The following is a 72,089-nucleotide window of genomic DNA, read 5'->3' as shown; positions in this document are numbered from 1 at the left end:
TGTCACTTAATGTCATGTTACTATGTCACTTAATGACATGTCACTATGTCACTTAATGACATGTTACTATGTCACTTAATGACATGTTACTATGTCACTTAATGTCATGTTACTATGTCACTTAATGACATGTTACTATGTCACTTAATGACATGTTACTATGTCACTTAATGACATGTCACTATGTCACTTAATGACATGTTACTATGTCACTTAATGACACGTTACTATGTCACTTAATGACACGTTACTATGTCACTTAATGACACGTTACTATGTCACTTAATGACACGTTACTGTCACTTAATGACATGTTACTATGTTACTTAATGACATGTTACTATGTCACTTAATGACATGGTACTATGTCACTTAATGACATGTTACTATGTCACTTAATGACATGTCACTATGTCACTTAATGACATGTCACTATGTCACTTAATGACACGTTACTATGTCACTTAATGACACGTTACTATGTCACTTAATGACACGTTACTATGTCACTTAATGACATGTTACTGTCACTTAATGACATGTTACTATGTTACTTAATGACATGTTACTATGTCACTTAATGACATGTTACTATGTCACTTAATGACACGTTACTATGTCACTTAATGACACGTTACTATGTCACTTAATGACATGTTACTGTCACTTAATGACATGTTACTATGTTACTTAATGACATGTCACTGTCACTTAATGACATGTTACTATGTCACTTAATGTCATGTTACTATGTCACTTAATGACATGTCACTGTCACTTAATGACATGTTACTGTCACTTAATGACATGTTACTGTCACTTAATGACATGTTGCTATGTCACTTAATGACATGTTGCTATGTCACTTAATGACATGTTACTATGTCACTTAATGACATGTTACTATGTCACTTAATGACACGTTACTATGTCACTTAATGACACGTTACTATGTCGCTTAATGACATGTTACTATGTCGCTTAATGACACGTTACTATGTCACTTAATGACACGTTACTATGTCACTTAATGACATGTTACTATGTCACTTAATGACATGTTACTATGTCACTTAATGACACGTTACTATGTCACTTAATGACACGTTACTATGTCACTTAATGACATGTTACTATGTTACTTAATGACATGTCACTGTCACTTAATGACATGTTACTATGTCACTTAATGTCATGTTACTATGTCACTTAATGACATGTCACTGTCACTTAATGACATGTTGCTATGTCACTTAATGACATGTTGCTATGTCACTTAATGACATGTTGCTATGTCACTTAATGACACGTTAATATGTCACTTAATGTCCTGCTACTATGTCACTTAATGACATGTCACTGTCACTTAATGACATGTTACTGTTACTTAATGACATGTTACTATGTCACTTAATGTCATGTTACTGTGTCACTTAATGTCATGTTACTGTGTCACTTAATGACACATTACGATGTCACTTAATGACATCTGACAATGTCACTTAATGACATGTTACTGTGTCACTTAATGTCATGTTACTGTGTCACTTAATGACATGTTACTATGTCACTTAATGACATGTTACTATGTCACTTAATGACACGTTACTATGTCACTTCATGTCATGTTACTATGTCACTTAATGACATGTTACTGTCACTTAGCAACATGTTACTATGTCACTTAATGACATGTTACTGTCACTTAATGACATGTTACTATGTCACTTAATGACACGTTACTATGTCACTTAATGACATGTTACTATGTCACTTAATGACATGTTACTATGTCACTTAATGACATGTTACTATGTCACTTAATGTCATGTTACTATGTCACTTAATGACATGTTACTATGTCACTTAATGTCATGTTACTATGTCACTTAATGACATGTTACTATGTCACTTAATGACATGTTACTATGTCACTTAATGACATGTCACTATGTCACTTAATGACATGTTACTATGTCACTTAATGACACGTTACTATGTCACTTAATGACACGTTACTGTCACTTAATGACATGTTACTATGTTACTTAATGACATGTTACTATGTCACTTAATGACATGTTACTATGTCACTTAATGACACGTTACTATGTCACTTAATGACACGTTACTATGTCACTTAATGACATGTTACTATGTTACTTAATGACATGTCACTGTCACTTAATGACATGTTACTATGTCACTTAATGTCATGTTACTATGTCACTTCATGTCATGTTACTATGTCACTTAATGACATGTTACTGTCACTTAGCAACATGTTACTATGTCACTTAATGACATGTTACTATGTCACTTAATGACACGTTACTATGTCACTTAATGACATCTTACTATGTCACTTAATGACATGTTACTATGTCACTTAATGACATGTTACTATGTCACTTAATGTCATGTTACTATGTCACTTAATGACATGTCACTATGTCACTTAATGACATGTTACTATGTCACTTAATGACATGTTACTATGTCACTTAATGTCATGTTACTATGTCACTTAATGACATGTTACTATGTCACTTAATGACATGTTACTATGTCACTTAATGACATGTCACTATGTCACTTAATGACATGTTACTATGTCACTTAATGACACGTTACTATGTCACTTAATGACACGTTACTATGTCACTTAATGACACGTTACTATGTCACTTAATGACACGTTACTGTCACTTAATGACATGTTACTATGTTACTTAATGACATGTTACTATGTCACTTAATGACATGGTACTATGTCACTTAATGACATGTTACTATGTCACTTAATGACATGTCACTATGTCACTTAATGACATGTCACTATGTCACTTAATGACACGTTACTATGTCACTTAATGACACGTTACTATGTCACTTAATGACACGTTACTATGTCACTTAATGACATGTTACTGTCACTTAATGACATGTTACTATGTTACTTAATGACATGTTACTATGTCACTTAATGACATGTTACTATGTCACTTAATGACACGTTACTATGTCACTTAATGACACGTTACTATGTCACTTAATGACATGTTACTGTCACTTAATGACATGTTACTATGTTACTTAATGACATGTCACTGTCACTTAATGACATGTTACTATGTCACTTAATGTCATGTTACTATGTCACTTAATGACATGTCACTGTCACTTAATGACATGTTACTGTCACTTAATGACATGTTACTGTCACTTAATGACATGTTGCTATGTCACTTAATGACATGTTGCTATGTCACTTAATGACATGTTACTATGTCACTTAATGACATGTTACTATGTCACTTAATGACACGTTACTATGTCACTTAATGACACGTTACTATGTCGCTTAATGACATGTTACTATGTCGCTTAATGACACGTTACTATGTCACTTAATGACACGTTACTATGTCACTTAATGACATGTTACTATGTCACTTAATGACATGTTACTATGTCACTTAATGACACGTTACTATGTCACTTAATGACACGTTACTATGTCACTTAATGACATGTTACTATGTTACTTAATGACATGTCACTGTCACTTAATGACATGTTACTATGTCACTTAATGTCATGTTACTATGTCACTTAATGACATGTCACTGTCACTTAATGACATGTTGCTATGTCACTTAATGACATGTTGCTATGTCACTTAATGACATGTTGCTATGTCACTTAATGACACGTTAATATGTCACTTAATGTCCTGCTACTATGTCACTTAATGACATGTCACTGTCACTTAATGACATGTTACTGTTACTTAATGACATGTTACTATGTCACTTAATGTCATGTTACTGTGTCACTTAATGTCATGTTACTGTGTCACTTAATGACACATTACGATGTCACTTAATGACATCTGACAATGTCACTTAATGACATGTTACTGTGTCACTTGATGTCATGTTACTGTGTCACTTAATGACATGTTACTATGTCACTTAATGACATGTTACTATGTCACTTAATGACACGTTACTATGTCACTTCATGTCATGTTACTATGTCACTTAATGACATGTTACTGTCACTTAGCAACATGTTACTATGTCACTTAATGACATGTTACTGTCACTTAATGACATGTTACTATGTCACTTAATGACACGTTACTATGTCACTTAATGACATGTTACTATGTCACTTAATGACATGTTACTATGTCACTTAATGACATGTTACTATGTCACTTAATGTCATGTTACTATGTCACTTAATGACATGTTACTATGTCACTTAATGTCATGTTACTATGTCACTTAATGACATGTTACTATGTCACTTAATGACATGTTACTATGTCACTTAATGACATGTCACTATGTCACTTAATGACATGTTACTATGTCACTTAATGACACGTTACTATGTCACTTAATGACACGTTACTATGTTACTTAATGACACGTTACTATGTCACTTAATGACACGTTACTGTCACTTAATGACATGTTACTATGTTACTTAATGACATGTTACTATGTCACTTAATGACATGTTACTATGTCACTTAATGACACGTTACTATGTCACTTAATGACACGTTACTATGTCACTTAATGACATGTTACTATGTTACTTAATGACATGTCACTGTCACTTAATGACATGTTACTATGTCACTTAATGTCATGTTACTATGTCACTTAATGACATGTCACTGTCACTTAATGACATGTTACTGTCACTTAATGACATGTTACTGTCACTTAATGACATGTTGCTATGTCACTTAATGACATGTTGCTATGTCACTTAATGACATGTTACTATGTCACTTAATGACATGTTACTATGTCACTTAATGACACGTTACTATGTCGCTTAATGACATGTTACTATGTCGCTTAATGACACGTTACTATGTCGCTTAATGACACGTTACTATGTCACTTAATGACACGTTACTATGTCACTTAATGACATGTTACTATGTCACTTAATGACATGTTACTATGTCACTTAATGTCATGTTACTATGTCACTTAATGACATGTTACTATGTCACTTAATGACATGTTACTATGTCACTTAATGACACGTCACTATGTCACTTAATGACACGTCACTATGTCACTTAATGACACGTTACTATGTCACTTAATGACACGTTACTATGTCACTTAATGACATGTTACTGTCACTTAATGACATGTTACTATGTCACTTAATGACATGTTACTATGTCACTTAATGACACGTTACTATGTCACTTAATGACACGTTACTATGTCACTTAATGACATGTTACTGTCACTTAATGACATGTTACTATGTTACTTAATGACATGTCACTGTCACTTAATGACATGTTACTATGTCACTTAATGACATGTTGCTATGTCACTTAATGACACGTTAATATGTCACTTAATGTCCTGCTACTATGTCACTTAATGACATGTCACTGTCACTTAATGACATGTTACTGTTACTTAATGACATGTTACTATGTCACTTAATGACATGTTACTGTCACTTAATGACATGTTACTATGTCACTTAATGACATGTTACTGTCACTTAATGACATGTTACTGTCACTTAATGACATGTTACTATTTCACTTAATGACATGTTACTATGTTACTTAATGACATGTTACTGTCACTTAATGACATGTTACTATGTCACTTAATGACATGTTACTGTCACTTAATGACATGTTACTATGTCACTTAATGACATGTTACTATGTCACTTAATGACATGTCACTGTCACTTAATGACATGTTACTGTGTCACTTAATGACATGTTACTGTCACTTAATGACACGTTACTGTGTCACTTAAGAACATGGATGGATGGATGGATTTTTATTTGATTTCAATCAGTCAGTTAAGTTTATTTGTACAGCACATTTCAGCAAAAAGGCAGTTTGAAATGCTTTACATCATAAAAACACAAAAGTATAAAGTCAGAAGACACGACACAGTCAACAATTGAGAAAATCAGTAAACATTACATTTTGCGAAGAGCCATCATTACACTTCAAAATGTTGGTCAGCAACTCTATACAGGTGGGGGTGTAGTCTAAATTGGAAGGAAATCAGTTTCAGCTGCTTTGCAGTTTTCTGGAAGCTTGACTTATTAAATTCTGTAAGCGTTTTGAGAGAGAGTGAAAAGGAGATGCCTGCTTTTAAATACGTCAATTATGCAAAGTCATTTTGAACTTTAGCGCAGAAGTTGACGTAAGAATCCAAAAGGTTGATAATATCAATACCAGGTGAGTGTCGGATTGATGCTGACATGACACAATTGCTAATTCAGCTTCAGGCTCCATTGTAAAATTTGATTGTGTTTTTGTGTTGCAGTTTCTCAACACTGCATCAAAAAAGATTTTGATTTTCACTCAAATGATCATGTTTTGCACTCTATCTACTAGGAAAAAACACGATTGTTTTTGTTGTTTCTGTGTTTTCTCATTAATATGGTATGTACTGTAAGTATTTTGCAGACACCTACACTACAAAACAACTTTTTATGAAGCAATATTAGTCTAGTTTCTAGTGTAAATATCTTTGTACATTTGAAATAAGACAACACTTACAACAAGCAATACTCGCTGACACTGTTTATTTGGTGTTGGTTCGATTCCAACGCAACATCGCACACCTCTAGTCCCAAGTATTGTTTCCTGATTGGAATATCACCAACAACAACACAACAAAATAATTGTGAAGTGGAGAGAAAATAATCACGGTTGTCCAACTGTGCCGTGCATTTTTATTCAGCTCCTTTAGTCAACACCTAGAACAACTTTTGCCCCATAAACTACACGTCTTTTTTGGATACGACTCTACCAGCTTTGTACATGTAGCGACCGAAATATTCACCCAGACTATGTATTTGCAGGACTTCTGTCGACCTTATTTATAAGGTATTGCCATAATTTCTCAATTGGACTTGGGTCTGGATCTTGGTCAGCAACCTTTTCCATTCAAAGAGTCAATTTTGCTCCTTTGCTTTTACTACAGAATAAGACTCATCTAGAGCAACTTTCTAAATATATCCTACATTTTACTATGACAGCTACCAAAGTTAAATTAAAATGTATTTCTGTTTTCAGATTTTAGAGCAAAATAAATCCTCTATTGGTAAAGAAAAATAAATGTTGAATGTGGTGAGTCATTTCTATAAAATAAAAAAAATTAAGAAAGATTGCTAGTAGAATTGTAGATATTAAAAGAACTTACAGAAAAAAAACAACTCCTAGACTTCTGAATTTCTTGTTGCGTCCATTATCAAAAATATTTAGCTTTTTTGTTTCGTGAGTCTCACAGTGGAGGGGCCAAAGAGCCACGTGTGGCTCTGGAGCCGCAGGTTGCAGACCCCTGGTGTATCTTATTGAAATACATGCAAGTGTGACAAAAAATGCAAGACATATTAATACTTTTGCAAGGCACTTTGAAAGAATATCAGCAAAAAATATATATATTAAAAATCAGTACATAAGCCGGTGTTCTCTTGTATTGTTGTACCTTCAACTTATATTAAAAACCAATAGGTGGGTCGGCGAGATCAGCAAGGTGATGTGAATTGAGAATTCATAGACTGCGTGTGTTCATTAAGAAGCAGGACTGTAAAGTTTAATAGTATGTTCTCCCTCCCTTCTACCTCTGATATTTCCCATGGGGGAGACTAATGTATGTAAATGGTCCCAAAGAAGGATGTTGCAGTTTGCAATCTTGTCACGTAATATCATATTGAACAAGTTGATGGCACATGCTAGAATATTGATTGTTGCTTTGCATGCGTTCCTGCAGACACCTCGGTGTAAATGTACCATTTGGATTTTATCTGTCATCTTCTGCTTTGAAAAGCTCTGGGTTTAATCCGAGTGTTCCTTAGATGCCATCCCAGAAGATGGTGATGATGATGATGATGATGATAGGATTACGCGGAAAAAAAGTCATTGTTTCTTTCTCAGTGAAGTGTTTACAATTTATCTTTTCTGTTTAGTGAATACTATGTGTGAGGTGAATATCTGTGTTTAAAGACAAGAGAAAGCAGAAACCCAAGGGACTTTGTTTATATACAGTTTCTTTATCTTTTGTCTTGATCTCTTTTAACCAGCTCTGTCTTATGACTGACACACAATGAGCCCTACTTGTCAAAAACAGTGAAACGAGTCCAGTGTTCTCCAGAATTATTCGCACCATTCAGGCCTTAACAATGGTTGCTTTAAGCAAGGGATGTTCAGGGTCTTAGTTTTGTTTTTGTAACCATTCCCAGATTTATAGTTTTTAAGAACCTTGTCTCTGATTTGTGTCTTTCTGCTGTAACGTTAGCCAGTTATACTGATGAACCAATGAATGCACCTTCCAGACACGGGTGTCTTTATACAGCAATCACTTGCGACACAGTCACTGTGCTCAGGCGATCTCCATTCCATTCATTGAGAGACAGTCTGATGGGACAACCCCTCCATGTCCCCGCTGTCCAACCAAGACATATACTGCACTCCTCCTGAGTGCTGCGCTAAGATCACGGATGGGGTTAAAGAGTTTTTTGTAGTTTCTTTAGTCAAAAATGCCCAAATTTGTTGATTGTGACTAATTTCTAAAAGCAGTAGAAAGGTTAAAATATTCAAGGGGGTGACTACAATTCACAATGACAGAATATGTGTCAGTTTATGACATGAAATTCTAAAAAAAATTTGACACGTCAGAAAATATGAAGAAGTTAAAGGGGTGTAGATCTTCGCCGAGGACCTGTACTGTTGCAAAAATTCTTGTCACCCCCCACCCCTCCGAATGCCCCCAGATCCCAGCTCCTTCGCAACACTAATTCTCCTCTAATGTGAAGTCAGGCTGTGTGGCTGTGTATTATCTCTCCCCTATGAATACAGCCACACAGTATTTATCTGCCCTTCAAAAATACAGATGATCCGTCGCTGAATGGAGCAGCAACAGTTGGCGACGCTCCCAACTTCCATGGGCCGGTTAATAAATAAAATCCATTTACAGTAATAATTCATCCATCATATCTCGTCGCTGTATCGCAAGAGCATAGGCGGCACGCTCCCGAAATCGCGGCGCGCATGAAGGTGCCCTTCAAGTTTGCCTGAATAAAACGCAAATTCTGTACCTTGAAATGGGTGTGAGGGGACCACCAGAACTAAACCCGTTACCGTCTCAATTTGGTCCCTCGTAGCATGAAGTTGACCCCTTTATCTGTAGCGCAGATTGAATTGAAGAGAGTTTGTGTGGGGCTGTGCTTATCATTCATGGCTGCTTTTAAGAGGAGGGGGTGGTGGTAGTGGTGGTGGGGGGGGGTCTCTGGTTTTAAATACACAGATAATAGGAGCAAGGGGGACACATTAATAAGAGAAGTGTGTGGAGGAAGAAAGGGTGGTGCCATCAGTCAAAAAAGACATTAGGGATTTAGATCAATCCTGTTATATAGGAAAGCGAACGCACAACATGGCTGATCTCCATATTCATATGTGTAACTTGGTGCTGTGTCATTAATAATCCCCCCCCAAGATGGTCCATAAACTCAATGGTGGAGCAATGGAAATCCAATATGACTGAGAGGATGGTGTAGGGCCTTAAAAAATGTGGGGGCTTTTGATTAGGGTACATGGATGGAGAAGTGGATAAGGAGGAGATATAAAAGCAGCCCCACATCTGCATCCCCACAGGAGAGCTTTTGGAGAGGAAGATGAATATGGATTCCCATTAGAAAGTGAATAGTTCATATCCAGGTGATTTGCTATGAGGTATCGGCGGCCCCCGAATCTCCTCTGCTTTCCGACACTCCTCCGGCGAAGACATTTGCGGAAAACGATATTCCTTCCAGACACCCCAGATTAAAATGCGGCGGAATGAAGTGGCAGGTGGCAATCACTTTTCCCCACCCCGAAAGCTGCCGTCAATTTCTACCCCACCCTTCAAGCTCTTACTTCACCAAAGGAAAGGAAAGGAAAGAAAAAAGAACCCACCTCAAAGAGGATCTGAGCAGAGAGAGACTTTAGGAACATCGGTCACAACCCGATGCTAATGGGGTCTGATGAAGAGATAGGGGAGGTGATGAAAACGCGTGCAGGTGCCCGGAGCGAACGTCAACAATGAGGTTCTATAACGAGACTCCATAAATAATAACTCCACACACACACACACACACGCCGCTTGAGAAAAACTTGTGACAAATGCTCAGCGGCATGCCCCGACACGGCTCGGTTTAGGGTAACGACGCTCACCTGGAGGAAGCAGCACGGGTTGCGTTTTGGGTTGGGGAGGAAGGAGAGCTGCATTGACCCGGTTTCTCGAAATAGGGCCATTAAAAAAAGCGACACGACTGCAGAATTTGCCGGGTCGACTTCGTCAAACTTTTCTCCACCCGTCTTTTTTTACAGGCTGCAGTCAAATTCGATGGGACCCCTGGTGAAGATCACCGTTGTAATCGTAACAGCAGTTTGAAAAGTTAAAAAAGAAAATGTATCGTTAAGTTTGAGTATGATCCATTACTGGGGGAGAAAAGAAATCTTAAGAAATAAGAGGCTTTTACTAGAGCCGTGACAAACAATTTTCTAAATATAGAACTGCATGTTTGATTATGAATGGCAACAAAACTGAACTAAACTTTTTTTTCTATTTTCAGATTTTCGATCAAAATGAATACCCTATTTCATTCAAAAGAATGAGTTCAGTCTTTTCCATAAATATGGAAAATAAAGAAACATAGGTAGCATTCTTCTAAGCCAGTTACTTTTAAAAGTCTATTGTACATTTTAAAAGCAGATTTTGCTTAAGAACATACAGGAAAACTCTTGAAATTATCCTTTTGTGTTACATTTCAACCATAGTGAAAATTATTTCCTTTTTAATTTAGTAAGAGTCACAATGGATGCTCGCGTTCTCACTAAAACCAGGAAGATAGAGCACATAACACCAGTTTTAAAGTCCCTCCACTGGCTCCCTGTAGCTCAAAGAATAGACTTTAAAATACTGTTGTTAGTTTATAAATCACTGAATGGCTCAGTACCACAATACATTAAGGGCTAAGTCCACCCTGGCATTATGGGTCAGCTGAATGGTTGGAGATGAAATCTTAAACATGCATGAAAGAATCAAGGCAACGCTCCAGGTATGTCTTTGATGAAGGAATAACATCAAAGACATAAAGCTCAAAAACGTTGATCTTACATAATCCTGCCCCTTTAAGAAGAATCAGATTTATTAAGTTCCATTTATGTAACGTTGTTGTTCGGTGTATCTGTGATTTTTAAAATAAAATCTATTACTGCCTTCTCCTCTTTACCCATTGGTTCCAGCGAATGTCTTGGTGTCTTTATGTCACCCTGGATGCTGTCTGCTGCATCACCTTCCTTCCACGACCAGAGCTCACCAGTGAATGGCGGGGTCACGTTTGGCATGTTTGGACAAGGACGAGATATTTTAAGGTCGAAAGTGTATCGGGGGCGAGAGAAAAGCTGCCATTCAGCGATCGCCCTTCCACCAACCGACAATGGGACGGAGACGGAGCGCACGAACGAACGGCGCTGCTGCTGATGCTGACCTCAGCCGTCGTCCCATATTCTCCGCTCCCCTCACATCCGTATCACTTCATACCACTTCTGTTTTCACACCAAATCGATAGCAGCCCCATGGAATGGCTGACATGAAATTAGCTGGGAAAGTAATGACAAAAAATATCAATATGTGTAGATAATGTGGCTGCAAATGCCTTTATTGCCACGGCTGCCATGGAAAGCCATTATCATTTTACTGCTGGATTCCCTAACCAATTGTAATTGCAATATTATGGCCTCTTGCAGTTGTGATATTTTTACTGAGGCAGCTTCTATATTTCCTATGAGTGGAGTGAGTAATCATGTAATTTCCCCGGTGCGCCCTGTGCACAAAGACAAGTCCCTGCTTAAAACATGTTTACATACAAATTATGCTAACAAGAGCAGAAAAGCCTCCGTTCCCCATCAGCGTATTAAAATTTTGTAACTTTATAGCCTTGAAATATGGATTTTATTCTGATTTTATATGAAAGACAAACATAAGACAATGCAGAATTGTGGACTAGAAGGAAGTGGACACAAACCAAAGCATAAAAACCTTGACATACAAATGAAGACTGTTTTAATCTGATACCCCGGCATGAGGTCCGGTGTAAATTGCCTTCAAAAGTAAGTTACTAACATAAACAAGACAGATCAGGACGTTGTGGCGAATTTTAAGCAGAGTTAAGTTATGAAGCAATCTTCCAGGTTTTGAACATCTCACAAGCTGTGTTTTTTTATTGATCAGAGAATTGCGCAATTTGACATTGCGAAAATAAATTTGCTCAATGGAAACACGGCAATTTAAGAGAAAGAAAATCCTAATTTTTCAAAAATACGTTTTTGGTTCTAGGACGAGTTGGATTTGGTTTGTTTTTTTTTTTTTTGTCCGTTTCATTTCACAAAACTGCAATGGAAACATTTTTTTTTGCATTACACGAGTGACATGATCAACAGCCAGATGTCACCGCTGGCAGAAACCACAAAGAAGAAGACGACAGGAAGTAGCAGGAGGAAAACGGCGCGGCATGCTCGGTATTGACTTATTGCATGAACAAACTTATTCATGTTTGACTTTAATACTGTTTCTTATTTAGTGGAAACACTGCCGTGGCGAAATGTTGTTTTTTTGACATTAGCGGACCATAGACTAAAATTTGCGCTCATTTGTAATGGAAACGCAGCTACAGAACACTGAGACGAAACTACAGACCTAGCAAGATATGGCACCAATAACTAACCTAACTGTCCACTATCAGCAGTATTTACTGGTATCTAAGTGACTGTAACAAGAAAAAAAGACTTTAGGACTACATGCTCCTTTATGTTAGTCAAAAACATTCATTTTCAATAAAATACATTGAGCTTTATGGTTGGAACAGAAAAAAAGTGCAACAGTTATAAAGGGGGGAATACTTTCTGCAGGGCTGCCAGTTTATCCCATCGGCCGGCCGAGTGTTTCCCTCCTGCCGCGTTATGTTTGCAGGCGATAAGGTGGGAGTTCCTCCGCGTTTGTCGGCCATGTGCACAGTGTGTGTGTTTACTGTGGAGATCATTCCTGTCTGGCATCTGAAATATGCAGGTGTTTTGTGCAAGTTTGCGCCCCGCCCTTTTGCACCGCTGCTCCAGCTGGAACGGGAACCTCCGAGAGAACGGAACGCTGAACGTAAACACAAGGTTATGTAAGCCGGTGCAGTCCGGATAAAGGGGGTGGAGGATGTGGAGGGGACGGAGGGTGGCATAACACACTGGATCTAGGCGCTCGGGAGAGATGTAAAACACCGGCCTGCTTGTCAAACACCTGGCAAGTTGCAACACGACGCATTTGCACTTGAATGTGTTCACACGGTGGGGGGGTTGCTATAGGATACTGGAGACTGTTGCACAACGTCCCGACATGATGGAAGAGCAGCTCTGACAGATGCGCATCGCTATTTCATTACAGCGCTTACATTAAATGCAGCCGTGTGTGATTGGGCTTTGAAGGCGGCCGGCTGGAGAGCCTCTCCATTGCAGGTGGATCTTACACTAATGGCCACAAGGCTTTTTTTCCCCCTCTCCTTCTTCTTCTTCTTCTTCTTTTTCTTTCTTTTCCCACCCAGTTGCTGCTCTGCCAATTAAAAGCAGCTCATCAGAGACTGATGGTGGGACCGTTGTTAGTCTAATTAGCAGCCAGAGGCCATGTTGGAGTCTCAGCGCTCTGCCTTCTGGCAGAAAGCTTTCATACGAGCAAGTAATCACAAGTCCAGGTTGCTAATCCTCTGAAGAATCCTCTATTACTTAACAGACATCTTTTTTTTTTTTTTTTGAATCCCCTCCCACCCCCTCTGAGTGTTATTTCAGTGTTTTTGTAGACAAAATGCATTTGTAATCCAAGGCTTTGGTTAAACAGTCGCTTACATTCAAGAAAGGTGTTTGGATAATGCGCTGAGGTTTAATCCCAACTACAAAGACTGTACTTTTTTTTTTTTTTTGCTTAAATGTTTTCTTAATTTATCTGCTGAAAAGGAAAGTTGGCATACCTCAAAGTCTTAGCTTACAGCCACACAAACCTTTGTTTCTGACTCACGTTATAGAATCCAATTGTCTTTTAATCCGATTACCCCAGATTGTGTTCATTCTGTGATTTTACTCATTACTTAGAATTACTGTGTCTGATGAATCCCAGAATAGGATCCATGTCTAGCTACATCCAGCTCAATGCATGAGGTGGCTAACCTGACAATGCTGTGGCCAGTGTTGCCAGATTGGGCCGCTGTTGAACGTGACGACGTCTGTGGCTAGTCACCGGTTAATCAAATGTGACTGTTATAGGATTGTAAAACAGAAATCCTGCGGCAACATCATGATTTAAAATGACATAGTGGCAAAAAACAACAAAAAAACTTCAAGTCTCATTGTGTTCAAAGTCCTTTGAAGTCCCAATAGGTTCTATTTCTGGGCAGAATATAATAAAGGACGACCAAAATCGTCGTGAACTGTCACAAGTCTGAATCCCATCTGGCGCTATAAACATGAATTTCATTAAAGGTTGAGATTTGAGCCCGGGTTTATAGAGTTGAATGGGTTTTACGTTGTTTTTGGACTGGAAACTGTCAGTCAGATCTGGTAACCCTGGCTCTAGCTGCTGGGGTTAAAATTCAGATAGTAAAAATAATGAAAGTTGTGGAAATTCCAAAACTTTTACTTTACAAAACTTTACCTCAGGTTGAGTTGTGCGAGCTGAATGTGTTTTAACAAAGGCCTGCAGACTGTTCAGCTGGAAGCGGCTGAGGTTCATGGTTTATACCGAGTGCTAATGCAAGAGTATCGATCTAACCACAGCTTTGAAGCCAAAACCCTACGCTGTCTTATAACGCTGTCTTCTTAGCCACTTCTGCAGGCGTTGTGTCAAACTTGCATTGTACTGCAATGCAAGCAATGCAAACATGCAGTGTTGTTCTGCTTTGTCCTTAACAGGAACTATCACAAAACTCATTTATTTTCTCAGCTAAACAATACAGAGTTCACAGCTCCGACAGAAACTAGCACTCATTCATTTATTCTGTGTGAAACTAAGTTCCAAAATAAATATGTAAGGCGTGATGTCATTCGTAAATTAGCATATGGATTATGTCATCGCATGCCCATTTCTGCTTACATAAACCGCGTTTTGTAATGATCGAATTCCCAAAGCAGCTGCTCCTATTCACGTTTTATTCCTGTATTTTATTGCTTTCATCATCAGAAACCATAACTGGAGCTTTTGAATGAAAAGTAGTCTGCTATCCCATTTAAAGTTCCCAAAGTATAAGACTAAAGTGAATAGTATATGTGTATTGGGATGGAGGGTGTGAACTTTACAACCTACAGCATCAGGACAGAGTACGATGTTACTGTTCTTTTTTCCTCATTGCCAAAGCTGAAGTAGGTAATTCATTATGTCATGACAAAGTGAGACAGATAATCTGTGAAAAATATTCTGTTCCTTTGTCTCCTCCTTGTGGTCCTACTGCTATCTGCAGACATGCACCGTTCGGTCAGAAGCAACCAATCAGAGGCAGGAGGAGGGTCTTATCACTATCAATCATTCTTTGTCTCTGCTTCATTACACCTCCCTCTCCACAACAAAGCTTGTTGTGAGTGCTAAGGCTAATTAGCATGACCACAAATGATGGCGGATGAATAGTTTTACTGTAGCGTAAGTTGTTTTCCCGCCATTAACACAGCTGCAGTTCATACACAAGCGTGACCATCTGAAGAAGAAAGTTCAATCCTCTGATTAGTATCTGAATCAACCGGAAATTAATTCATGACCACTTCAAGCGATGAGCATGCTGAGGTGAGTAAATATTTATCTATGCAGACAGAGTGACTGCATGGTATTGTAGGATAGAGTTTTTGCAACGTTTGTATAAATTCTGAAGCAGTAGAGCTTGCACTGTTTATTTACAGCGTTTCTAAGCTAAGATGCTAACGATGCAGAGGTTTTTGCAAGATATAGTAGCTTGAATTACCGAATTACTAGTCGGTAATTCCTTAAATTACCGACTAGTTCCAAAAGTACCAGTTCCAAAGGCAAATTATTTAACTTATAACCAGACATGTTTCTCAATTTATAAGTTAAATAATGAGTGAAATAATTAAATAAGATATTTGGAGTAGAAACTAGACCAAAAATACTTGGTAAGATTTTGTGCTTATGTAGTATCAAATAAGAAAGTTCAGTCCTCTGAACAAATAATGCAAAAGTGCATTATTTGGTATAACTTGAGTCTTTTACTACATGATGTTGCCAGAGTGATGATGGCTGGGAAGTGGGACTGCTCTCTCAAAGTTTTGACCTTTATGTTGGTGTTTACATTCTCTACTTTCTGCCTTTCTGGAATAGTCCAGAACAAAACAAAGCAATTCTGCAAAAGAGTTCCAACATTAATGGAATTACACTTTTTCCTGGATTCCAAAAATATTGTGTGCTCATGTCGACCTTTTAAAAGCATGTACCACGGCACTATTTAACCCTGCGTAAACAGTGAGACTACACCCACAATTGCAATTTTTGTAAAACATTAGCTTGATTTAAAAAATGTTGACTAAGTAGGGGGGGGAAATGCAGTAAGTCTGTATAGTTGAATGAAATAGTTCAGCAGGCAAACTCCTGTTAAGTTGACATCTTCAAGATCACCCAAAAACACTGAGATGTTATGTTGGTAGCCTAGCAACAACTGAGCTGTAGGCACACTCAGCACTGACTCTGTCTCAGTGCAGACCTTCAGGTTCTCTTTTACTTTTACCACTCTGGCTCTGAGAGCTAGAGCTATTTTTTAAAAATTGATCATTATATCTGAGAGTACAGAACAAAAAGACATGGGTTTTTTCCTCATTATCTGGAGCTAAATCCTACTTAACCTAGTTTGTTTTATGTCATTTATTATTACCAAAATTATTTCTGGTTTGCAAAATTGTGAGAGAAAGAATATGTCAGAGATTTACAATATTTTCCCTAGTATGGAGCTACATTGTGAGGCAATTCCCCCTCCAGTTAGCGTTTAAATCAGGCATGTCAAACATACGGTCCGCGGGCCGGACCCGGCCCGTTGGATGATTTAATCCGGCCCGGCATGTCAAAAAAAAAAGCGAGTCTCTAGCTCATTTCTATCAAAAATTGTGATTTTTTTAAAATAAATACAAACCAAATGCTCCCTCCGGCCGCTAGAGGGCAGTAAATGTGTAAAAGCGCTCACGTCCAGCATGCGGCACTGATACGAGTTAGTAACAGGATGTAAACATTCGCAATGTGATGCGTCCAAGTAAAAATAAACTGGCAATCTTACTTCACCATTCACCACTACTAAACAAGTTATCGGTCAACACACCCTTCCCAAAATGGCACTGTCAAAAAAAAGAAAAGTGGACACAGAATGCAGAGGGTTCCAGGAAAAATGGACTGAGAAGTATTTATTCACGGAAGTGAACGCAAAACCAGTGTGCTTGGTATGTAATCAGCAAGTTGCAGTATTCAAAGAGTTTAATATTCGGCGCCACTATGAGACTCATCATAAAGAAAAGTTTGACCACTTGAATGGACAAATAAGGAAAGACGAGATAAACAAATTGGTCGCTGGTCTGAAGAAACAGCAGTCTACTTTTACACGCAGCCGCGATATTTCTGATGAGGCTGTAAGAGCCAGCTACATTATTGCCAACGAGCTAGTGCAGGCATCCAAGCCATTTTCTGATAGGGAGTTTGTAAAAACATCCATGCTGAAGGCTGCAGAAGTCGTGTGCCCTGAAAAGCGACCTGCTTTTGCCAATATTAGTCTAACAAGGAACACTGTTGCAGATCGGGTGACAGAACTCTCAAGTGACTTGAGCAGCCAACTGAAAGAGAAAATCAAGTCATTTATCGCATTTTCAATTGCAATAGATGAGAGTACCGATGTCACAGATATTGCTCAACTGGCCATATTCATTAGAGGTGTTGATGAAACTTTGACCATCACCGAGGAGCTTCTTGAAATGGTGCCTATGAATAACACCACAACAGCAGATGACATTTTCAGCGCTCTCGTTGGCGCGCTGGACAAGGTGGGAGCGGACTGGTCCCGTGCCGTGAGCCTGGCTACCGACGGTGCGCCATCAATGATCGGGAGAAAGGCAGGCGTTGCCACAAAATTCCGTGACAAAGTACAGACTGCAAATGGAGGACAAGAGTTTTGGATATTTCATTGCATTTTACATCAGGAGGCGTTATGTTGTAAAACACTGCAAATGGACCATGTTATGAGTGTGGTTGTGAAAACTGTCAATTTCATCAGAGCGCGCGGGCTAAATCACCGTCAGTTTGACACATTTCTCAGTGATAATGACATTCATGCTGGCCTACCATACCACACTGACGTGCGGTGGTTAAGCAGAGGTGCAGTACTTAAGCGCTTCTTTGAGCTACGAGGGGAAATTGGACAGTTCATGGAGAAGAAGGGATGCCCAGTAAAGGAACTTAAATGCAAGGAATGGGTGCAGGAACTTGCGTTCATGGTTGATATTACACAACACTTGAATACACTTAACACTAAATTGCAGGGCCGTAACAGAGTTGTCACTCAATATTACGACAGCATAAGTGCGTTCAAGATGAAACTGTCACTGTGGGAGACGCAGCTATCCAACGGTGACACCGCGCATTTCTCTTGTCTCACAGCTGTGCGTCCGGAGGCACCGGGCCGTCCCGATAATGATTTGGATAAATATAAAGATAACATAACAGATTTGCTGCAAGAGTTTGAGCAGAGGTTTCAGGTATTCGGTGAACTTCAAAACAAATTTGGCTTTTTTCGCTTGCCATTTACAGCGAAGCCTTCTGATATGCCAGCTGACATTCAACTCGAGCTTATTGACTTGCAGTGCGATTCCGCTATGAAGGATAAATTTAGGTCAGTGGGATTGGATACGTTTTATCAATATCTCGTGCCAGGTTACCCCAAATTAACAGCCATGGCTGCAAAGGTTCTATCCATGTTTGGGACTACTTATCTTTGTGAACAGGTGTTTTCGGTAATGAATAATAATAAAACAAAGCAGCGCTCAAGGTTAACAAATAAACACTTGAATGACATTGTTAAATGTGCTGCTACTCAGGATTTGACACCTAATATCGATGCACTTGTGAAGGCAAAAAGATGCCAAGTTTCAGGAGCCAGCAGCAGCAAGTAGACTGCAGGAGTGCATTGAGAGAGAGAAAAAAAAAAGTGGGATGACACAAAATTTGTTTGCACTCGTGAATACAGATAATTAAAAATAAGATTCATCTGATTTCATATTAAAGACAATTGATATTGTGCAGTTTGTTCTCAGCTTCAGTAGGCCCAGCCTAGTAGTTTGATCTGACGTAGTCTAATCTTATTGCCCATGCACTGCACTTTTTGTATTTACTTCAAAGCAGTATGACAATTAAGGCGAAAATATTTTTTTCATAGCTCCCACTTGAGTTTGTTATTGTGGTGAGTTGGTTCAGGTGTAAAACTGCATTCAATCAACTGTTAAAATAAACCAGTTAACACCTTCATACCCAAACATGAAAATCATTTTTTTCCATTGTTTGTTGAATAAATGTGTTGTGCTCAGAAAAGATCCCTTGTCATCTATAATTATAATATGTAGGGTAGGCCACAAATGTAGGCTGAATGATAACACATAGTACTGAAAAACAAAGCTAAATATTTGGAGTTGACATTCTTTTACTGATCCGGCCCACCTGAGAACAGAAAGTCTGGATCCGGCCCTAGAGTCAAACTGAGTTTGACATGCCTGGTTTAAATGCTAATAACACGAACTGTTCTTCCATGGGCTAATTGTTAACAATGAATTCGATTCTTCTTGTCGACCTTTGCTAAATAGAATCTAGAGATTTTGCAGCTGGGGAAAAGAACAATTAAAAAAAGAAAATAAAAAGATTAATAAATCAGATTTTTCCAGCCAGCCCTTGAATCTCAGACGAAGTATACGCACAGTATTAGCTCAGTTCTCTCCAAAGTTAATTGAGATTTATGAATTCTGATTAGATTTGCAATTAGTGAAGAGCCAAAGCAGAAAAGTTTGGACTTTTGCTTCTGAAGATCAGTGAGTGGAGCATAATTTAAAATTTGGAAGAGGGGAAAAAAAAAGCTGAATAATCAAGGTTTTTTTTCCTCTCTCTCTAAAAGTGTAATTTTCTTCCATGTTTAAATTCTGGCAGAATTAGATCATTTAAAACTCAGAAGACTCAAAATAAAATATTAAACCATTTTTTTGGTATTAGATTCCTTTGCTACTTTTGCTCTGTTTTCATTCTACCTTGTAATCGTGACATCTTTTTGTACATTTGACTGGATGAATGGTCTTTTTCCAGGCAAAATGTTTCAATGTCTAATAGTTCCTCCAACTTGGACACAGCTGGGGGTGAGGGGGTTTCCCCATTTTTCATGAATATTGAATGCAATACTCTACAAATATAAAATGATTACAACACCAACAACCATTTGCTTGAAACATTTTAGATGAAAAAAATAAACCCAAGTCAGTAAGAAGGATAAGACTAAACAGAAGAGGTGAGCAGATCAAAACAAAAGTATTTATAATATTGATACATCAATACTGACACTAATGTGGCAAAATCGATTCTTTTATCAGATTCCTTTTTGGAAATTTTATCTCATTTTTATATTGTAGTTCTTCTACCCTATCTTAAGGATTTTGTTTTGATTTTCTCTCGAAATTTGTCCTTTGTTTATTTAGGAACGAACACAGAGAATAGTTTTTTTTCCCCTGTATTGTTTCTGTTTAACTTGTTAAAATACTGTATGTGTTTAATGTATTGTGTAGACACATATAAACTTTGTTCAAATTCCTTCTATGGTCTTAACAATGTAATTCAAACAAAAAACCCACAAAAAACACCTGAATGTCAGAAATTTGACATATCAATCTTAAATAATAAAAAGAATCAGTATCAGTATCGGCATCAGCAGTACTACCCCTGTATTCATTTGGTATCGGATCAAAGCCAAAATATGCAGTATTGCAGACAGAGCTACACTAATTCAGATTTAATGTATATTAAAAACGTTCATCCTTAAGTCCAGCTGAAACTTTATGAAAACGTCTAAAATTGATGCTAAATATAAAATTGATGCTAACAGATGCTTTTCATCCAGTTTCTACTCTCTAACGCAGTGGTTCGTAAACTTTTTTCAGTGATGTACCCCCTTAAAAATATATTTTTAGTCAAGTACCCCCTGACACGGGCAAAACATTTTTGGAATAAAAAAGAGGTACAGAGATCGTGGACGTAAATCCCATTAAAACATACTTTTCCATGTACGTTCTGTACTTTGTCGGCTCTGGTTTTGCCTTATTTTTCACTTTATCTGTACTTTCAGCAGCATTGCTGCTACGCTTTAGCCACGTCTCTATAGTTACAGTGTAATCATGATAACGACAGGTTGTTGACGAGTGCCCTGGGTCAAACTAACTTGGTGGGGGGGTCAGTTTTATTTTAAAGGATATTGAAACTAAATACTGAATATAAAATTCAGTGCATGAACACACATTTATATTTTATCAAACTTTTTACAAAATAATTTTTCCCAAGACTTATTATGAGGAGCCTACTGATTTTTTAAAGATATTTTGAAAAGCTCCACGTACCCCCAGGGGTATGCGTACCCCCATTTGAGAACCATTGCTCTAACGTATGAAACTGATCGATAAATAGGATGTTTTCATTTGCAAAAAAAAGAAAATAGAAAATGATATGCCTCTTTATAGTTTCGCACAAAACTAACAGAATATAATAAAGTTTGACAATTCCATGATTACCATGAATGCTTTACTGTACTTTCGACATACCACCATCGGAACTATATAACTGTAGCGCCAGAGTTATAAATAGGACTAAGGCATGCATCCTTATGCCCTTCGCCCTTTCCCCCCTCATCCCCTGACTCCCCTGGACAGCAGGCCCCCATCAAACAGTGTCATCTGCCTTCACAGCAATGACAGGGCGCCATTTGGCCAATAGATGTTTAAGCAATCCCTGGGCACCAGCTGGCACTCAAACACACTTCACATTTCCCTCCAAAGCGTGCCTCCTGTTTTCCACTCAGGCTCCCAGGAGCGGAGGTGGCAGCAATTGAGGGCGGGGAGAAACGGGGGGGTGCTCTAACAGGCAAACACTAAAGGTTACCATCCCTATTCCACATCAAATATAAAGGACACCAGTAATTACCTCATGCGGCCGACAGGTTCTGACTCAGGCGCTGGGTATCTCTTCTATCTGACCTTGCGATAGTCTGGAGTGAAAAGCGAGGACACGTAGCTGGAAAAATAAAACTTGAAAATGACACTCCCTAATTGCATTGCTCTCAAACTGCTGTGTAGCCTAATTGCATTTCTGGATGTGTCCGGTTCTCCCCCCCCCCATCTTGATTCTTGGCCTGGATTTGTACCCCCCACAGCCGCTGTGCAAACTCACCCCATACCACCCACTTTACTTCCCCCTCAATGTCAGGAGCCGTAATCAAAGTTAAAGACCTGACAATCTTGACTGGCTTAAATTCATTTTCAAAAGGTTAGCCGGGTGAGGACATGAAATACACATAAAAGCTTTGTAAGGGGGAGAGAAAAAAAAAAGAAAGAAGAGACAAGAGGAGCCTACGATTAGCGACCCTCTGTTACTCGGAGTTGCCTGTGGCTGAGGGCGGGAGTGGCTCAGCGTGAGGGGTGGGAGGATTTCTGCCGCTTTGTGGGCGAACTGGCAGAGCTTGCAGAGCTACTGCAGCGTCAACCGAGAGAATTTGATCCGCCGGCTTTGGAAGTGTCGGCCGCGTTGTCAAAATTCCCGGATTAGGCGACCGCAGAGGTGGGGAATGTTAACTGCGCCGGACGGGGATCAACGCGCGCACTGAGGCTGCTCTGTCGCTGGCCGATAGGGTGGGATGACATGATGCCCGGGCCTCTTTGCTTCCTCCCATCCCCCACATATCACACCTAGGTCCAGAAAGTCCCAAATAACTGTGCTAAAATCTGCCAGGGCTGTTAATTAATTCTCACAATAGGTTGGCTGGCTTCGGGCGAGCGTAGTACATGCTTTGGCTGCATGTCGGTGTTGGCTCGCAGTTAAGAGCTGGACTCCAGAAATAAGTCTTGCCTGATAGCTTCTTATGGAAACAGAGCATTGAAAAAGTACCTATAACCCTTGAACCTTTTTGACATTTTGCCTACAATTCTGTGTATTTCATTGAGATCTTATGTGGTATACCAAAGATATGTGTATATTTGTAGTCAGAATAATTTGGACACCCTTAGATAAAAACCAAGTGCTAGCTTGGCCATTGCCTTCGCTTACGCAATTCCGCTTGATGCTCATCTCTCTTTATCCGTGATTTCTCCCATTGAGCTCAATTTCTCTGGTTGAATTTCAACCAGGCCTATAAGTGGACAGAAAGCGGACTTGTGAAGGATGCCGTTGAGTTTCTGCACTGTTTTGGAATTGTACTCTGCCTTTATAGGGTGCAGTTTGGCCATGGCAACTGTAAAGGAAGAATTATTTATTAAAACTTTGAACAAAACGTTTGGCTCGTCTCTTCCTTAAAAGGCCCGGATCCTCTCGGCGAGCAGCGGGCAGCTGTAAAACGAAACTAAACAAGGCGTGTTGACGTCACAGCTCACAGAGTTTAATTCATACAAAGCAACGCATGAATCAGTTAACAAAGCTGCAGAGGAACAGAGATATGCATTTTATCACAAAATAACAGACACACAAGGGAGACAGACAGACACAAACACAGAGACAGACAAAGGCGCCCACGTGGAGAAAAATGGAAAAAACTTCCTCTATTTTCCTCCTTACACGTCATCTTATACCAAAGAGGTGCTTCCGTATTTTAATATATGCAAAGAAGGCGTTCCTCCTGTTGACCAACCGAGAGCCACCTTGGAAAAACGTAAACCTTCCCCTAAGTTTTAATGACAAAACTCAAGAGTCATTTTAGTTGTTAAAGTTATAAGTTAATTTCACAAAACCTATTTTACTCCTTTGGACTCAGCATCTCCCAAGATTTGAATCTTTGCCTTATCACGAACAATATTTAAAAGGTGTATCCGAAATTAAACATAGATGTTTCCAAGATTCGAAATCTGTGCTCAACTCCAGATGCAGCTCAGAGCCCCTGGGAAACCCCCAACCTCCGACCTCTAGGCAGGGGAAGATATTATTTATGGCCTGCTAATTTAACGCCTTTCAAGAGAATAGTGTTTTGTGGCTGCTCTAAGTTACAGCCCTACCAGGAGAATGTTTATCTCTGCTTAACATTTGTCCAAATAGAATGTTTATCTCTTAAATGCACATGGCATGAGATTAGCCATATTAAACACTCAACAATATCCATATTTCCTTAACACAACAGAGGAAGTGAACAAAGTCATATAGTGCGTGTTAGCCACATTTAATAAATACTGAGCAAATGAAGTCAAAGCAAGAGGAATGTTGAAGACATTTTATCATTGGCAAAATATTGTGGCCTTCCTGCAATGAGGAATGGACTTGGACTTTTTTAAGATTTCTGAGGTACCAGTCAGAAACACATCAATTTCAACTGGGAAAGTTGCAACCAAGAATTTTGGATCCATTTTGGCTTACGCATATGAAATGTAGTTAAGGTGGTTTATATAAACGACTTATATTCATCTCTCAGTATTTCTTGTATTTCTTTGAACAAACGACACAGATAGTGGCAAAAAATATTTTTTTGTAAACATTTTATTCTTGTGCTTTAAATCCCTAAATAAAGAGAAATCCTAAATAGTTATCCAGCACAAAAACTAGCAAGTCCCACCATTTTCCTACATATAACACAGAAGCTCCCATGAACAAACACTGCAACAAGGTTAATTAGCCCTGTTGTCATCAAATTTGCTTCATGACACTTGAAACAAACCCATTAGCACATTTAGCAGCATTGCTTGCTAGCACTAAGACCCTCCTCCTGGCTCTGATTGGTTGTTTTTGGGTCGGGACGGCTATAGTAGCAATAGTTTCTTTCACAGATTACCTGTGTCATATTATACTATCACAACTTGGTGACAGCTTTAACAAATATGGAAAAACCATACTTTTGTAAAAGTTACGCACTGCCGCTTTAAATCCCAAGTTAGTACACTGAACTTTAAGGTTGTAAGGCGACACAACGAAGAACGCTGGAGGGACGTGAATACCGTCTGAGTGCATTTATTTTTCTGGATCCTGTTTACAGCTGAAGCTACGGAGCTTTGAATACCGACAGTATAGCAAACACCGGCGCCAAGAATAGCCACGATGCAAATAACGTGAGAGTGGCATGCATGCATGAGGAAAAAAGCACGTGTGTTGGATAGAAGCCCTCGGAGGGGGAGTGGGGGCTGGGGGGAGGGTTTCAACCGAGGTCGATCAATTAGGAGCTTGCTCAGGTACCCCACGAGCTGTCAGGCCTTGTTTAGCTTGTTGTTGCTGCTGCTGTTGTTTATTGAGCCCAAGCTATTAGGGTTTGTTGGGGGGAAGAGGTGTTGCTGAGACCCCCCAACCCACAACCTCTTGTTTTCCTCCCTTGGGAAGGCAGCCATGTCTCCAGTCATTACAAGCTGTGTATTTGAGGTGGATCCACCGTGTCTATATTCAGTCATTTCACAGCCGCCGCCTCCCTCTCCGTCTCCTGCCCGCTCAGCCTTGGCCGAGAGGCGCTGGCTCATGTCATCGCTCTCGGGGGGCGGGGGGGGGGGCATTCCCTCCTCGCCCCGGTCCTGTTTGTGTCTTTGTCTACCTGTCTGCTTTAGTCTGCCGGCGAGTCTGTCCGTCTTCTCGTGTCACCTTGCTGCTGCAGTGTGGCGGGCCTCGCTGCTTCTGCTTCAGCCCGACACCGGTCCGCCGATCACAGACAGCACGGGCCCCGCGTTCTTTTATTAAGAATGCCAGCGTGGCTGCGCTGGGCGCTCTAGTTAGCAGCAGCACGGTTACAATGGTTTTCCAAAACTGCACTCTTGAGTGAGTGTGGATGTTAGCAGGTGCACTGTAGTCGCAGGTGAGAAATGGAGAAATTTACTACGGTTATTACATTAGTTGACAATTATTTTGATAATCGGTTCATTGCAATTAATCTGATTAATCAGATTAATCGTTTTCAGCCCTAAAGTAGACTGTAATTAATTAATGTACATGAAGTGTATTGGATTTTATTTTCAGGATGAATACAAAATTAGCACAAAATAAAGTCTGTGGCTGAAACACAAGTATGAATGCCTTTCTGCAGCACTATCTATCTATATTTTTTTAACCCAGACTTAACTAAACAGGAGATCAAACTCCTAGAAAAAGGTTCCTGGAAAAAAAAGAAGAAAAAGTGCAAGGCGGTTTGTTCCAAGGCAGCCCTAAACTGAAGTCTTCTGTGTGTGGGTCCTGTGATTCTTCCCCCATCGCCCTTCCAGCCGCCTTCTGAGGACGCGGTAAACACTTCACAGCTATGTTTGCCATCTGCATTTGATGTTGCTACGGCCGGCGCATCCCAATGCTGAAGGACACCTTGCGCATATCTCAAAGACGCGAGGAGCTTTGATGCTCCGGGAGTGACAGCAGGTTGATAATGGCAGTTTGAACGTGGCTACGGAGTCCGCTGCTGCATTTTTTTTTGTTGAGACGTTTAAAACTTACTGGCATTTAAAATTATAGGCTACATACAAGTAATCACACCCTCTGCATTTTGTTATGTTACGAACACGCACTTAAATATGTAATATTGGGACTTTGAGATAGAACAACTCAAAGTAGCCCATTATAGTGAAGATGGAAGGGAATACACACAAGATTGTCAACTTTTTTTCAATATCTGAAAAGCACAGAATGTATTAGTAAAGGCCGTGGTAAACTGTGGCGTTGAGGGAATGGGACATGTCCGAAAGGACTTGCAGCTGTAACCGTAGCAACAAGTGCTTCTTCAAAGTAGAGGTGTCTGATATTGTATTTTGTGGTTTCGCTCTGATTCCAAGTAAATATTGGACCAGTACCATCGATACCTAAACTGATACCAATTCTTTTCTATTATTTAAGTTTGTTCTATCACCAAACTTCTGACCGTTAGGTATTTTTGTGGGTTTTCCTTTGAATTATTTTGTTAAAACCGACAGGAGAATTTGGACAAAGTTAGTAGGTGTCGAGAAAATACTTTAAAAACATATAAACATGATAAACAGAATTTGTATTTTTTGTTTTAATTTTAAGTGCAAAAAAGATTATCATTTGTTATCAAATCAAAACAGCTTTTTCAGGTAGAGCTGAAAAACTACAGTACAGAAATAAAAATAATTTTCAAGAGATAAGCTGAAACTAAAATCTCAATCTTTTCGCACTGATACCGACTTGGCATCGATATCTATATTTTGGATCAATCCAAAATATGCTCACCTCAAATATTGACTCGGGAGAACTAAACACAACAAACTCCAGAATGTCCAGATTTGTATGTGGAAAATTCCTTGAAAACTATCAATCTTTTTTTGATTTCTCTGCACAACATTACATTAGTCTGTCACATAAAATCCAAATAAATAAATGTAAAATTAGAAAAGGCAGTTAAATAAAAGTCTGCATTTCTAAAACTTTATGCTTTAAGAATGTTATCTATTCTTTACAGGTTTTCCTCCCTCTAAGTTTTTTTGTTCTTTTTGCCTTCCACTCTGCAACAGGACTGGAATCGCTATAAGAAGCTCAATGCTTCTCTAAAAGGAACTTATGAGCTCATGATTACAACATGGCGAATGTTGACAGCTCTTAAACTGTGGGCTGTCTGAACATTTTCACTTACAAGCCGGTGAACAGTACTTCCTTTCAGCATGTTAAACATAATCCCATGTGAAGTCACTGTTTGTGGCCTAATCTGTCAAATAAATGGTTTATATGCAAAGTGGCCAAAGCACACACCTGTAAATAGACTTGTGTATAACCCCGAACCTAACCAGGCCACATGAAACAGAATGTTTTGGGGTTTTTTTCGTTTTCTGAATTCACTGCTGTTTACTGTAGAGCAGGATCAACGTCACATGATGGAGTTGTGACCCATAACCATAAAAATGTGACCCGTAGCTATAAACAATTTCCTTATCTTTATAGATCTTCTCCCTCTGCTTCTCTGACCAAGTGAGGAGATGTCTGCATCGTGATCAACATCATCGGCATCAACGGGGCCGGCAGCTAAAAAGCTACATGGAGCAGCTTAATGCCATATCATCAGTTAGCTATGCTAACTTTGCTGTAAATGGGGGGGGGGGGGGGGGGGGGGGGTAAGAAAGCATGCGTCCTGTGGGAAAGCACAGCTTCGCTTCACTGTTTTGACGTTATCTGTGATCCAGAACAAAGTACATGCAGTTCTTGCACGCTCATGAATGGGCGGATGAAAAAGGTGTGTTGAAAATTATTTACACCCTTCAAAATAATGAGCTAAAAAAAATATATTCCACTGGTATTTCAACAGTTTGAGCTCCAAGGCTTTTGAGTCTGGAGGTCGTCCTTCCGTCAACATTAATCTTTAGCTCCAGCTACAGACTGTCTATCTCATTCAAGTCAAGTCTCTCAAGGCCTGCCACTCCCAAATGTCAATATTGGTTTCAATCTTGTTGGATTACTTTAAACCTATGGTGTGGTTTCATTGTCAAAATTAAGACTATTGATTAGGTCCTTGTAACAGGAGGCTATATCCTTTCCACAGCTAGCTACTGATACGATTAATGATAGGCTAGCACCGGTAACTGAGCAACCGGTGCTAGCGGTGAGAAGGAGACCACTCACTTGCGTTAGCTTTGATAAGGCAAGTGACCAGCTTACCTAGGCTGGTCACCCACTGGATTGCCTCCTTCCTCTGCTGTCCATTAGCATGGATAGGCTAGCTTTAGCATTGGATGGCCTGGAAACTAGCATAGCTGGTCAATCATGACTCATACTTTCTTCATTAAAGGAAACTTTGTCAAGAAAATTGGTTGACATACAACATGTGTAAGCAACATACATTAGATGACAGTATTGTATGGAGCTGAAGTTAGCTTCCAACTAAAGCTTATGATTCGTCAGGTGGCTAACGGTATAAACTGCAATGCAATAATTTTGAACTTAATTTTACATATCTATCTCACAACTAGTTGGATAAATGGCCGTTTGCAAACTGTTGCTTCCCCACTCTGCTTTTTGTGGCCTTAAATAAGTTTCAGGCGTAATGCTAAATGGGAATCCACCTTGTACATGCCAAGGTACGTACCATGATGATAATGATGTGGCCAAACAGGCCAAACAGCTTCATTATTGTCCCATCACAATAGACCTGTGTGAGCCAAATCTGTACCTGAACAGCCAAACCAATTTCCTTTGACATGAGGGTAGCAGTTTTTTATACTCAAGCCCTTGTAAAGTGGTGACACATATGACTCACTTGCACATGTGAACAATTGTTTGAACATGAATTCTTCAGCTGTTTGGAAATGTCTTCAAAAACTTTCTCACCTTGTATAAATTTACAATTATCCTTCTGTGACCATTACATCGGTGGTTTTCTTCCTTCAGATTATTATAACAAGAATGACGATCACTTAAAATTAGCATTTTAAAAGACATTCTTCCAGGACCTCTTATTGTGTCTTTACTTTGAACCACTTGGTTTTTAACTTTCAAGCCATTTTGAGTGATTTTAATGAATATCACTCAAATTTGCTAAAAGATAATTCTATTTGTTATTTAATTATGTTTTTATATTGAATTGTCATTTCAGTTTATTAAATTAACTTATAACGGCTAAGCTTAAAAAAAAAGAAAATAAAAATCACACATTTCTTTCTAAGAACAAAAATGTGCCAAAAAAAAGCCATCAAAAAAGCCATCAAAAATAAAGTAATAATGTTACATCCATAATGCTAAACTTTCATTTTAGACATCTAGCTATCAAGTTTAGATGTTTATGTTTGTTTCACAGTGTGTAGTGTGTGTGTGAGTGTGTGTGTCTAAGACATTTTGGGTAATTATTGGAAGCTAACATTTTTTTTATTTGTACCTTGACTGTGATTTATGGAAACAAAAAATGTTGCATCAACATTTTGCTGCCAGTTGATCTATCTCAGAACCTATGAATAATAATAATACCAGCCAAATAACTATTGAACTGCAGTTAATTGAAGTTATATTTGTAATTGCTGTCTTTATTATTGGACAAAATTAAAACAATGTAAACACACTGGCACTTAGACAGCTAAAATCCCCAAAATGTTATTTTAATTTTATGAATAGTTTTGGTTTAATTGCTCTTTAATTGCTTTTTTAAAAAATATGCTTCCCAAAAAATTTATATATATTGGCTTATTTAGCCAATATATATAAATTTTTTGGGAAACAGATTTTTTAAAATTTTTTTTATTTATTTATTTTTGTCCTTTAGAGCCACCAAAAAAAAACACTTATGCTATCGATGTACGGCATAAGTGTCAAAACATGTGACAGGAAATGCAAATATCCAAGGCACGATGTTTACCACTAGATATCATCTACACATCATAGCCAGCCACTCCTCCTTATCATCCCAAGTTAGTGATCAACATGCAGCCTGTAACAGAAACCAAGTAAGGAAAGGAAGTTGTACTCGAAGCACACACACACACCCACACAGGAATGTGGGCTTCAGCAGATTATCCAAGGACAAATCGATGTGTGTATTGCGGGAGCCAGGGACAGAATTTCTGTCATACTTCTTATCGTGTCACGGGTAAAAAACACCGGCAGATTTATTTGCCGTCTCTTGTCTTTTAAGAATATTTAGCACTGTTAGGTTCAGAGAGAAACATGTCGGCGGTCGCACTGCCTTCGCGTCTGTTTGACAAGCAATTAAGGCCATTAGTATGTACAGTCGGTCCTCTGTATATTTGTTTATGTCAGCCCCGGTCCCTGGAGCCCGCTGTGGTGTGATGGTATAATTCACCACGCTCCCTCCTTCCCGGAAGCTGCCGCTCGGAACAACGCGTTTCATTGGAAAGCAGTCATGAGATATGAATGAGTCACTTTCAGCCGGTCAAAGGTATCTGCTGAGCGGAAGGAGGGAGCAAGACGGAGGGGGATGGAAGTGGGGCGAAGGGCTTTCTCCAGCGATGAGGATGATTATCATCTGATTGCTGCAGCAACCAGATGATGTTGATGTACAAACAACGACCTTAATGCTTATTTATTGAATCTGGCAGAACCAGCAGAGATGAATCCAGAACTGGATTTGATTATACCCTCGTTCTTTTTATTTTTTATTTCTTGCTTGTTTGCTTTTTGACCAATTAGCTTTGGTATCATTGGATTCGATTTGAACCTGGTAGAGACAAATCAAAGTGTTCACTCAAGTGTTCACCCTCAGATAACATCAATTATGTAAGCTTAGGGAAAAATAAAGGGGGGGGGGGGGGCGTCGTTAATGGCTATGCGAAAGAGAACTCACAATGGAACCCAACAAAAGCAAAAGGCATAAAAGGTTACGAAGGGAAACAAGGTGATTCGGGATAGGATTTCCTTTTGATGGGGAAAGAAAACATGTGTGATTGGAGGGGGGGGGGGACACAGGGAGGCCAACCCAGGGGAGGAACTTGTGAAAGGAAATGCCGATGACACACACATCAAATAAATGACATAGCCGTCCAAAGTTCACCGGCGTACACCAGCGAGTGAGGTCATGGTGGGCAGGATTTGTTGCTCTGGCAACAACAGGCTGTTAGCTCGCCCACTATCTGTGTCCTAATGTACAGACAGGCGCTGAGTCAACAAAGCCGGTGTTTGGAGTCAACCTTTAAAAGTCACGACCTTAGCGAAAGGTGCAGCGGAGCTGATGTGTTTCCTATACAGCACGGACAACTAAAGTTCACACTCCGCATTAGCCGCTGCTGATCAGCTTTCCTGACAAAACCACAATTATGATAAAGCAGCACCTCACAGTGAGGATAAGGATTCTGCAAAGTTCATTCTTTATTGTGCCATAAACTTTGGCTGCATGACACTCATCACGTTTGTGGGAGGGAGGGAGAACAAGAGGGGGGAGGGCACTTGGGCAAGGAAGCAGAATCCCAATTTGATGACCAGAGACTTACTCATCCTGCAGGGCTGCTGATGCTCAAAAGTTTTCTTTCAAAAGTGTTTCACCTCAGTGCAAACGTCACACGGCCGTGAACCCGTGAAGACAGAAGCCCCTCGCTTTCTGTTTTCGGTTGGTTTAGTTGGCGAGGGTTACAGGGGAAAAAAGGCTGGTGCCTTTGACTGAAGCTGATCTGTGACCCAAATCTGCTGCAATAAGCGGCAGATCAGAGATGGGATTTGGTATGCTATGCAAGGAGAGGAGCCACTTTGTTCACAGTCGAGTGAGGGCACCGATCCCGGCGAGTAGGGGGAATGCCTCTCCGGTCAGTGGCTTGCAGACATGAACTCAGAGAGGGCGCGTGGGAAAACATAGAAAACAGACGCAACCCTTTGCTTGTTAAAATTTTCATTGACTTCACATTTTGTGACACTGGAGTCTGAATGAACTTTGCTAACAAAAATCTGACAAATGTGTTGTTCAGTCGTATTCATACTGTATAGATCCGCCTTGCATTGCAACTATAGATGCAAGGCAACTATTTTTTTCCCCTTCTGCTTAGCAAAATATCTCTAAATCAATCAGATTTACAGCTACGTAAAGATCCATTTTTAAGCTTGGCCAAAAATGTTTTATTTAGGTCTGAACTTTAACTGGGTCATTGACACCTGGATGTCCTTTGATTTATTGTTTGTTTAGGATAGTTGCCCTGCTGGAAGGTGAAACTTCGCCCCAGTCTCATGTCTGCACATTTATAATGGAAGCACAGCTAGAGATATACCAGGAAGTGGCCATCATGTTAACTCTACAATACATCTGATGTTATTTTTTTTTACCTGGAAGAAGATCTTGAAGAGGTTCAAGTTAAACAAATGTAGCTTGTGTTTCCTTCAAAACCACTTACCATTTTTAACCTCTTTTAGACCACTCTCCTTAATTCACCTTTAACTGCCATTATGAACACCACAAATGCCTATTGATGCATAATCTACACATACCAAGTAATGCATTGGAAGCACTTTTCTGCCATCCAGTGGTGTTTCTAAAGAATGCCACCGCTATGCTTCATTGTAAGGATGATGTGTTTAGGTTGAAGTCCAGTGTTAGCTTCATTGTGTTTCACATGTTGGATGACGGTCGGTTTTGCTCACCATGTCAGCTTTTTCCACGTTTGCTGCCTCCTCTACTTGGTCCTCCGTGACCAATTTGGCACTTTAGTCGGATGGCCATGTCAAACTTTTCATTGTCTGACCAGTCGCCAATGCGTCGGACGATGCCAGGGATGCTGCTGTATGAATTCTGCATTAAATTCTGTCCCCAGCTTTATGTCCAACCTGTCTGGTGTGGTGTCCCTTGATCTCTACATCCATCCATCCATCCATTTTTTATACACCCTTGTCCCTTAGTGGGGTCGGGAGGTGCTGGTGTCTATCTCCAGCTAACGTTCCGGGCGAGAGGCAGGGTTCACCCTGGACAGGTCGCCAGTCTGTCGCAGGGCAACACATTCTTGATCCCTACAGTGAGCTGTATTTATCATATGTTATGTTACAGACAAGAGGGACATGTATACCTATGAGGTTAATTGCAGAGCCAATCATATTGGTGCTTTGCATAAAATCTCTATAAAATACATTAAAGTTTGAGTTTAACACATGATCAGAAGGTCAGTTAGTCTAAATGCTTTTTTTAATGGACTACGTTTTCCTGACGACTCAGCGCAAAAGAACATGCATGGTATTGTTTTCAGTGAATGTGAGGAGGGAGTGAAAAAAACCTCAGCCGATCACAGCGGGGATTGGAATTACACCGGGGTAGAAGTACCTTTAAGCAAACAGTTGTTAAGTGTTAATGGCTCTGCTGGTGCAAATAGTGACTATAGCAGAGGAAGAAAACGACTGATAGTCTTTCTTTTTCCCTGGGGATCCGGGACCGTTTTATTTTCTAGTTAAAAAAAACAAAAAAAAACGACTGTTTTTTAATTAGGACTTTTATTCAATGCTTTAGAGTTGGAAATGGATACCTGGTTTTAAACAAAATGAGTAAACACAAACTTTTTTTTTTTCTTGCTCGTACGTGCGGCGGGTTGCGTTGCCCTTCTAGCTGTAAAATATACATTTTCACATATCAACCCTTAAGGCCATGTTGTTGCTCACATGGACAATTTCATATCCGCATGTCGGCAAATTACGGACAAGCGCTTCCAGCAGCACGATGCGAACATATTTTTCTGTGAAGCTGAGAAGACATCAGTGAATCCATGCCAACTGAGACAACAATCACGCTCCTGTGACAGCGAGGGCCAGCAGATTGCAGCTGTTTTTCTGTCCGACCGGCTCTGAAACTGTGACTCAGACAGCGTTGCTTCCATTCATGCATGAGGAATCCATCTGAGTGCTCTCTACAACTCGGGCGATACGCGATGATGATGTTGAAAAAAACGAGAGAAAAAAGAAAAGAAAAAAAAATCTGAGAATACCACATGCATTCACGGTCAGGGTAACCTGATCGTACCAACCGCCCTCACCTCCCCCCCACCTCCTTCTCCGTCTTTTACTCATTCTCTCCTTGTTCTTTCCTCTCCCACACCCGAAAGTGGACAATGAATGCATCCCGACTCCCTAATCAGAGGGTTGGACCTGTGTTTATACCCTGGCCTCAATAAATGCCACCACACAAACAGCCAACAGAGTGCTGGTTCCCACAGACGTTGGCAAAAAAAAAAATCAAATGCTCAACATTCCTCCACCCTCTATAATAGTGGTAGCCCTTAGTGCAGAGCTGGCATGAGTGGAGGGAAAAACAATTTGCGGCCCCTGAATGCACCACCCCGTGTGAAACAATGACCATTGAACTGTCCCACTGATTTTCCAGCGCTTTTTTAAAGATCTACTCCCGAAATCTCTCCCCTGCGTGACGGCAACGTCCAAACAAAGCACCGCTTGAAATCTCCGGCCGGCCAAATGTCCATTAGTGGATGTGAATGAGGCTCGGTTTGCGGGGGGTGGTGGCTGGGGGGATGTATATGTGTGGCTTGTTTTTCGACAAATGTTGCTGGAGACTATTTGTTTCACTTGAGCTCAGAGGCTCCTGAGGGCACAGCGAGAGTGTCTCGGAATCACTGAAACTGTAGCTATTCATTTGAGTGATGACCTCAAGGCTGTGTGACACAGCCTCCACGGTCGCAGATAATTGTCTGTTGTCAAAACATGACCAGCATACACAGGGCCCCTCCGCTCACGTGCACGGGGTTTTAGCCTACGGCACTTTCCGAAAAGCTTTTGGTGGGGTCCTTATTTTAAGCGCCGGTTCGAAACGAAAACAAAAGTGATGTTGGTTTAAATTGTTATTGTTCTGTTTGCACTGACAAATGAAAGATGGCCTACGTCACAAATCACTGGTTTTCTACTCGAGCTAACTTAACCGTACTGCTACACCCCAAGTTCATAATATGTCTTTTGATATACCGACATATTATTCTTGTAAAACTTGTGTCTCATACGCCAACTACTTTAGCATTTCTTTAGTTTTCTTTTCCTGGCAGCCTAGTCAAAGCAAACGACAAATAAAAGTGCTTATCTCCAATGTTCATTGGGAAAGAAGTGGGGGTACAACTTGAACTGGTCAGCAGACCATCTCAGGGTAACACATAGACATAAAGAATGCACAACTATGCATGTAATCACTCATACCTGAAGGGTGACTTACAGGGAGCCCAATTACAGACATATTTTTGAACTGTGGGAGGAAGCCGGAGTACTCTGAAAGAACATGCAGAACTCATGCAGAAAGATTCCTGCAAGGCAACAGTATTACATACTGCAAACCCGTCCAATAAACCTTTTTCATTTTATTAAAAAGTACACGCTTTCTTTCCTATCATCAAACAGAAAAGAAAGCAGAACACTGAGATAAGTGTTATTACAGCTTGTCAGAACTATGCAAGTCTTTACAAAATGTGTGTTTTTAATTACATTGGGATTATTAATGCAAATTAGCCACTTAGCAAACCTCAGCAAATTTCAAAGGTCAGTGGGGGATTTACATGGAATTAAAATGAACCGTCCCCTTTTGACAAGAGGAAAACAAACACCAGCTGAGTCGGAAATATTCGAGAGCTCCGACGGGGCCTAACCGGCTCGTCCGAGATGAATCCGTTTCGACTGCGTTTGAGTGCAAGTGTGATCGGTGAAGAGGCTCTATCATGCTGGAGGTGGACAATATTGATTTCTTTGCCCCAGTATATCAGCAAAACTGATATATTGGCCGGCTCTGAATGCGAGCGCACAAACCAATTCGCAGCCTTCCATCACCGAGCATCACAAGAGCATCCTGACTGATTGCCGCGGCCCATGCGTGTCCTCTCGACCGAAACGCACACATAAACACACTCTCGGCAGCCCCACTCTTCACCCGCAAGGTCAAGATGTGTTGGGGAGTGCAGCCCGCTCGCCGACGGCCTGATGGCTCTGACACGCCGCGACCCCTTGTGCACACATGTTGATCTGTCCGCCAGATGCTGGGCTGACAGGCCAGTTTTGCAACTAAACCATCAATGCATTTCAATGAGAGGATCTCGCAATGATGCTTTGTGAGGACGGGCAGAAGGCGGATGATGAGGGGCTAGGCATCTTCGGGCCAGACAACGTCTCCGCCGCGTGCCGTTTGTAATCCAAAACCAGCCCAATGATTATCTCCCCCCTGCCCCACAAGCGCTGACTCAATTCTGATTTATGATTCGAATGAACATTGATTTTCCAGGACGGCCCACCCCCTTCTCCCTCTCTTTCCTTTCATTTCTCCTTTTAACAAAGGAGTGAATGATGTATGTGCATTGATTTTCAATCAATTATTTTTATTCTCATTTTATTTAAGCTTGGACAAATTTTCAGTGGCCCCGGCGGAGAGCAATGCATCTCTATCAATATCCCTGTACCTCATTACTAACTGGCCTTCTGGTAGTAAGCAGGCAAATAATTAATTCATTTCGGAGGCAGCCATGTTTGCTTGAACGTCGCGGCTACATAAAGCCTCCCCTTTGACACTGAAGTAAACCGAATGGAAACAAAGTCTATGTTTGTTTTCTGTGACCGTCCCTGTTGTTTAAATGGAGGTATCTTTAATTAATTTCATAAAAATTAACAAAAAAATTAATAAAGCATGCGTCATGTTCTCAGTCGCATTATGGGAAATAAAGGATTGGGTGACTTTTGGAGTTTGACTCTGCACTACATGCTAAGTAAGATTTTTTTTTTTTTACATCATTCGTCTCAAATGTTACGCTAATTTAACGCTACTAGTTCCATAACAGACGTTAACTTAAAGTAAAGGCTGCTATTTAATAGCACAACAGCCAATAATAACTTAAAAACGAATTTACATTGTCATGTAATCGTGTCATGAAGACATTTGACGCAACAAAATGAAGCTAAGGCTTGTTATAGTTAGCTTAGCTAACACTTGCTAGCTATGTTAGCAAGTGCCAAAGAAGTTTCAGGTGGTAAAATATTACTTTTTGTGTCCTGACTGGAGCAGAGGGAATTTTACTTAGGTTTGTAAAGCATAATTTTAGTACCGTAGTGAAACATTAAAATTTCCAGAATCAGTTGCTCGGCATTTGTCTTTATCTTTAAGCCGGTTACATGTTTCAGTGCATACAATGTGGGGGTTTTATACGATAGAATGGAAATAGCTACAACTACAACTCCATCACAGCATGAAAGCCTGTTGAATAAGACATGAAAGAAAGTGCGAGAGCGGTCTCCCACACCCTCCTGTTGCTGAGCACTGCTGTTCATCTGGCTGAAACAAGCCTTCTACACATTTCTCTCACTCACAAGAATGACAAATCAGCTCTGAGAAAAAAAACATACAGTCCTGGCATTGAAAAAGTAGAAGAAACTCCATCTTACTTCTTACTGGTATACAACATGCTGGTATTTCAATACTGCAACTCTAAAGCCAAGAGCAGAAAGCTACTGAATTAGCGGACGCCTACTTTATGTTTGCATATGTTATTTGTTCTTCTGCATCGTCTGTTTTAAGGATAAGCGAGTGTGCAGCGTGCTCCTCTCAGGTCGGCTGAGAGCTCTGCAGGCTGCGTTCCGAGGACCAGAACAACGAACAGCAGCTTTCAGTTTCCGGAACTGAACGCGAGGCGAGCAGAAAGCTGTTGGCTTCTTCGAATCACGACTGCAGAAAACATTCCCTTTTACTGCAGCTTATCCGTAAAGATGAGCGATGTCTGTTCGTTTGCGTCATACTTGAAGGTTTTTGTTTGCTAAAGCGTATCATTTCAGGGCTTCTTACTTTTCATATGATGCATTTTGTTTTTGTTTTTACAGATTTTGGTGTTTTTCACGTATCTTATCTTTCTTCTTTTGTTCTGTCGTTCAAACGTGCCTGAATGGCGGTACGCAAATGAGTTTCCCTCGCCGCGCCTCGGAAAGCTAACACCAGAATTTAATCAAAAAGGTGGTCAAACGAACTATCAAGTTTAGCATTTCACAGCTTTGCTGCTTTTCATGTTTTCCCCTCAAACAGATTTGTTTGTTTTGCAGTCGAATTCAAATGTGGGATTTTTTTTTTTTAATGAAATAAAAGTTAGGAACGGATTTATCATTACAAAATCCTTGTCTTTTCAAAGGGACGTGTAGGCTTTTATCTCCACGGTGCCTGCTTTAGTTTAAGCCAGACGTTGCACATACCTATTGAAATATTACCGTTTTAAATAGTTAATTAGTTCACATAATTTTTCCAAACATTGTGTCTAAGACAAAGAAGCATCACACACACACACAAAAACGTGATTACATGCTAGCCAGAAACCCCCTTTTTTCTTCTTTTTTTTTTTTAGAGCAAGTCACCAATCGGCTTGACAGTGATGCATTCAAATGGGTCATCCTGTAATTGTTCTTTCCTGTGGCTACTGGCCGAGCCGGTAGCTGGAATTACATAACGATGATGAAGCTGGGGGACCTGGCCTTCCAAGATAAAAGCTGCCGTGCGGGGCTGCGCGCATTCTCCAGATGCTTCTTCTGAGAGGTCTTCTGAAGGAAGTGATTATTGTGGAGCTGCCCGCTAATGCTCCGCCGGGACTGGACCAGTCAGTCTGTTGTTCATCAAAACCCACACTGTGTAAGCCCTGGCACGCGCTGGAAAAGCGCGAACAATGTGTGGGCATGTTGCTGTGTGATGACATTTCAACATAGCGACGAAAGACATTTGAACCGCTCTTCTGTGTGGACGTTTTACACCCACTGGGTCCAGGATGGACACAATGGACGGGGGGGCGGGGAGATCCATCTGTAACATAAAAAAAACCTCCCAAAAACTAGCGCAAGAATTTCTTTCCAGGGCTGCTCCGGGCTTCAAAAGACATCCCATTGCCATATGATCAAATCAGATGCTAAGGGTGACCAATATGACCTTGCAACTGGGAGCAGCACAAAGGCCGCTCAGTTGTCTGCTCAGCCAGGCAACAGCAAAACACACTGCCACTCAGAAAGACAATGAAGCGCCTGTGCCGAAGCGTTGTTTATCTCATGAGCGAATGGCGTGCCAGGCTGCGGAGCGGCTCTGCGCCTATGAAATAGCTGCCGGAAGAGAAATGCCTCCATGGCACACACACACACACATTCACACACACAAACACACCCGCACACACGAGTGTTTTCTGCAGGGAGGAAATGATAAGAATGAGACGGGGTGACGTAGGGACCAAAGTGAAACGTGTGTTCGGAATGCTGCAGGAATGAAACGTCACGCGCGGGAGAATGCGTCGGCGTGGTCGCGCCGAGCAGCAAAGGAATTCTGGGTGTTGCAAACAAACTTCGATGTAAAAATGTTCTTGGTTTTGCTTTGATGAACATCAGAGATGTGAGTCATGTTCAATCAGTCGTTGTGTTTGCTTGTTTTATTCAGTCTTTTATTGCATTTGCATTCAGAGTTGGAGGTTTAAATACCCTCCTATAAGCACTCTGCTTGTATTTCTTGTCTGTTTATTTATTTATTTTTTTTTTGTCTTTGTCGAATCCCGTTGTTATGTCAGCCCGGATCTATTTAAAACTAAAACGCTAAATACAGTGACTGTTTTGAGGAGTGAAAACGGTGACAGAGAATTTTCCACCACAAGGTCTATTATCATGTTCACAGCCTGAAATAATAAAAACATTACTCAATATTCTTGGAATTGGTGATAAATATGTAAAATAGACCAGCAGCAGAGCTGAGTGACACAGCTGGGTAAAGTTAGCAATGGACTTTCTTACATTTAACTGACATTAATTGTCCGACTGGTCTAGGTTTGAAGCCACTGTACCGGATGAATGATGCGTCAAAATTTGGAGAGAAACGTTGAGTAACATTTATGGGAAAAGTGAAAATCTTCCTTTTTGTTTCCAGAATTGCATAAAAGCAAGATGAGTTTTACTTACACAAAGTTTTAGTGCCATAAGATCTCACTGAACCTTGAAGATTTACCAAAGGTTTTCCTGGCTGTTTAATGTGCAACGCTGCCGCTAAGACCACTAAATTTAGCTGTTAGCATGAGCCTATTAAGCTAAAGCTGCTCTGGCACTACAGTTGGCAGCTATGAGTGTCGTAGCTGACTGTAGATTTTACTGACCAATCAGATTGTTCCGATAATTAATCGAATGTGGCATACATGTCATTTTCAACAGAAAATGTGGAAAATTGTTTGCAAACATTATTTAGTGCAGGGGTGTCAATCTCCAGTCCTCCAGGGCCGCTGTCCTGCAGCTTTTAGATGTGCCACATGTACAAAACGCTGGAATGAAATGGCTTAATTACCTCCTCCTTGTGTAGATCAGTTCTCCAGAGCCTTAATGACCTAATTATTCTATTCAGGTGGTGCAGCAGAGGCACATCTAAAAGTTGCAGGACTGCGGCCCTCGAGGACTGGAGTTTGAGTCCCCTGATTTAGAGTAAGGCAATCCACTGCATGCCGATGTACAATGTTACAATGTTGGTGAGTATCAAAACATTGTAAGCCGGTAGAGAGGAAGTTGACATGACCAGAGGAAGTTAAATGTAAGGAAATCCATTTGTGTAAGGACCGATGTAAGGTCATGAAAGTTTGCTGTTGTAATAAATTCTGACAAAGACTACTGGCTACTCACATAAATAGTAAAAGCTTTTTTGTTTTTATTTAACCAGTTTGAGTAAATTAGTATCTGTCAGGGTTTCCCCCAGTTTACTATAAGCCTGGCGGGCCTCCAGGCTTTACTTCTTCCCTTCCCACCAGGCTAAGAGTTGTTTGTTTACTGTAGATAGGGTTTTTAAACACCGATAATAGTGACAATAAAGACAGATTAAGCTAGGTTTATAGCTGACACATTTTGCCAATTGCGCTGCTTCGCACACTATTATTTCTAAATGATAATGCCTGCTTGTACACCAGAGAATATTTGTAACTTTTGACATTTTTCAACACAAAATCACGGCGGACTGCCCAGGTGCCCCCACCACCAGGCTTAATGGGTTTTCTGGAGGAAACCCTGCCTGTGTTTGCTAACTGCTAATGGAAGCTGAAACAGTTACAGTGTGAGCAATAAGTACCCAAATATGCTCATGTTCGCAGTTGCAGTGACACTATAAATAAGTCGGAACATGTCGCATTGCCATTTAAAATTTTCGAATATTGCATGTTTTGAGAATCTCATTAAGAAGACTATTACTATTTATTATTATTATTTGACTATTGTGAGTAAACATAAAGTTGCATAAATGCAACTCTGCACGATTCATAAAAACTCTAACATGTAGTGCAACAAAAAGCCAGAGAACTAGTTTTTGTGAATTTGTTGAAACTATACAGCTATAGTGTAGAGTCCTTTTATTTGTCTATAACGATCTTGGGAATAACTCTGAGTTAATTTATACAGATCTCCCCCACCCCTCATGTATCATAACATCTAAACCGGGGTAAAACAAACTCCTTAACTTTCAGGAACTGCTCTTGAATATTAATTCTTCATTTTTGCTCTTTTAAATGCAAATTAGGTTATTAAAAGAAGTTTTTTTTTCCAACCAATATAGTCCAATTTCTGCTATTAGGGACAGTGCACATTTCGATATTTTCAGTCTTGCTGGTGAAAAAGTTAAAAAAAAAAAAAAAAGAAAAGCAGAAGTTTGCTTTAAAGGTAATGAAGTCAGTCATAAAGAGAACAAATGTTTCCTCTTAGCTCATGTGTGTGTCCTGATAACATAATAATAGCCTGTCAACTCTTAGTCACCGAGTCTTTTCTGAGGTTGGTGTCAACACATTCTCCTCACCACAGCTACAGCTCGAGCTCAGCCCTTCTGAGCAGCGCTGTTGCAACTGTTACTCGTGTCAAAGTTGCAGTTACGTTTTCCACATCAGGCTATTTCGGCTCACATACGCTGTCTGTGGCGAAACTCGCAGCCGACAGTCAAGACTACGGGGAAAGAGAGCTCATCGCTCGCTTATATACACGCCAAAAATAACCGGCCAATCAGCTGCTTCGTCGTCCAGCGCAACTGACAACGAAGTCGGCCAATCAAGGCGGCGAGAGAACCGAGGCAGACGCGCGTCGATTGGTCGGCCGTGATGTCATTCGCCGTCGCGTACGTTGCTCGAAGCTGATTGGACATGCGCGGCGGCCACCAGGAGGGGAGGAGGCTGGGGTCCAGGTTTGAATAGGGGAAGTTTGCAGAGCGCAGTTGTCCGGCAGCCAGTCTAGTGTGCTGTTTGCAAATATCCTGAGCTGAGCGCTGCGAAGGGAGAGAGGAGAAGGAAGTGGAGCACTGACGGACGGACCGCTGCTACAAACAAACCTTCGCTTGCATCGCAGAGGGGATCGTTCTTTATTCCTTTCACAGACATTTTTTTTTTTATTTAAAACGCGGGTGTTTAGATTGTTTGGTTTTTGTTTGTTTTTTTTTTACTATTATTTTTCCCACCCCCTCCAAGACAATTAAGTTCGGGGAAGAAAAATGGATGTTTTACCGATGTGTAGTATTTTTCAAGAACTTCAAATAGTTCACGACACGGGCTATTTCTCAGCCTTACCATCTCTGGAGGAGTACTGGCAGCAGGTGAATATAACTTTTTGCTTTTTTTTTTTTTTTTTTGTAAATCTGCTCTCAGCTGGTTGAGCTAAGCGGAACTGAGCAGATTTCACGCGCCTGTCAGATCAAACGCCGCCGACTTGAGCCGCATTAGAAGTTTTCTGTAAAAAAAAAAAAAAAGTAAAATAAAAAATCCTCCTGTAACGGTGGTAAACACAAGGTACCCGCTGCTCGTTTCAGTCTCTGTTTCGCTATGAAGTTGTGTTGGCACGCTGCCGCAGCGGCTCACTCTGACAGTGACAGCTTCACACGGTTTCGTCGCTGTTTTGGCCGCGCTGCGTTCACAATGAATGGAGGAGAGCTTATCTCGTTCGTGTTTTATTTTTAACCGCGTTGTAAAACATAAAAGGCTTTCTTCTTCTTTTCTTTTTTTTTCTTTTTTTTTTTTTTTATCGTGGGAGAGCTGCTTTAGCTCCTTTTTTAAGGGAAAACAGCGGATGATGCAGGAGGAAGTGCAGTTTGAACTCATTCACGAGATGACAGGTAATCCGACGAAACCCCCACGCGCTGGGTTTTGACAGTGTTTTCCTGCTCGTGCCGCTCACCTGCGTTCACCCGGAGGTTTGAATGGACTCCTCGACGTGACGCGGTGAAATGTCAATTCCTTCGCGCATGAGTAGAGGCGGCGGAGCAGCAGCTCGGCTTGGAGGATGTTTGGTGAAGGCTTGCAGGGGCGCTTCCAGAAAGTTTTCGATTTGTCCAGCTGGAGATGGTGGGGAGGGGGGTGTTATGGGTTAACTTGGGGTGGCAAAAACAAAACCAAAAGCAGAAAAATAATGTCAGGAGTTTTATTATTCTGACATTGCTGAAAATCTTGACTAAATATACTACTTTTTGCCAAAAATGTTACACAGAAGCATACAGTTACCTGTCTTGTTGCTTATGACAACATAAGCAACAACACTGATGATGTTTGCAATTTATAGCAGTAACTTTTGAGGTATTTATTTGTTTATATATATATATATATATATATATATATATATATATATATATTTGTTTATATATTGGTGAAGACTTAAAGAGACTCACTAGTTTAAGGTTGGTGTGCTTGTCAATTTGGGCTTTAAAACTGCATTGCCTTAACATGGGTGACAGGTGGCGCTCTTTTGGTTTACACACCCTGGCTATCATGATTATTATTTTTTTTGTTTGTTTCATATGATTTACATTGGTTTGTAAATGATTTAAAAGTGACTTTTTCCAGTCAGCTGAGTGGCAGTGCACAGCAACAAGTGGGGAAGGGGCATTGCTATGTTACCCTGTCGTCCACACAGGCAGAAAAAAGTCCATTTTAAGGTGTTACCATGGAAAACTGAATGTTTTACATATAAATACATCATTTTAGAAAACCAAGAAATCCCACCATTTCAGGTCTTTAAATGCAAGAACCAACAGCTTTTCATACATTTTTGTTAGTTTGTTATTTGATATATAAATGACCGATAATCTTATTTTGTAACCCTAATGCAACTGACAAAGAGTCTACATCTATTTTATTATTATTATTTTTTCATTTATGGGTCCTTGGGGAAAAGCAGTTGGAGGGAAAAAAAGAAGGAGTCTGTCAAAATTGGAATTGGCAGGTTAGCCCAGGTGAAGCCTGATCGGTGCTCCTCCACATGCAAATGAACAAGTGAATGAATAAAACATACATAAGCTCTAAATTTAAATCCATTTTAATAATAATTAAAAAAAATTACATGCAAGCTGTGTGACTGCGAGGAAGCAGTGAGAAGATTGTCAGATTTAAAGTGGGTGCACCTGGAGCCAGATGGGGGGAATCTTTTATTCCAGCACCGTCTAACGAAGGCCTCCGACTTTAATGGCCTCTCCGTGTTCGTCTTAAGTAAACTGGGAGCTGCGGTGTGTCTTTTACTGGACTTGCTGGTTGCTGAGGGGAGGATGTGATTGCATGTCAACAGAGGAAAAGCAACTGAACGGCTCTTTGAGGCCGCAGGGGGAAGTTGAGCGTCTTCCTTTTAAGGGCTCTAAAGTTTGCTCAGTGAGTCATCAGCACTGAAATGACGGTGCACGTTTGCAGCTGGAGATTTCCACCGGCTCCCTCCGGCGAAGGGCCACGTTGGGTTGGAGCCGGAAGACGTGGAGCCGGCGTGAAAGTGTGACGTTTTCCCAATGAATCATTCAGGTCTGCAGAGATGATATTTAAACACTTCTGCCACATACTCACCACAGCCCAGAGTACAGTACCCCGTCGGTGCTTCACTTGTGGAGACCCACACACAAACCAAATCCGTTATGTTTTCTGTTTTTTTTTCTGCTTAAATTCCTGAAGCTGATCCCTAAAAGTGCAGGAGTAGCTGTGATTTCCTGGTTTGCACTTCCTGTTGTAAGCAAACATTACGCTGCCAAAAAGCATGTTGGGGACGTGCGCATGCATGATTTAAGAGGATTTCCCTCACAGAGGTGTTTTGCTGCTTCTCTTCAGGAAAAGCTGTTGCAATAATTTTGCTTCTTTTCCCCCTTTTTTTCCCCCCCTTTGAATTCTGGCAGACTTGCTTGGAGTTGGAGCGCTACCTACAGAGCGAGCCGTACGTCTCCACGTCCGAGCTGAAGTTCAGCAGCCAGGAGGACCTCTGGAGCAAGCTGATCCTGGCCTGCGGGGACAAGGCCAAGGCCGACCCGAACCTGGCCCTGGCGCCGGCCCACGACGAGGACAATCAGGACGGCCAGATCTTGGACAGCAACAGCGTCAACTCTGACGCCAGCAGCGAGGCTTCGGACAGTTTCGAGGAGCTCTCCCCCACGCACAGCTTTACCTCCAACCCGTTGGGGTCGGCGTTGGTTGGCTCTGGACCTTTTAGCCCCTCCGTCATCAGCACGCCGCCGTCCTCGCCGGAGGCCGCCGTGGGCACGGGCGCCGCCGTCAACGGCTGGGTGGCGACGCACGCCGGGCTGAACCTGCCTGTCAAAATCAGGACCGCCGGCGGCGGTGGCGTGGGAGTAGGAGGCGCGGCGGTGGCGAAGGCCGCGGAAAAGACTGGACTCCTCTGCGGGGACGCGTCCCCAGACGCCCGGAGGCGGGTACACAGGTGTCACTTCAACGGCTGTCGCAAGGTTTACACAAAGAGCTCGCATCTGAAGGCACACCAGCGCACTCACACAGGTGAGTTTCAGTGGAAGGGGGAGGGGGTGATGAGGTCATGTGATCAGTGTGTAAACGGAGCAGGAGGGGCTGATCCATTCAGGGAAAACCAGTTCGTCTCCAAGCAGTCAATCCGTGATTTTTTGGGGGGGGTTTGTGATTCTTGTGGTTTAAAATGACTGATTTTTGCTGCAGTTTTTTAAAAGATTGCAACCAAAGTTGCAAAGCTTTATTTTTGCACAGTCTATGAATGACATTGCTGCACATTACCTTCCCACAAACTGAAGGTAATGCTGAGGAAGTTGGTATGTAAAGTCCAAATAACACTTTCAAGTACCTGCTTTAGGTAACATCCTTAATACAAATTTATTTGTAGTAAGGATCTGATGAGGGGTGAAAGTGCAAAAAGAAGAACTCCATATTGGTCATTGAAGTCAACATGAACTCCTACAGAACATATGAAAAGGATTTTTGGAAAAAATAAATAAATAGGCTAATGTTACCTGTTAGCATCACACACTTTCATCTTGCAGGTTCGACCTTGGAAAGACATTGAGAAACAGGAAGTTAAGTTAGAAAGGGGGATTTGTGGAAAAGTCGCGATGAAATTCGCAAGTCCGCGCAAAAATTTGTGAATGACGAGTGACTGTTGATCAACGGTTGTGATCGCAGCTTCCTGCAGGGTCAGTCTGTGGGTTGAAAACCGGGGGGGGGGGGGATTGCCACCAGTGACTTGTGGAAGTGCAGCTAATTCAGTCCTCCACCTTAACGGCATTGTCCAGCCATTGTGTAATGTAATTAAAGGCCCACGTTGCACCATGTCCTCAGCTGGAGTGCTGCGAGCATTAGCTCTGCATGGCTGGATACCTAAACTGTGACCTAATCTATGTGGAATGTGACTGACGGAGCCAGTGAGCGAACGAGTGGGTGGGAGAGAGAGAGAGGAAGGTGGGTGGGGGGAGTGGTTGCACATGGGAGATGAAAGGACTTCCAAACAGATTGGGTTTCGCCATGGGAAAGAGCTGAGTGGGCGGGGAGCAAAGGGGGCCACTGGGTTCCGAATGGTCATTTAAATGTCTTTTATTTTTATTTAGTAGCGTGAAATTGCTTGTGTTGTTTCAGTTAACCCGTTTATTTCTGTCCCCGCTCGCCCTCCCTCCCTCCGACTCCCCCTCTCCCACGATGCACGAGTCTGCATTCTCGGCGTGCTGCAGGTCGCATCAGAATCCGAACCCGAGCCAACAGGCTCTGTAGGAATTTCAGTCTCCGGATTGTGGGCGCTTTTTTTTTTTGTTTGTTTTTCTTTTTTCAGTTGCGTCATCGCTGTCTCTCGCGCACGGCTCATTCTAAATAACTACGAACTAAGAATGTAAGTGTCCCTTTAACGTCGCCGCGTGTCTGCTCCGCAGGTGAGAAACCGTACAGGTGTTCGTGGGAGGGCTGCGAATGGCGCTTTGCACGGAGCGACGAGCTGACCAGACACTTCAGGAAGCACACAGGGGCCAAGCCATTCAAATGCAATCACTGTGACAGGTAAGCCGCTTGTCCTCGCTCCCATGATAAGGCTGCTGTACTGGTTCCATTGTCAGATTATTTGACTCAATAACCTGGGAAAATGTCATAAGTGAAATAATATCCCAGTCAACCCAATAATCTTTCATTAACATTAAGGTATTGCAAAACGAGCTCCTCTGTCTTGCTGGAAAGTTACTCGTTAATTAGATTTTTCTTATTTCAAATTTAGACTAGTAAACAGACAAAGAATACTTTGGAAGATTTGTGTTTTAGCAGTGTTCTCACCATAAATACCACAAACCTCATATTTTATGTGACAGACAAACAAAAGTGAGTTATTGCGATGTGGGGGGAATATTGGTTTTCCACATAAATATCTCAAAGGTTTAGCATTTATATTCATCCCCTCTGCTCTAATTACCTTCAGAAAGTCTTCTGCTTCATGAATGTTTTGTGAAGGCCTCAGAGGTTTTCTTTTAGAGAACACTGGTGAGCAAAAAAAAAAGGCATCATGAAGAATCCAGAAGCAGCCAAGAGTTCACACCAGTAATGCTGCATGGAAGCAGAACAAGGTGCTCTGGTCAGATCAGAGCAAAGTTAAAGTTTTGGAATGCATGTTCACCGCTACGTGTGGTAGGAAAAGTAACTCTGCTCATTACAGTACTGTGATGTGGCCTAGTCAAAGTCTAAGCCACAGGACAAATTATAAGGTGTGTGTGAAGGCTTTAAAACAGCTGTGAACTCAGAGAAACATGGTGATGGTGGCATCATCCTGTGGGATTGTGAAACACTGAAGCAGAGCTAATTGACAAAACTGATAAACGGACCCGAAATGTTGCAGTGTGAGAAAATGTGAAGCAGGGCTGAAACGATTAATCATGATTAATCGTTTATTGAATGGATAATTTGATAAAAGAACAACACAGTCGGAGCATTTTAGCACCATTTTAGCTTCAAATATTGAAGTTAAAACTTGAATATTTTGTAGAAGAAAAGACACCATCGCTTTTTGCTATCCAATTTTTAATTGGCTCATCTGAAAATGACTCAATAGATCAGCCTAAACATACATTGATGTCAAGTCCAGCAGAAAGGGTCGAGCTTTCCATGTTTTTATTTTATTTTTTGGCTGCAGATGCATCCTTTTCTAGCATCAAAGGAATGCTATGTTAATAGTAAAAAAAAAACTTTTAGTCCTTATTTAAAACAGAATTGAATCATACATTGTGCATATACAGTGCAATTTCTTTTCATCTGATTAATCGTCAGCACAATCGATTAATCATCAATTAATCCCTACTCTTGACCTTTTTAAATCGTTCCCTTGGTTACCAACTGACCTCCTTCTTTCTCTCTGTCCTCAGATGTTTCTCCAGGTCCGACCACCTGGCCCTTCACATGAAGAGGCACGTCTAACGCAGGGCCAGCGTCGACCGGGCAACGCACCGAAGGGAAAATCCTCTTAAATTTTCTCTCTCAAACTTTTTTTTTTTTCTCTTTTTTTTTTTTTTTTTTTTTTTTTATTCTTTGGTGGAGAGAGGGAAAAAAAAAATAAAAATCCCAACGCACGCCATCTCCCGACTGGCCTCTTGGTTGAACTGTCCCAGAGAGCAGAGCGGCGAGGGCGACGGGGGCGGGAGGAGGAGGCGTGTCCCAGCCAAAGCATGCCGTTTTGCACCGTACCGAAATAACCCAGTGCCTCCGGGACCTCACTTTGTTTATTTTCTCTTTTTTTTTTTTTGGAGACGGGCGCTCTGATGGTTTTCTGTTGCAACAAGACGACGAAATTGCGGACGCGAGTGGGAAGGAAATGTTTTCCATCGAGGACTTTAAGAAAAGACCGGGGGAGGGGTCTATGGGGGGCGGGGGGGGACAACAAAAACAAACAAAAAAATGCTTACAGAAAAAAAAAAAAAAAAAAGGCGAGTGAATGAATTGTACGTATGGTGCATGATGTTTTGGGGGGGAAACGTCTCCCGGACAGCAGATACACTGGTACTTTACAAACCTGTCTGAGGTTAGCATGTCTGCACTGTGAATGTCTGAGATTGGCTGACCGGCCCAGGATGAGGATTGAAGAGGAGACGGATTGGTGCGGGGCTGGTACCAATGTTGCTGTGGACTGAATGAGTTTCTGTGGCGGAGGCGGGCTTGGGGCGGCGACATTCCTGCTGTTTCCCCAGGTGGCAGCGTGAGCATGAGGCCAGGTCACGTCTGCCTCGTCTGTCTGGCTCCCAGACTCTGAAGGCGAGGGGACGGGAAGCAGGGGGTGGAGGTGGAGGTGGGGGTTCGGATCGCTTCATCTGAAACCCGTCAGGCTTTGGGTCCGACCAGAAAATAGACACGAAGCCTTCTGGTCTGTGCCTCCACCCCCTCTTCCCTGAATGACAGAAGCCTTGTTTTGGTGGCTTTTCTTTTTTTTTTTTTTTTTTTTTTGGTGCAGCTACTAAATGTGCAATGTGTTATGTAGCCTGGTTTCTTAATTTTTCTACAAGCTACAAAACCCATTTGTAGTACCGACTGTATGAGCTGTGTGCTTAGAGGTAATAACACAACTATACTATTAACTTCAGTATCATAGACAGGTGTTGCATGGTTCTAGGGATTGTTTCCATTTCCAGTTTCCCACTGTAATCAGGACTGCAAATAGTTTCAAGAAAAGTGCAGCTAAAGACGCAAACGGTTAGATGTTACAATATTGTACATAACGGCCTCCACAATTCCTCCTTTTGTTTTTTTGGTGTTTTTTTTTTTTTAGTGGAGATGCACCGATCTGGCTTGACCGGCCCATGCCAATTTATTTATTTGATCTTTTTATATGTTCTTTTTAAAAATCAAACACAAATGAAGGAATAACTTGTCCCCCATTGTGCATCTAGGTGTACGTCTCCAACATTTACCAGATTCCAATAAATTTACATTTTTAATCATTATTAAACAACAAAAGAAAGCATCAAGTACCTCCTGTTAGTTGAAAAAATGTGGGGACTTTTCATTTTGATGCTTTTAACACAAGGGGAAAAAAATAATACTTTTTTTTTTTTCTCAGTATGTTGCCATGCAGGTCAGGGGGGAAATAATCGGCCGATTCCAACATCTGGCTGGTCGATCGGTTCATCTCTACTTTCACCGTTTTTTTTAAGTTTCCTCTTCATTGTGGTTGCCCATCTGCCTGGAGATTTCACTGCTGCTCATATCCATCTGATGCCTCAAAGACTAATTTCTGCATAGTACTTCTTCTTTTGTTTATGTATGTGTGTGTGCCTGCACTCTTTTTCTTTCTACCTAATAATGCACTGTTGACCTTAATGGTGCCTTATGCAAGTGGCCACCCCCACCCGGGGATGTCACGTTTGTCGACTGGTGATTTATTATTTTAATTTTTTTTTTTTACAAGCTCTATCAAGGCTCAATTACAAAACAGTTGCAATAGTTAAATTTTCCCCGTGACTAATTGAGCTGCTGCATTTGGAAGTCTTTCACACAGAGTACCTGTTATCACTTGATTTGCCTTTTTTTGTGTATTAGTTTTTTTTTTTTTTTCTTTTGTGAGACGGAGCAGTGGGTTAGCTGTTGCTCATCACATTTAAGTTGAGTTGTAAATAAGACGATGCTGCACCCTGGGAGCACTTAAATTCGTTTATTAAAGGCGTTAACTACTGTGTAGTATGTACTTGAGTCCATCTCACACAGCACAAAGGTGGAAAGCGATTAAGATGTTGAAATAAAAAAAAAAAAAAAAAAAAGGACAGCGACGCTCCGTTTCGAGCGCCTTCCCTGGGATTCCGACCGTATGGCGGCACAGACGCTCGCAACAAAAATGCGACTTTCTTTTCCGCAGCAAGTGACGAAGCAACCGTCGTCTCCCAAAAAAAAAAGGCTTTCTGAAACTTTAGCTTTAGCGCAGCTTGAACTCTGTTACCCCCTCCTCTCCTCTGCTGGTTCTCCTGTCCCCGCATCCAAGTGGGAGTGAAGGGGGTAAAAAAAAGAAAAAGGTAAAGATTTATTGTAATTAACAGGCTGCAGTCGGACAGGCCTCGCCTTGTACTGCCTCTCGGTAATGAATTGCTAAAGGCTTTGTTGGCATGGAATCTGTCACAGACTGCTGACTGTGTAGGTCGGTTATTGACCTGTCTGGAGCGCGTTGTTTCAGCCAAAGCTGCAACTGTAATACAGAGAGGAAATGAAGGGGGAGGTTGGATGAGGAAATTAGGCAAAAAGAAAAACATTATTAAAGATTGACACTGGAGCGAAAAGATGGGGGGGGGGGAATGGAGGTGATTTGACTTCAGTTGATCAGGATGAGGCGATCTTCTCTGCTCCGACCCGGGGTCGGCGACCTCCGATGTCGCAGCGACCAAGGCACGCTCCGGACGTATGGATTTCGGATCAGTCGCAGGAGACGGGGGCAGCGAGTTCAAGCTTGAAACTGCTTGCTGCGGTAGATTTTGGGGGAAAGTTGCTGCAAAGAGCCGCAGCATCTGTGACAACGGCGAGCCGATGTCCTTCCAGAGATAATTGAGCCTTGATTTAGCGTCGTTTATTACAATTTTTTTATTTTTGCTTGCATTTATTTCCTCATCATCATCTCTCTTTCATCCCGCTCACCCAGCTGTTCTGTCTCATACAGAAAACACTATCTCTTGCTCTCTCTCACTATCACACACACACACGCATACACACACGCGCACACACAGCTCTTTTGTTCTCAACTGAATCTTTGTATAAGAGAAAAAAAAAGACTTTTGTAAAATTATGTTTATGCTTTATGAAATTTTTATTTGAAATTGTTTTGCAAAATTGTTATATTTCTGTATGAATGTATTTTTTATTGGAATAATAAGAAATTCTTATCTGACTTTTTGGCTGGCTTCCTTTGTCTCATCAGCTGATTCTGCTCACTTGGGTTTTTATTACTGTGAGTGCTGGTTTTGCACGGTTGGAGGGGGAAAATGGCCGCCTTGCATGCATCTCTGCAGTACTCTGGCTAAATTAGACGCGAGGATATATAATATCCTTGCAAAAATAACCAAAAACGTTTCATATCCTTTTCAAACTTTCACATATTTTCAAATCTTGATGCGTTTTATCGGGATTTTATGCAAGAAACCTGCACCAAGTTCATACTTCAATCGGAATGAAAGCGATAAGCTGATTTCAAAACTTTTTTTTTATTTTTATTTTTTTCTCAGAGTTTTTGCGGCGCTAGTGGCTCGTATTTTTTCTACAGTAGGCAGACAGGAAGGAGGGTGAGGAGAGGGGGGAAGACGTGCGGCAAAGGTCGTCGGGACCAGGAGTCGAACCCGCGACGAGGACTAAGGCCTCCAAACGTGGGGCGCGCTAACCCCCTGCGCCACCACAGCACGCCCCTATTATTATTTTTATCATAAATAATCTGAAAAGTGTGGCGTGCTTTTGTGTTCAGTCCAGCAATTCCAGCTGTGCACATCCACAGTCTGATGCTTTCTCCCATTTTTGTCAGCCTAACAGCTACATGTCAATCAAATCTGGAACGTTTTTAAAGCCTTCACACAGATTCTCACTCGGTCCAGACAAACATTTAGACTTTGACTGGGCCATAATATGCCGTGACCTAAACCGCTGCTGTAGGTTTAGGCTTGGTTTGCAGCGTCTGACAGGTTTTCATCTTCCCTGTGCCTCTTTAATGGAAGCATCTTTACCACTATGGTGTGTTCAGGGTGCTGTGCCGTGTATCATTTTTAGGTCGCCTCCTCTTTCAACTTGTGTGCCGTGTCTCTTTGCGGTTTGTTGCAAACTAAACATGGACTGTTTTGTGTCTTTCTTCCCGACGTTTTCATGAAACCCAGAATTGTATTTTGCGGGACTTCCAATGTCCTGTCCCAAATGAAGTGTGGATCTGCACAGCTACTTTAGAGTTACCATGACTTGTTTACATAGACGCCCTTTTGCTGGTATATTTGCAGCTTAAACGGCGAGATGTTCAAAGTTTAGGATGTTGTTTCGAAACCTACTTTAAACTTTTCCACAAGCTCATAGCGGACTTTGGCTTCTGTGTTCCTTGGTTCAAAAAGAACCGGCTTTGTTAAATTATGGCTGTGCTCTAATTTCGTAACTGACGTCTGAGCATAACTGTTTCCATTCGATTCAGTGGTATCAGACTAAAAGGGGGCGGAATAAATACGCATGCCAGTGTTAACACTTTTCAGAACTTTTTCTCATGATGTAGAGTGACTGGAACCAAAACAGATATTTTTGTTCCTGAGAAAATTCTTTGGATGGAGACAAAATCCCATCAGATTTTTTTTTTTTTTTTTTTTTTTGTCGCTACAGTAAAACTGAGTGGACTAAAACTCAAATGAGTATAGATCTGACTAAAAATTGATTCAAAAGTGTTAATGTGGACGCATGACTCGCATTTTAGATATATATGCGTGAAAGAAAAAAGGAAGCAAAATCAATTTTCTTCCAGTTCAGAGTTTTTCCACTGGTGTGTTGGTCTACTACCTAACACTCTCTATAAAATACATTCAGTTTGTGTTTATGAATGTGACTAAATGTGAAACGGTTCGAGGGCTGCTAGTGGAAGCAAGTGGAAAATCATTTCATTTCCTTGATTGACTGAACTTTTCTTAAATAAAAAAAAAAAACATCCCACAAAAACAACTTTTCTCAGTGCAATATTCTGCCGGAGCGGTTTTACCATTAAAAAAACAAATGAAAAGAAAAGAAAAAAAGGTCTGACTGCTCATTTCTTCAAGTAATCTAGAGCTAATCAAAGCAGCATAAATAATTTATCTCCATCTCTCAGCGCCCGTGGCATTTTAATTCGAGAGCCGCCTTTATATGTTTGTTGGCTAATTACTCTACTTGATATGGATAATGACATAAAAACAGCAGTTGATAAACCAAAGAGGCTACTTTAAGACACAAACTAACATCAGCATAAGGCGGAGGAAAGAAAAAAAAAACACACTCTCTCCTGCTTGCCGTTGACCTCGAATGGGCAGGCGGCGTATTAGCAGCCCCCGATTTCCAGTAAAAGCCCTGTGGTTTTCTAAACGAAGCTTTTCCCTCCAGTCGGTAATTAAGCCTCCCAGCTTGAGTGTTCAAGAGTTGTTGTTTTTGACCAGAACACCGCAGCTCCTTGATCTCCTCAAACTGCTGCCTCGCTTAATTTGTCAATATCACGTCTAAATGCATGCGCTGAAATAGAAGCCGCTCGTAAAAAGAAACCCTGTTTGGTTTCAAACTCTTTATCCAGAGCTGGATATGTGTTGATGGGTGCATTTGGCTTTTTGTCCTTTATCAGGGCCGGTCCAAGGCTGTAACGGGGCCCTGAGCAAAAATTGATTTTGGGACCCACTTCCTGTTTTGTCCTCCTCCCGCCAACCGCAGCAACAAAGATCTTCGTAGAGTCGTGAAGGAGCCGCTGAACTGAATAAGCAGTTATGAAAATATGTAAATTATGCTTCAAAAAATGATGCTGTATTTGCTAATTAATGCGACTGAAAAGATCAAGCTATAAAAATTGATCAATGCGTTTCAAATTAATATTAAAATGATTAAAAAAAGATTAAAAAAATAAATGAATATATTTGCCGTTCTGAAATTAAATCCAAAAAATTATCATTTTCAATAGACAAAGATGAAATGCAACAAAAGTCTGAATTAGCCCTTTAGTTTTTCAGAAGAAGCTAAAAAGATATGAACTTGAGCGTTGTAATAAACCAAGTCATCCATGTTGGTTTTACAGAGGAAGGCAATGAGAAAAAATAGTATAAAGATAATTAAATTTTTTTGTTAGCTTGTCTCTCTGTTGACGCTTCTTTTTTTTCCGTTGGGTACCACAAAATGTCTCCAGACTCTCAAAAGAAATCTGGAAACATCTCGTTCGTTAGCTAGTTCAACAACGTCCGTCAGTTTTCTTACATTTCTGCAAGTCCTCTGCTGTTTGACTTTGAACGCATCTGCAACTTCGTTTGCCTGACGCTCGCGAGGCTCCCCGCTGAGCCAGAGTCGACCCCAAAAAGTGTCGGTCTTTTCGGGGTTCCGCGTCGACGTTCTTGAGGCTGATACCTCAAGCCGTCTCTGCTCACCACGCAACAGCCTCCTCTCTGAAGTGGCCCGTCTCGGATAAAGTTTCTCATAAATCTGGCGCTAAGATTGCATTCCTCCTTTGATGTAGCCAGTCCTCCCGTTCAGTGTCGGCGTTCCCACATCGATATTGTAACACAGACTCGACCCCAAAGGATGGCTGGGAACAATCCATCATTTTTTAGACGTCACTCGCCTCATCTTGAGACGAGGCGGGTTTGGGGGGGGCTGCGGCGTTCCATGACGATGCGAGGGGCTTGGAAATGCGCTTTTGTCACGAGACAGCATAAAGCGTGAGAGAGCGTCAGCCGAAAGTAATTGCCGTTTGTAGTTTTTTTAGCGTTCACTCCGCAACGCCGGTTTTACAACTAAGAGTCGTTATTTTTCCGAGCCCAAATTGCATGTTTAAAAACCCCAAAGCTTTAGCCACGGGGGGAAGCGTCTCTGCAGAGAAACAGCCCGAACTTGATACATGAAAGAACTGTGCAAAATTCATTGGGGTGGGCTGAGCCATATGTTTCAAAAGCTGCGTCCTCCCCAGGGTTATTAAGCATTTCTCTAACCCCTACTCTCAGCTTGGTGAGACGCCCCCCGCCCTCCTTCAGACAAGATGTTTGGTTATATTTGTTCCCTAATTTAATCTTTAAAATCTAAATTTAACTTTTGGCAAACAACTAGTCAGGGGCTTGAAATACTTGTAAAACAAACAAAGGCAAATTGAAGTTGTATGTTTAGGATGAAGACTACTTTTGTGTCTGGATGTTCTACAAAGAAAGAAAAAAAGATATAAAATATCTCCCATTTATCTCAATAGAAAGTATAACCACTGAAATCTAAAATTTCCCATCTAATTTCTGAATAAAACCTTTAACAGCGGCTCGTTATTCTCTTTCACATTCTTGGTCAAAACCTCTGGTGAATCTAGAAAGTTTTGGGCTTCAATTCTTAGAAGGGAAAAGTCAATTCTGGGAGTGGGAGCTGAGTTAGTTGTGTTTCCCCGTTTTGGTCTTAGTGAGGGATGTTCAGCGTGAACGCAGCCCTGAAAATGACTCCTATGATAATAAGTCTTAAAATGAATACAGCAACGAAAACACGTTTTGAAAAAAAACCCCGATATACTTTATTGTCCCGCAAGGGGAAATTTGTCCTGGTCCGAAGCTACTGCGTTGCACTGAATGCAGCAATCAACAACATTAGACAGAAAATACCCACAATGCATGACACATAAGCGAGCATTTTCAGTTTTGTCAGGAATGTAAGCTGGTTGGAAACTCATAAATCGGTGAGAGCACAATAAGTGCCACCAGGTCGTACAAATACGGAAAGGTTTAACTGCTTAGAATTAAATTCAAGAGCGGTACCTCGTTCTAACGAGGAACTTTCACGTTATAACGAGATAGAAAATTTATTAAAATGAGAAAACTTTGTTGTCTTATTTTAACAAATTTCATTTTCCAAGTTCTGGCAGTTAAAATGCTTCCAAATGCTGACGACAACGTTCTTCAGTGTGGAAGATGTTTCTGCAGGAAGACGACTCAAAGTGGGCAATTTCACTCTGAGATTGAAAAACAAAAAACTCATTCAGAAGAGACAAACGTGCCGAGGGAATCAATATAAAAACAAACTTTTCTTTGGACATATCAGCCGTTCATCTGTGTTTACTTTACTTGTTTTATATCTGTTTTTTTAAATCAAACATATCTGGCACAAGACGTCAGTTTGAGTCCAGCTTTGTGGATTGAAAGTGACACTATTTTGTCCTTCTGAGATCCCATCCTTATGTTTCCACTTGAACATGGTGGATTTAGGAAAGTTTCTGAAAATCTCCCAATTACTGTAAGGCTCACTTTCTAGGGAATACACACAAAGACCAATATTCACCATTAGTATTGCTAATTCCCAGATATCTGGGAAAACAAAAACATTTTTTTTTAGGATTTTTGGTCCTTCATCCACATAAAAACTCTGCTTAATACCAAAAATGATCATTTACAAAAATTCTGACCAAAGTGGATAGTTTAGAAAACTACGTATTCATGTTTGCGTGCGTACATGGGAAAACTAAAATTTAGGATCCAGAGCCAATATATCCACATTCTTACTTTGACATTCCTCCCAGTTGACATTGTCTTGTGTTTTAATTACTTTATATTCTAATTTGCTATTTAAAAGTAGTTCAACCTTCAACTACTGGTGCCATGTTTGATTCAGATGTTTAAAAGGAATCTGATTGGCTGATGTAGGTTTTATTGTTGCTCTATACTGCCTCCTATGGGTTTGGCAAGTTTAAAACAACAATCAAGCATATTTGTGCGAGTTCATGTAGCTAAAAATCTTTCTTAAACCAATATCTGTCCGAAATTCTTTTTTTAAACAAGATATTTGTTTTTAATTATATTTTAATTCTATAATCCGTGCGTACAAGGAATAAGAGTATATTTTAAAAAGTTGGTAAAAACGTTTGTTAAAGTGTTAATAGAGGAGCCATGTTGTAAAGACTTCCTGAAGGTGAAGTTTCAAAAAGAGCAGGAGTTTTTAAAGAGACAGAGGCCCAATTCCAAGATGTTAAATTACAAAGTAATTTTTTTTAAAGTCAAATTTGATATATATTAAATTTTTATAACAACTGAAGTTAACAAAATGACTTGATTGTCCTATAAATCAAGGCACTAAGTGCCTGGAAAACACATAATACTGCTGTGATCTCGTCACTTCCTCTGAACTCAGTAGCCGACAATGAAATATCAGAGATCTTCCAAAAAAAAAAATTTAAGTACATCTTTACTCAAGCGACACGTTTTCTTGGTGGCAAATCTGCTCTTTTGATTTTTACCTTTTCCAGCTTTCAAAATTGTGAATCTATAAGTAGCAATTGCACAAAAACGGTAAAACAATAAATATCTCAATTATTTGGCAGCGCATCAACTCTCCACAGCACACAGCAGCCACGCGGCCTCTTGCTAACTCTGCTAACAGGACGCGTTTGTCAGAACAATTCCAAAAACACTGTCGGGTCCGCGCCGGTCTTATCGCTGATCCCCAATGCATGCGACTATATCTCTAACGACATAATTGCAACGGGATTACTATTTTATCGTTCCCTTTCAAGCGGAAGGCCTTCCAATTGTGGATTGTGAAATAAATCATTATCCAAAATTGCTGTGAAATAACAGACGTGCTCGCAGGAGTGAGAGATTTCTCCAGCCCGAGTCCCGCCCGCTCGCGCACGCACTCGCAAAGAAAATGGACTGTGATGGAGGCGCAGAGTGAGTTAAATGAGGGGAAATAATAAGGAAAGAGGAGGTTATCAGGCTCTGAGCCTGCTTCATTCAGCCAGCCAGACTGCAAGTCATCACATATGCAGACTTTACTCCAGAGTCAGGGCTTTCTCTCCCTCTCCCTCTGTTAATGGACTCTATTAGGATTTGGCTGGTAGCGGGAACGGGGCTGAAATCCGAGGTCAGCGACCCCTCCTTCATGTTTCTGGCACCCAAGGAGCCGGTTGGCAAAAAAAAAAAAAAAACACTTTGCCATCATCGTGATCATCGCCTGCTGTGTTGATATCTCTTCGCTTACGCCGTCCTTCCCATTCCGGTATTTACTGTCGCGTCTGGAAGAACGGTGCTTTTGTTCCATCGCCAGTCGAATATTAATCCCCCCGCCCGCCCCGCCTCCTTAAATAATGCATATTTCCTAAACTGAACCACCAAAGTAAATTAGATTCCTCACCTAATTAGCATGTTGGAATTAAAAGAGCTAAGAACGTTGCCCACAACAAAGCTGAATTTCATCGCCTCTGCTATGTCTTGTATTCGAGGCAAACAGTGAGATATTTAGATGTTTTAGAATTTCAACACAGATTATATTTTACTACTTTTTTTCAGAATATTAAATATGTGAAAGAAGGAGGTTCCCACATTTAAAGAACCAAGCAAATTTTGAATTGTGTCCACTGATTTACCCTGAGTATAAATATGAATATGATGGATAACCATCTACCAGATGGTTATCCGTCTTTTCAGTGGCAGCAATCAACAGGAACGGTAGCACTGATTGTGATTTTTAAAATTTAATTTAGCACACTGTAGTAGCTGTAATTGAGTTTCCATTGACCATATACAGTAGTTGTACAATTTAACATTTTGGAAATAAATTAGCTTCATGGAAACGCCACCAATTTTGAAAAAAAAAAGTCATGTTTCAATAAAATGTCTGAGTTTGTTTTTTCTCACAACACAGAGGTCACATGATCAACAACCAGATGTCGCCACTGGCGCAGACCATGAAGAAGAAGACGACAGGAAGTAGTTTCATGTGGCGGCATGTTTTTTATCGTGCGCACAAACATATTAACGTGTAATTTTAATTGCTTTTCGTACTTAATTAAAGGAAACACCACAATTACAAAATTGCGCGTCTTCTCAACATTGACAGAATACTGACAAGCTTTGTGCACAAATGTAAAGGAAACACAGTTTATGTTACCTCCAGTTGACGTGAAAATGCTGTATGTATCAAAAACAACTTAAAACAGATTTGACCTTGCATCATAGCTGCATCTGACGCCTTGAAATCGGCCCCTGTCCCTTTAAGAAACTCCTATGCTTTGACAATCCCCCTTCAGTACGTGTTCACAACAATGCTCCTCCATAATATGGTTTTGAACCATTTGTTGGACTGGGAAGTAACTCATTTAATGACCTCGGCAGAAGCGTAGTCCCACCAGGTGTTTGCTAATTGCTGCTGGCTAGTCTGAAGGAGCAGAGTGAGAGAGGACTCTGCAAGATGTGACTAAAAACTTTGTTTTTCCTCTTTCTCGTCTGGAGCACATTACAAAATACTTTTTGGGTAAACCTCTGTAAAAGCATCTAGAATAAACCCTGTGTTGAATCTTTTATATTTTGAACATTCTGCTCCTTATAAAGTCACAGAAGTACAACTGAAGAAATTTTAGCCAATCTCTGGAGCAGAGGTTACAGTCTTAGCCAACATACAGATTTTATGAAGGTAATTTTGCACGTTTTCAAAAAGAGTTTTCTTCTAGCTCGACTCATTAATTTATCTTATCTTCTACTACTTTTTTTGTTGCTGATTTTGATTGTTTTTTACTCGAGAAATAGGTCTGCAAGTTCTGCTTTAAAATTGTTCTAAACCGCAATTGGTAACACTGTTTCACATGTAACAAACAGAGCGAAAACACTGGATGTCCACTGGCATCATCTTTCATTGCGATGTCGGATCTGTCCAAATTTACGCTAAGCTACATTTGATCAACTCTAGTTTGCGTTTCAGACGTTTTTAGACGTTAGCGAGCATTTTATGGACGTCAACATTCAAATTTTGTTTTCGGGGAATTTGGCTGAGGATTACTACTGCAAACCATTTGCACTTGTAAGATCTGGACTCCAGGAAGGAGCTGTATTCTGTGTGAAACAAACGCATGTTTTCAACATTTTTGTTTGCCGTCATCATTTCTGCTTGTGAACGACGCGTGGTTTTTCCCTCCTGAGCATGCCGGCTGCTGAACCTCTTCAGTACGACGCAACCTGGTGTTACTGACTCGTCGTGACCGCAGTTTATTACCAGTTATCGTACATACTTGTTGCGCTCAGCACTTTCGCTGCGCCAAAACGCAGAACAATACTGAGCGGAACCCTCCGGGGGCTTCAGGGTTTTTTTGCCAGAATCATTTATGTCGCAAAAATCACAGTCTGTCAGCTTTTTAGCCTGTAATTTGCCTTCTGCCTGCAGACTTTGGCAGCACGCCGCTGCAGCTTGGATGACAGGGACCTGTCAGAGACAGTAAGTGGTCTGCATTATGATTTTAATGCATTCTCATATCGGTGGAGTTTCTCTGTCCTATTACTGTCACGATTCGAAGCATACCGGGCAAAATAAGAATAAGGAAGTCTAATTGAAACGAGTTAGGGAATCGTTTCGGAAACACATTTCTGCTGACAGGATGCCATTTAACCAAAACTGATGAAAGCAGCCTTGTATTCTGGAAAAAATATATTTAAAGATTGTCTGAAATGTTTATTTTAATTTTAGACTATGTGTGATACACTGAAGGATTTTATAAGCTCGGAACAGGTTAGCGTGGAGCAAATCCTGGGATTAAACCCTTTGTTAATTAACAGTAATGCATTCAAACTACCAAATTATATATATGTAATTTAAAAAAAAAAAAAAACAATATTCAGAACAGATTTGTAAAAAAGAGAAAGCAAATACAACTTAAAAGGAACTGAAATTTAAAATAGACAACAATCAAAAGATGCCTTTCAGTTAAAGGAGTCAGTTTCTGAACAATGTTGACAGTGAAATTTGACATTTGAAAATCATGTGAAGTGATGTGGCGTTGAATGAGTTATTTCATGTTTGTTTTGGACCTGAAGTAATACAGTGAACATTTTTGGTTTTTTTTACAATGGATACAACTTAAGCTGCTTTCAGTGAAAATGTAAAAATATGTAGTTATCACTCTATATAAACTACAGTATATGAACTGTCAGAGTAAAAACAAAGCTGCAAGTGTTATTATTACTACTAACACTACATACTCAATAAATTAGATTATTAAAAAGTTCATTTACTTTTGTAACTTAATTTGTTATATCGATTCATTATTATTTTTATTTTATTATTATATTGTTTGTTTATGTTAATTGATGATTTTCCACTTAAAGATGTTGAAAACACAGCATTTAAGAATATTACATCACACAAATAAATAACTAAATTAATATAGTTGGGTTGAGTTATGAAACCCATTAAAAGATTGTTTTCAAAAGGTATTTCAGTCTGACATATTCAAATCTATTTTCTATGAGACACTTCTTCTGTATTCACAACACCATAACGGTCACATTTACGGGAAAGTGTGTTCAGCAAACAAAGATTTTAATGACTGTGTGTTTAGAGATTGCCTGAATATTAAGTTGCTGTCACAGTGTTTCTGCTGTCTTCTCATTTATGTTGGTATATTTTTAAAAAATATGAATTACACAGATCTACACGTAGGGGAATGAAGAACATCAGGTTGCAGTTTGTGTGTCGCTGAACTGAACAGTTTGTGTACACTGGGATCAAAGTTGTGGGCGGTGTTCTGCCGCGCTGCGACCGGGTTTGTTACTTTCTAGGATGTACTGCCTTGTTCATTTTCTGTTTGACTTTATAGAATCAACTGACTGTCTGGACGTGCAATCCACATGTTTCATAAATCCTCCCCAAGTGTTCAGAAAACAATTAACAGAACTAATCAAAGAAACTTGATTGAAACTTTAGGTTTCAATCATCCAGCATCCCGAGGTGACTAAAGCGTCTCGCGTTGAGTCGCGACTGTGTTGATTCTGCAGAAATCAACACAATCAAGTTGTGTTGTAATGGGCAGCGTTTCATTTTTACATGAAATGCTGCCCATGTAAAAATACATGAAACAGGCAGAATTATGTAAATTACACATTTTCGAGCCTTCATGCATGTTTGAGAAACCGTTTAATCTCCCGTAGCAACCATTCAACTATGCAAAAACGGCTGGTTGGCCCGAGCGCCGCTTTCGAGGTCAAGGCGAGTTCCCAAGCTTCAGAGCTTCCACCTCACAGCTCCTTCAGACTAGCCAGCAGCAAGTAGCAACCGCTTGGTGGAAGTGCGCATCTGCTGAGCTCATTATAGGAGCTACTTCTCAGTGCAACGTTGGTAAAAACCCTTATTAAAGGGTTAATAGAGGAGCCATGTTGTGTCAACTTCCTGAAGGTGGCGTTTCAGAAAGAGCAGGAGTTTTCTAAAGAGACAGTCACAAATTCAAGGCATAAGTCCAATTTCTTTGAAGTCATATTTGACCAGAGGTGTGACCAAGTCACTGTGTTGCAAGTCCCAAGTAAGTCTCAAGTCTTTGTCCTCAAGTCCGAGTCAAGTCTCAAGTAAAGACAGGCAAAAGTCGAGTCAAGTCTCAAGTCAGGAACCTTTAATTTCAAGTCATTTCGAGTCGTTTTTATTTTATTTTTATAATTTGCAATTATACAAAAAATTCAAATAATAGACCATTTGTTCGTTTTAAAATATGTATTTATCTCAAATGATAGAACATGTGTAGCTGAACACAAAGTATAAAAAACATTTTTAAATTGGACCACTTTATTGCCCAGTTATGTTAAACTTGATATTCAATAAAAAAAGAGGAAAATGCTGACATTTCCACAGCACAATACAAAGAACCATAACAGCAGTTTTTTCCTCTTTTCTCTGACCTGTCAAAATAATATATTGTCAATATAATTTCCCAACGTAGATGTCTTCAAATACACCGACCATCCTTAGATGATACTAGACCCGGTTCATCATCATGATGGGACAGAGAGACTCTGTTCCCTGTGTTCAGGTCCAGAATCTGCTTTCTGTTCCGGAGCCCCGCTCACTATCCACCGGCTTCCTGAGCTAACACGGTGCACATTATTTGTGGAGGCATTTGACGGACCGGATTTATGGTAAATAATCACCAATTTAACCCGGAGTACACATGCTAACACGAAGTTAGCTAAAGTCAGCTATCTTACAGCAAAAGAAAAGCGCCACCTACCGATCATTGTGAAGCTTCAAATGCCGGACAAAGTTGGACGTCGTGGCATCTCCATCCGATATTCTCTTCTTGCATGTTTTACAAGTTGCAGTTCGTTTTTTAGTCGAAAGTTCATAACCTACGTAGCCAAAAGAAATTACTCGCGGAAGCATATTCGAGCGGTTATTTCGTATTTCGTTCCCTGAGCTCTGTAGCTTTGCCGCGGTTTTTTAAACGTCCAAATCTTGTTAATTTGATTGGTTGTGCTGCAGCTACGTACACATACATACATAAGGAGAGAGGAAAACCATAGTGACGGTCTGCGCATATTGATACGGAATGAGTGACATTAATTAATGACGCCACTTTATAAATAATGTGTTTTAAATTTTAAGACTTTGAGTAAAAAATATCAAGTCTTTTCAAGTAAACAGCTTCAAGTCGAGTCAAGTCCCAAGTCAATGGCATGAAAGTCAAAGTCAAGTCCGAGTCTTTGAGCATTTTTTCAAGTCAAGTCTCAAGTCGTGATTTTAACGACTCGAGTCTGACTCAAATCCAAGTCATGTGACTCGAGTCCCCACCTCTGTATTTGACACACACACACACACACACATATACAGTATATATAACAAGTGAAGGTCACATAGTTTCTTGATTGTGCTATAAATACCCCTTTAATTCTGTGGGGTCAAAATGAAACTAAAACAATTCTTGCACAGCCAAACACTTTCTTTGTGATCCAAATCAGATGGAGACCAAGGAAGAACATTATGACAATGAAAAAAAGAAATAATCAAACAATCATCACATGTGCACAGTGTAGGACACACACGTGTGACTCCTATAATTGAGAGATGAAGAACCTGAGCAGGAGACGAGTCTCTGGACTCAACGTCCAGTCCTCAGAAGACGCGTCTCCGGGACACAAGGTAAATGAGTCCATTTGAATACAAATCCGGGTTGAACCGGGTCACAGTCATAATTGTGTCTGTAATTAGATTCGGTCTCTGAGTGTCTGGCTTGTATCAGACCAGCAGACAGCGGTGGCTGTGCTCAATCGGGGATAGACTGGGACGCAGCGTTAGCTACTGGTGCCGGGGGGGGTCGAGCGGTCAAGAAGAAGCGAGGACAGGCGAGCACGCGCGGCCGCACAACGGTTCCCTGATGGAAGGACGTCTTTGTCTCTGCCCTTTCCCGCTCTCATTAAGGCATTCCAGGCAGGTCACGTTGCTCCAAGTAATACTTTACCGGTTTATGCACGCTAATGATTCCAGTTGTTATGGCGCTGCTGTGGCATTGGCTGTCGCCCGTTGCTATGCTCGCTCGTGTCAGGTTTCCTCCACCAGAACAACTGCTTTGTCACTTCTTCCCGTTTCGAGAAAGAGCGGCCTGCTCCCGGCGCGCCGTCGTCAAACCGTGACACCAATCACGGGGTGGTGGGGGTTGGGGGTGGGGGGAAGATTTCATTTACAGCAGCTAAACGAGATGTCAAACCCTCATAAAAGCCGGTGTGATTTTCAATTTCTCCCGCCATTGTGTACCGCAGGTAGTGAGGAGAGACACTTATTAGCTGAAGTCAAGGTCTGAGATGCTTTGAAAAAAAAAAAAAGAAGTCTTCTCATGTACAGGTTAACAGAGTGCATTTGCATGAATCACCATGACAACTGCCTCCTGACTGTGTGTTATACCTGGCAGAGAAAAAGAAAAAAAGAAGAAAGAAGGAAAGAAAGAAAGAAAGAAAGCAGCGGAGAGATTCTGATAGCCTCGTGACAACGTGTATTTTAATTTCACACTTTGAAAATGGTTCTGCTTTCAACTGGCGCGTTGCGCGCTTTCTGCTTTCCTGGCACTGTGATCGTTGTGCAAGAAAAGATGAGGTTGAATCGCTTTAGGAATTCATAAACACTCCGCTTTAACTGTTTTGGGAATGCAGAAAATCAAGTTTTTGGTCCATCGTTGCTATTGCTGGTTCACAAATTTAGCATTGTAACAAAAGCAATTATTGATTTATTTATTTGCATTTTTTTCTTTTACTCCAATTATTCTACAGCAACAAGTCCTGGCAAAGCTTGTCGCAATAAGCAATTAGTCAGTTAATCACATGATGAATTCATTTTTTTTTTAAACAATCCAATTTATTCATGGTTTTGGTTATGTGTGTTTTTTTTATTACTTATGTCTTATTTACTGTTTTTGGTTGTGTTTTAATTTGGATATTTTAAATATCTGTTAGCTCCAGTTTTAAGTGTACAAAATTCAAGTGTGTTGCTCTCTTAAAGGGCAAATTTGCAATGTTACATCATTATCAATGTATTACTTGGAAATGGCCTCAAAACGACAATATTATCGTTTATTGCGATAATTACCGGGACAATTTATCGTCCAGCAAAATTGGCTTAGACCTGGGTGACACCATCAGCTGTTAAGCACTGCTGATCCACCCCATTTGCTTTTGCTACTTCTCTGTATGAATGATCCTGGCCCATTATGACTAACGGAAGAGATGGTTTGAACTTCCTTCTCCTCTGTCTGCTCAGGTATTAGCTGTGCTTCTTAGGTAATAATCAGCTGCTCCTGGTTAAAAGAGAAACAAAAAAAAGCCTTGTTGTCATGGTTACACATCATAGCAAATGTCCAAAAGTAAAAAAATAAAATAAAAAAAGTGCAAAAATTATTCCAGCTGCAGAGCATTTATAACCACAGGGAGTAATTGTCAAAAAAACCCAGCAATGCCCCAAACCCAACAAAGCTGAGGGCACCAGAAGCCCAAAGAACACGATGAAGTCTGTGGCGAGGATTACATGTTGTAGAGCCACTTTGTCTGGAAAGCTTGCTCAGGAGAAGGAGGGGAAAAGAAGACGGATTGAGAGTTGTGCTTAAATGTTTCAGCACCGAGGACAGCACACAGCTCTCTACGTGCCTCTACTGACAAAAGCACCTCTGAAAGACTGCAACACCCAGGTGCACTCTCCCTCCAGGACAGATTCCTGTTCTGATGTGGCAACAGGTTGCGGCTCCATGCAAGGTTTAATAAAATATACAGCGATTACACAGTGCTGCCTCACAGGTCAAAAGGTCATTCTAAATTTAGAAAAAAAGTTTGTAGAAATCTGGGAACCATCCTGCAAATGCACACTGTTGTCTTGTAGCCTCGCTGTAAAGAAATAGCTCAGGGTGCCTCATGCATGCAGCGTGCGTGCGCATAAAACAATGTGCAGCGCCATATTGTACGCACAAGTCGGCATGTGTAAAAATTTACTTTGCGTCAAAGTTTGCGTGAATATACGCACACTTTTTCGCTGGCGTGAAAAGGTGCAGCAGCCAGGCAAACCTTTTCTGTGGACAATATCAAACTGCAAAGCGTCAAAACTCACCCAAATACACTGAAATCTGACAACGTTCAATGTTATTTAGACCAAGAAGCTTCAAATGATTTTAATATTTTATTGTTTAAACGTAAACGATGAAACTGAACCGAATTCATCCTCAGACAATAGCATTACACGCACACAAAATAAAGAAAAAAATAAAAGTATGTGGAAAAACTCACTTCAATGTAAATAGTACTTTTCCTCAGTTTTTGTCTCATAAAGATTGGTCTGTGCGCCGAGGTGCATGAAATGCATCTATAGGGTCATTTCATTCTGACTGAAAAAGAAAACAGGGTTGGATCAGCAGATTAACTCAAACCTGTTGGTAAAAAATAATCCAACAGGTTTGATTATTTTTAAGGTGATCAAGCTGTGTATGCAATCACACGTATTCAAGTAGCTGCACAAAGGTGAGCCGCGTAATTGTGGATCGCTTTGGCTCTGATGGAGAACATCGCCAATGGAAGGATTCAGAGGGAGCGATTGATCATAATTGATCTGCTGGGAAATGTTGATGATGGTTTATGAGCCTTTAGATTGCTCAGACTGATCATCCTGGAGCTCTGAGCAAAAGAGCCTTGCGGTACCGGTCCAGCTGCAGTCATCCGTCAGTCAAGCCGCCTGCTTTGTGAATGCACCTTTATGTCTATAAAGGTGCATAAATAAGGCATATTTATTCTGTAAATGTACAACTCATGCACATGATTCTACTATTTAGAATAAACGTCCACTTTCCCCACTCAATGACTCTCTGTCTATCTTTAAATCCCGGCTGAACACGCTACTGTTTCAAACAAACGGCTGGCTAACATGTAGAGGCTAACGGTGCTAACGTTGTGGTTTACAGTGAACCCCTGGGTGTTAGCGGGCGTTATGGACCACAGCTGTTCAGGAAATAGCAGAAATCCACAAATACTTGAGACCCAAACACTTAAAAACTGAATATTTTAATAGTTCAAACATCAAATGTACCTTAATGTCCATTAATACGCAGAGTGGAAAACCGTTTTAGCATTACCGCAGAAGCTAATATCTATTGTCTTCCTTAGCTCTACGCTTAGTGGAAACAGCCAATCAGCATCAAGGAAAATAAATGGTGCTCCTGCATTGGCTGCTTACCAAACATCAGCCTGTAGCGTGTTATGTAGCATTGTGCCTGTAAGTATTCATCAAACATTTACTTTGTGGAATTGCTATTTCTCCCAAAAATATGGCTAAGATCAAATTGCTGGTGAATTTTATCTGCTGTTGTTTTGTTAATGTATATTAATCCAACAGTATCCAGGTAGCCACAGCATCCTGAAACGGTCTATTCACCACTAGCTGCACTACAAGAATTCCCTTTATTTTATATATAAATCACTAAGCCCTCTTTATTTTTTATCACAAATATGTAAATGTGGCCGTCGCAAGTCAATCATTAGCTTTTACACTTTGATATTTACATTTCACTTCATTGTATCCAATTAAAACCCAGGGCTACAAGTGAACCAGAACAATCATGTACAGTATTAATCCTTTTCTCTCCACCTACATCTCAGGAATTAATTCTTTTTTTCCCTTCTTCTTATTTTGCTACAAACACCAACGTTATTTGCACTAGACCTTAATTAATTTTTTGGTCACACTAATTAATTCTCAACTTTAAAAAAAAAAAAAAAAAGAAAACTTACAGAAATTACTACAGTCAGTCATAGAACGAGGCATAAAACAGTGTATAAAGAGTGTGTGAGGCGGCCCTGTGTTTGCTCAGTTTTTATCAGGAAATATATATTGCAGTTTTAAATCTCCCAATTTGCACTGCTGGTCCTGCTGTAATCTTAGACAGTCTTTTCTTTTTTTTTTACCGAGGGTTATGTGTGCGTACCGTCTCCACAGTAACACTGGGGAAAACGACACACTGTGATCAGGCAGAAAGGGCAGGCACTTTCTATTTCCAGCTGACATATTATCTAGCATATTTCAAAGACTAATTGCCGCTCCCCGTGGGAAAAAAAAAAAAAAAGACATCTGTCCTCCAATTATTGAAGCGGTTGTTTTGTTTTGCCAGTTAATTCTTCAGGGTCAAGAGGGTCGTGTTGTAATATACAAGAAAAAAAAAGTAAAAAAACACTTCCTGACCGTGAACGACCTCTCATGCGTGTCCATTTGTAACACTTCAGAGCCGTCGGCGTCGGCGTCGGCGTCGGCGTCGGCATCGGCGGCGGCGGCGTGGAATGCTGAAAGGTTCCATAACCCTGGAGCGGCGGGGAGGCATGAACCCTCCAACCGCAGTCAGTTCAGAAGAAAAGCTGATGCAGGGAACAGACATGAATCAGCGGTTATGTGGAATCCTCGCTTCTCCTATTTTGGGGATTTTGATGCAGTTTCTTTTTTTTTTCTTCGTGGAAAATGGGAAGCATAAAAACAGCCTAAATAGGCTATTTTTTTTATAGACGGGGCAAATTCCTTTTGAACCCGCAAAGGGTGCTTGTTGAAATTGACCAAATCTTATGGGAACGCGGGATTCGACAGTGCAGGGTGGAAAAGAGCGCACGAGCACGAGAAGGATGAATTTTTGAGAGATACGGTACACACGCAAAACATTTATGTGGGACCTTTAATGGGATTTTACATGTTTAAAAAACAACTTGAGATTGACCATCTCTTTTTTCCAAGAGGGACCCGGCAAGATAGCAGCACAGCTTCCAACTATTAACATTTAGATTCAACCAGAGAAATAGATTTGTTTAGCTTAAAATGAAAATAAAAGCTAATAAAAAACATAACTATAAAAAGCAATCGGAGTTCAAACTTTCTTCTCAACAAATCTTTCAGCAGTGCTGTTAGTTCACTGAGAGTCAATTTAGACTCTTGTTGAAAGTCATTCCAAATTGATTGGGTAGCATGTGAAATGATACAAGGTTTTGTTCATGTTTTTTTTTAACAAAAGAACATCTGCCTTTATATCCAGCTCTCCCTCAGTCGATAGTTTTTCTTCCCTTTTGCTGCAGTTACAGCAGATCTTCTGTGATGCGTCTGTAAAAGTTTGTTTTGAGCACAGAATGGTCAAACTCACTCAAACTGAATTGGTCAAATTGGTCATCGGTTTTGCACCTCGGTCTTGCCACAGTTTTCCAGTCGGATTCAGCTCTAGACTTTGACTGGACCATTCTACCACATGAATATGAATGATTCCCGTTGATGGTGGCCTCTGCTTTAGTCTCAAGTCTGTTACAGCTCAGTTTCTCTTCCTGGACCGACCTTAGTTTAGGTCAATCTATTCTCCCGTAGGGTGATGCCACCAAGACCACAATGTGTTCATGACGGTGATAGTGTGTCAGACACTGAGTCACGATGCACTTTTACTCAGGACTGAAAAACATATCACGATATAAGTGTTTCATATCAGTTGATATTGATAATTCTTGATTTTTTGTTGTTGTTTGTTTTAAATATACAAAATATTTCCAAACTGGTGATGTGACCTTTCCTCTTTTATCCACAAGTTCCTCTTGAGCTGTTGCTCTCATCTTCTCTGTTCACTCCACCCGGAGCAGTTATTATGGGTCACGGTGGCAAAACTTGAAACTGCTCTCACACGCATAGTCTGCAGACAATTGAGGTTTAATAGTCAAGCGCACCGATTGCCTACATTTCTCGTCGCAAGTTCCTTCACTTCCCACAATCCGAAGCAAGTTTGACGTTGGGCGCCTAGACCCGTTCCTTCTTCACCACCGCACACCTGTCAGGGCGCCACAGAGAGCGACGCCCCCTCTGCGTATTCTTGCGTCTGGTTGCATGCAGATATCAGATGAATGTCGCATGAAACAGTTCAAATGCTGTTTCCTGCCAAGCAGTGTCCTGTGCGAGTTAGTGCGCTCCCGAGTATGAGGCCGTGGCCGTAAATTACTACTTTTGCGTGGACATGTCAGCCTCGAGTGTGAATTTCCAAGGAGTGAAGGACGCCCGAATATGTTGGGGGCAACGTGAAACTGCTACTGTGCGTGTTACGCAACATGTTGTTGCTAGCTTACAAAAGAGGAAGCGAGTTGGTTAGCTTCCAACCTTTCCTGGCTCGGTCATGAGCGCGTTTGCTCTGCTTACATCAAACAGAATGCCATGCGGTTCTGGATCAGAGTTCAGTTAAATTATGAAAACTTTAATGGATGTATTTTCTATTGATATTGTTTATCGCAA

At 40.7% G+C, this 72,089-nt stretch overlaps 2 protein-coding genes and 1 long non-coding RNA gene across 3 annotated transcripts; 2 read left to right on the top strand and 1 right to left on the bottom strand.

The window, feature by feature from the left end:
* The first annotated feature begins 17,218 nt into the window (after positions 1-17,218).
* LOC114136572 (general transcription factor II-I repeat domain-containing protein 2B-like) lies at positions 17,219-19,259 on the top strand. The gene has a single exon (XM_028004624.1). The coding sequence runs from the start codon at positions 17,421-17,423 to the stop codon at positions 19,245-19,247; it is 1,827 nt and encodes a 608-aa protein (XP_027860425.1). The 5' UTR covers positions 17,219-17,420; the 3' UTR covers positions 19,248-19,259.
* Positions 19,260-42,860: 23,601 nt separating this feature from the next.
* On the top strand, positions 42,861-51,894 carry klf6a (Kruppel like factor 6a). The gene is made up of 4 exons (XM_028005181.1): positions 42,861-43,252; positions 45,800-46,412; positions 47,801-47,924; positions 49,271-51,894. Exons 1-4 carry the CDS (start codon positions 43,151-43,153, stop codon positions 49,320-49,322), a joined length of 891 nt encoding a protein of 296 aa, XP_027860982.1. The 5' UTR covers positions 42,861-43,150; the 3' UTR covers positions 49,323-51,894.
* LOC114136846 (uncharacterized) lies at positions 51,655-57,354 on the bottom strand. Its single transcript, XR_003593879.1, has 3 exons — positions 55,279-57,354; positions 55,048-55,049; positions 51,655-51,769 (listed from the first exon to the last, which is right to left on the bottom strand). It is a non-coding gene; the product is annotated as an uncharacterized LOC114136846 (long non-coding RNA).
* Positions 57,355-72,089: the final 14,735 nt, after the last annotated feature.

Source organism: Xiphophorus couchianus, chromosome 21 (assembly GCF_001444195.1).
Source record: "Xiphophorus couchianus chromosome 21, X_couchianus-1.0, whole genome shotgun sequence".
Taxonomy (NCBI): Eukaryota; Metazoa; Chordata; class Actinopteri; order Cyprinodontiformes; family Poeciliidae; genus Xiphophorus; species Xiphophorus couchianus.
The sequence above is the reverse complement of the archived record's forward strand: the minus strand, read 5'-3'. Positions and strand labels throughout refer to the sequence as shown.

What these genes read in the sequence shown, in the direction of transcription:
- LOC114136572 (XM_028004624.1), top strand. Translation starts at nt 17,421, where the DNA reads ATGGCACTGTCAAAAAAAAGAAAAGTGGACACAGAATGCAGAGGGTTC.
- klf6a (XM_028005181.1), top strand. Translation starts at nt 43,151, where the DNA reads ATGGATGTTTTACCGATGTGTAGTATTTTTCAAGAACTTCAAATAGTT. An exon ending in ACACCAGCGCACTCACACAG is followed by an intron (nt 46,413 to 47,800) that starts GTGAGTTTCAGT and finishes TCTGCTCCGCAG; the next exon opens with GTGAGAAACCGTACAGGTGT. An exon ending in AAATGCAATCACTGTGACAG is followed by an intron (nt 47,925 to 49,270) that starts GTAAGCCGCTTG and finishes CTCTGTCCTCAG; the next exon opens with ATGTTTCTCCAGGTCCGACC.